Source organism: Musca vetustissima, unplaced genomic scaffold, assembly GCF_032173495.1.
Source record: "Musca vetustissima isolate MV318-11 ecotype Yass unplaced genomic scaffold, APGP_CSIRO_Mvet_v1 utg49154, whole genome shotgun sequence".
NCBI lineage: Eukaryota > Metazoa > Arthropoda > Insecta > Diptera > Muscidae > Musca > Musca vetustissima.
The window spans coordinates 45,333-117,421 of record NW_026873766.1 but is presented as its reverse complement, the minus strand read 5'-3'; the positions used below and the strand labels follow the sequence as shown (position 1 = coordinate 117,421).

At 34.6% G+C, this 72,089-nt stretch overlaps 3 protein-coding genes across 3 annotated transcripts; 1 reads left to right on the top strand and 2 right to left on the bottom strand.

Annotated features, from left to right (window-relative positions):
* The first annotated feature begins 14,956 nt into the window (after positions 1–14,956).
* LOC133327964 (leucine-rich repeat-containing protein 40-like) lies at positions 14,957–33,133 on the top strand. The gene is made up of 10 exons (XM_061536514.1): positions 14,957–15,117; positions 24,395–24,582; positions 26,266–26,469; positions 28,047–28,170; positions 28,240–28,409; positions 29,965–30,371; positions 30,751–30,894; positions 30,969–31,157; positions 32,769–32,960; positions 33,028–33,133. Exons 1-10 carry the CDS (start codon positions 14,961–14,963, stop codon positions 33,131–33,133), a joined length of 1,881 nt encoding a protein of 626 aa, XP_061392498.1. The 5' UTR covers positions 14,957–14,960.
* A 739-nt stretch (positions 33,134–33,872) lies between these two features.
* Positions 33,873–37,625, bottom strand: LOC133327913 (cilia- and flagella-associated protein 36). The gene is made up of 5 exons (XM_061536452.1): positions 37,523–37,625; positions 37,255–37,460; positions 37,024–37,187; positions 34,252–34,408; positions 33,873–34,190 (listed from the first exon to the last, which is right to left on the bottom strand). Exons 1-5 carry the CDS (start codon positions 37,623–37,625, stop codon positions 33,873–33,875), a joined length of 948 nt encoding a protein of 315 aa, XP_061392436.1.
* A 16,355-nt stretch (positions 37,626–53,980) lies between these two features.
* Positions 53,981–62,687, bottom strand: LOC133327902 (serine/threonine-protein phosphatase 4 regulatory subunit 3). Its single transcript, XM_061536441.1, has 9 exons — positions 62,529–62,687; positions 62,258–62,445; positions 59,289–60,227; positions 58,952–59,129; positions 58,624–58,879; positions 58,280–58,546; positions 58,081–58,208; positions 55,882–57,041; positions 53,981–54,136 (listed from the first exon to the last, which is right to left on the bottom strand). The coding sequence occupies exons 1-9, from the start codon at positions 62,638–62,640 to the stop codon at positions 54,041–54,043; spliced, it is 3,324 nt and encodes a 1,107-aa protein (XP_061392425.1). The 5' UTR covers positions 62,641–62,687; the 3' UTR covers positions 53,981–54,040.
* Positions 62,688–72,089: the final 9,402 nt, after the last annotated feature.

The window sequence follows — 72,089 nt, the reverse complement described above, 5'->3', positions numbered from 1 at the left end:
TACATATCCCACCACCTATCGGTTCACTCAAATCCAAATTGTACCAAATTTAGTACCATTTAGTACACGTTAGTACGAGAATTTCGTACACATTTCCATCGCACACCCCAACAAAGACCCTAACTCCAAAATTCAATATGTACCAAATTAAGTACACATTAGCACGAATATTCAAAACTTCCTGCGTATTGCCATTATATACCCTAACAGCGACCCTAACTCCAAATTTTAGGATTACAGCTCTATCGGTTCACCGGAAATTCAAATTGTACCAAATTTATTACCATTTAGTACAAATAAGTACGAATTTCCAAAACTACCTACATACCTTAATTCTACAATGCAATAGTAACGTTATTTCCAAATTTCTGATCTATCGGTTCACCCAAACTCAAATTATTGGCCTGTTCCCGTACTACAAGAATCTACTAATTTTTATTATTTTTTCCGATATCATAATATTGTTATATAGTAAAAACTAGAAGATTCTTGCAGTACGGGAACAGACCATATATTGAATATACATAGTACCATTTAGTACTTTTATTGCAATCTTACAATCCGATGGTAATGTTAATTTCAAATTTCAAGATTCCAAATTGTACCAAATTTAGTACCGTTTTGTACTTTTCGTTAACATTAGTGCACACTTCCAAAACCACCTACTTATATAGACCCTACTTCTCAACCTTGATTCGCATTCCACATTTCAAGATCTATCCGTTCACATGATACGAAATTGTAACGAATTTAGTACATTTTAGTACGTTTCGGATACTTATAGTTCGAATTTCCAAAAAACACTTTAGAACTTCTACCGTACACATTCCAAATTTAAGAGCTTTAGCTCTACCGGTCGATACATTATATTTTCAAAAACGCAGTCTTATTAGACACCTTCGGACTCCCCCAAATTTCAAGATTCAAGCTTTTAAGCTCCCACTTTTTTCCAAGGGTTTTATACTCCGAGAACCCGAAATGTAAAAGTACACCTACATAAGATAGGAAATGTGTATAGAACCTAAAATCGGTTAGAACCGCTATTAGTAATGCATGTGCAAAATGTCTCAGACAAATATTTCGAGATTTTATAAACGGAATGATAAATTTAAAATACATTCCTCCGATACTGCCAAAAGATAAAGAAAATTAAACCTGAAAACCTGTATAACGATGGTAGAGCGAGTTAACGGCATGCTCTAGGTCTTCAAAATTGACAATGCTTGTAAAAAAAATTGGAAATGAAACGCGATGGGACTCTCTTTGAATTTGTTGTTATACACTTCACCACCTTGTGGTACATGATATTATGTCTTTGTGCATATGTTTGTAACAGGCAAAAGGAAACGAGAGAATATACATAGAATCACTTTCTAAGTCGATTTATGCATGTCCGTCCGTCTGTAGATGTTAAATTGTAAAGAATGTACAGGTCGCATTTATGATCCGAAATTTGGCACAATTCACTTATTTGGCCCAAGGACGCACCCTTTTGAAATAGAAGAAAATCGGATCAGATTTAGATATAGCTCTCGTATATAGTTTCGTCCGATTTTATATAAATGGTGCACCAAAGTCCCTATATATCTTTCGATTTGCACGAAATTTTGTATAGTGTACTGATTTGAGTCTGGAATGACGTATGTCAAGCTTCGAGAAAATCGAGTCAGATTTACATTAAAGTCCATATACTATATCTTTTGATTTGGTATAGCACTGAATTAAGTCGAGAATTTTGTGTGCTAAATTTCGTGAAAGACTTATATAGCTCCCATATATATTTCAGTCCGATTTTATGTTAATGGAGCACTAAAGGCCCTATATATCCCGATTTGTACGAATTTCTATATAGCGAACTGAATTAATGATGTTTGCTAAGTTTCGTGAAAATCGGTTCAGATTTACATATAGCTCCCATATATATTTCCGATTTAATATAAATTGTGCACTAAAAACCCAAAGTTTTGCCCACTGGCACACAATTTTGTTCAATGTCCTGAATATACTATAACCTTTGGTGTGTCAATTTTTCTTGAAATCGGTTCAGATTTAGATATAGCTCCTATATGCACTTTCGGTCGATTTTAAGTAAATGGTGCACTAAAGACCCATAGCTAGGTCGATTGACAGAACGTACTGAAGTTTATATAAATTAATCTCTGGCAAGTTTCCTTGAAATCGGTTCAGATTTAGATATAGCATAGCTTCCATATATCATTTCGACCTTCTTCATGTTAATTGTACACCAGATGATCAATGGGTGTCTGATTGAGATTAAATTCTAAACAGTGCAGCATACCGAATAGCATGTGTCCTGTTTGCTTTAAATCTATTTAAGGGGAACCCCCATTCTCGGGGTCATTTTTTTTTATTTAATTCAAATCTACACTAATTCAAGAATGATCCTACAAAATTTCAAGTGAAAATCTCAAGAACTCTTGAAGATATAGCCGATTTATTGTGTCAGCATCAAGTGACGGCTAATGGGCTTCTCTTTTGCGAATGGCGGGCACGATAACTCAAAAACTAATAATCCAATCTGTTCCAAATTTTGACACGTTTTTCTGGGAGTGTATAGCACTCGTATGAACTAGGATAAAGCCAATCGGTGAAGAACTTCCTTATTTTTTAACTTAGTTTGCGGTAAAAAATTGGCGATTTTCCAAAAAAAAATTCAAAGTTCCGCCTTTTTAAAAATTTAGATTAGGTTGCAGAATGGCATGTGTTGGGATTGATGTTATTCGGTTTACTTATACATAAAGATCGCATATTTAAGTTCGTTCAACGTCATGTCAATGTTTCTTAGAAAAGGCGACGTCTGTTAGGATACGTTTGTATAATATACCACAGTGGTGAAGGGTATCATATAGTCGGCACAGTCCGACTTTACTACTTCCCTTACTGGTTTTCATTTGGTGTTTTTTTATTGTTCTTTAAATAAAAAATAATTTTTTTGCTGAAGAAATAGCATACTATTTTTATCAATAAAATCTAATGTGGAAATTTGCAGTACATTTTGTCCTTCTAACTCGAAACCTTATGTGTCCTTTTCTCCTTAATCTAAAATATGTCCTGATTTATATTAGGCGAGTTTACTTGCGGCAATTTTTATCGTTCTCTTTTGAACTTGCTCCATGCGTCTATACAAGACAATTCGGTTTCCAAAATATTTTTTTATTTGTTGTTTTTTTCACATTTAAAATATAGAAAATGTCAACAATTACGAAATACACAAAACAAATTGCCAGAAAATTGTCGGTACGAGCAATTTTTTTCATTTCTATACCCCTTGCCCCTCTCTCCTACAAACAAAGACTTGCCGCAAGTAAACTCGCCTAATCTAAATTTGAACTATCTAAAAATTGTTAGCAATGAGTCTGAAATATGACAGAGGATAAAATATTCCCCTGGGTTATAATTTTCAATATAAATCCATGTTTTGATATAAACTCCATATAAAAGACTTCAATCCATCATCATTTTGGAGACCCCAAAAACGTCAGTATGTCATTTCAATTGAAAATTGGGGTTAAAAATTGGGTAGAACCTTGATAAGGGGGCTATGTCAAAAACATGGAACTATATGAATAATGCACCTCTAAAAACCCTCGCTGTCAAATTAGATCCTTTTGGGTTATATTGTAGCTATACCAAACAACCTGGGAGTAATAGTTAACGACTTCGATTTTTTGTAGTGTATGGAGACGTTCATATATAAAAATCAAAGTTGTCAAATCCCTATTGTAAGTCCTTTTATTAAGTTTGAATTATATCTTAATTACTTGGACACATTAATTCATTACATATAAGTATCTTATGCATGATGATACATCCTAAAAAAATTGTCATTTTTATCCTCTATAAACTAAGTGTTAAACAATTATCCTCAACATGAATGCTAATAATAATTGGCGAAAATGTTTTTGTGTAGTTTTTAAAAATTTGCCCCTAATTGCTACATACACATGTTCGAGATTGCTACACAAAATTAATTACATATTGTAATATCATTAATAATCCTGTCAACTTCTGTCTAATTTCCTTCCATTGTGCCATCATCGTCATTTGACGACAACATTCATTCATCCGTCAATTATTTGTGTGAATATGTGTGTGAGTGTTTTAGTTCATAAAAAACGCATCGCATAAAGACAACAAAATTATAAACTCAAGTACTGACTGTAAATGTATTTAAGGTATGGTTAGTACCTACACAGCAGACCACTCCGAACCCACAACTAAATGTCGTTAGGAACAACAACAGCAACAATAAATACACTGATAGAAAAATAATCGTTTTCTAATATATGTATCTCTTGAAGCGATGGCATTTTATGAACATAATGTCTTCATAGTAAATTATTACTAGGATGCAATAAAGGGTCCCCAAAGGACCCTTATATACTAAATTATTTTTTCGCATCGTCAAAGTTCGGGTTTGAGTATATGTTTATACCCTCAGCCTTATGGCTAATGTGGGCATATACACTTTGATACGGTGAAAGTGTGCCTCATCGAAATATTGGTTTTATACTCCATGTTTCTTTGGACCAGATCCATTTCAGAAAATTTGGAGTCGATTTACACATGTCCGTCCGTCCGTCTGTCCGTTATCCGCACGATAACTCTGGAAGGGTATAATCGATGTCATCCAAACTTTGCACATCTTAATATTCCTACCAAACTTAGTTTAAGCTCGAAGATGGCGAATATTGGTCCACTCCTACTTGTACCTCTACCACAAAATGGACACAATATAATAACATGCAAACGGACTATCCGATTTTATCGAAACTTTGTACAACAACAACAAACTTTCTACAACAAGCCCAGGAAGATGGGACTCATTGATCCACTCCTTCTGTTACCTCTCCCACAGAGAGTCAAAATTTTCAATATTTATAAATCCAATATAAGGCTAATGGAATGCCCGATTCGAACCAAACTTTGCACAACCTATTACCTTTAACAAGCCTGAATCAAGTTTGAAGATGGCACCCATTGGTTTACTCCTTCTGCTACCTCCCATACAAATGGTCTAAATTTATCATAATTTTGAATCCAATATCAGGCGAAAGAAATGTTCGATTTGAACCGAATTAATCAACATTACATCTGAACGAATAATAAAACCTGTGTGTAAATTTGAAGACCTTCTCCGCAAACCATAGGGTGAGAGTATATATCTGTCAGCAACGGTGGCTGACACTTTTTTACTTGTTTCTTGAAACTTTTTGATTCGTTTACGCTTTCGATTTGTTCACAGAAACTTTTCCAGGAATTACATTTAGCGGTTCTTGTCATGTTGTTGTATTCCGTAGAATTAGATAACCCACCTTGAACTCGTTCAGATCGATGGGTTAACTACATCTATCACATCCTCATGGGTCTACTTTTTGATTTCACCGGATCCCTATATATTGCAAATTCTACTTCCTGAAAAACTTCGCAAAAGATTGAGACCTCTTACCAGTTGTTATAAATGTAATAAATATACATCAATAACTAACACAATTTCTTTGAGTGTATCGAGAAATATCCTAATGACCAACAAAATAAATATCCTTAGCCTATTTTTGATTTTTCAATTTGTTGATTAGTTGGTTGAGTACTCGAAATGTTTTTTTTAGTGACCTGGCATATTTGTGGTGTTTACTTTTTTTCTCGGCTACTTTTTATCAAATACTTTTATTTTCGCAAGGCTCCCTCGAACGTATTATAAAGAGGCTCGAAATAATAATAAATGTAATGCCATTGACCACCAAATGTCCCAAATAGAAACAAAAGTTGAATATTGCATGTAGGTTGATGTTTAAGAAATGGCAGGGCTTATACGGAAATAGAGGGTAATAGATTGCGAAGAAAAACAGCAACCGCCACTATTTCCCATCTGGAAATATCTATTCTGGAATATCTATTTCAAGTGATATTTAAAGCGCAACTTGAAATAAGTGTTTAGTCCATACACTTTAAGGGTTTCTTAAAGATTTTTTTGGTTCTGTTGCAAAATTAATAAATTACCTGTAGCTTAAAAAAAATTATAGTGAATTTTTTTAGACATTTTTGGTGATGAATTCTGAGTTATGCTCACTTACACTTACTCTCTCTTAGTTATGCCCACCACTGTACTACAAAGATTTTTCGATAGGGTGAAGGTCTGATGATTGTGCTGGTCATTAATAATCTCTGATTTTTGACTCCGGCAACCAGTCTTTGACGTAGGGTGACGTAAATACCAAGCAGCGGCTGTGGTGGACATTAACATGGCAACGCCCAGGCTTGGTCCCTCTTTCATTTGAACATTGTGAACATTGACCTCCAGCGGTGTCACCTGGCGTAGCGTTGAAAGAGTGAGCTGATATGTGCCGCGAATTCACCGAAAAGAACTATAAAAAATGGGTTGAGGCGTCGGGTTAGGTGCCCACACTCGGAAAACACCACCTACTATGAGAAAGCAACGAAAACGAAAACTAAACTCCTCAAATGTTGGCGATACCTGCAAGCGATACCACGATCTGCGAATTTGCCATGAAACGAGACATGAATTTGGCTGCGGATTTATAGTTACCATCAGCATAAAAGACCTCGTTTCGTGATTCACTCCAGTGGATGAGGGCATTGCTGTAATCCTTATAAAAGAGAAGTTCTTCTTCGTCAGTCTCATTTGTCGGGCCCATCCCCCGACCGAAGACAAAGATAAACAGACCAAAGACATATTTTATATAGCGCCTAGAAACAGCTTGTGACCAATGCCCTGGCCATGACGTTAAAATTCTGCTAGGAGATGTTAATGCAACAAGTAAAAAAGTGTCAGTCGGCGTTGCCATCAGATATAGTATACCCTCACCCCATTGTTTACGGAGTAGGTCTTCGGAGTTACACACGGGTTTTAACTCCAGATGTAATGTTGATCAATTCGGGTTTTCAAATAAAATTTACAAGATTATATAATATTGACCCTTTTTGGAGGAGGTACCAGAGGAGAAGGCAGACAAGTCCCAACTTTGGACTTGATCTAAGCTTCTTAAAGATAATATTTTGTGCAAAGTTTGGTTCAATTCGGACATTCCATTCGCCATTATCTTGGATTTATAAATATTGAAAGTTTTGACCTATTGTGGGGTAGATACCAGAAGGAGTGGACCAATGTGTCCCATCTTCAAACGTAATCTAGGCTTGGTAAAGATAATAGGTTGTGCAAAGTTTGTTCAAATCGGACATTCCATTGTGGGGGAGGTACCATAAGTTGTGAGTCAATGGGTCCCATCTTCGGACTTGCTCCGTTTACATGCCCCCATTCGCATGATATTACAAAACTAATTTTTAGCACAATTTTGACCAATTTGTGGGCTGGGAGGTACCAGAAGTAATAGACCGATATTCCCCATCTTCGAACATGAACTATGTTTCGTAGAAATACTACGATGTGCAAAGTATGGATAAAATCGGATACTCCCTACGAGAGTTATTGTGCCCACCAGCCTGACGGACGGGCAGACATTTGTAAATCGAATCCAAATTGTTTGAAACGGATTTGGTCCAAAGAAACTGGGGTCTAAAATCAATATTTAATAATACAATGTGCAAATTTTGGATCAAATCGGACACACCATTCTATTGATATTGGAATTGCAAACTCTCAAACTGTTGACAGTTTGTGGGAGAGGTACCACAATTTCTGGATGGATTAGACACGGCTTTGGATTTGTTCTAGGATTGCTAAACATATTACGATGTTCTATGTTCGTCACTCCATTATTTTATAATTGGATTTACAAACTTTTAAAATTTGAACCATTTAGTACTGGAAGGATTGACAAATCGACTCGATCTTTGTAAATTCACCATGAATCCGCAATACCAACGTACAAACACTTAGGTATGAAAATGTAACTAAAACAATCAAAATATTGAAAATGTTTTGGCTATGTCAAAACTATATCGAACATTGTTATAGCCTCCACTAAAATTGGAGTGTATATTAAATATAGCATTCTGTTGGCAACACCTCGAAATATTCACCGGAGAAGCCACAAAGTATATATATTCTTAATCAGAATAAAATTCTATGACGATTTACGCCTATCCGTCTCCGTGATTTCGGTATTTTGCGGATTTTTGACACATTTTCGAACAGAATTGGCTGTAATTTGGGTTCTCCGTACCAAAAACTATTAATATTGACCCAAGTTTCAGGGTAGTCCCCATATAACGGTGCTCCCCAATATTCGGTATTTTGAGGATTTTGGAGATGTTTTCCAACCGAATTAGCGGTAATTTGGTTTTTGGGTACCATTTTGAAGTACATGCCCGTACCAAAAATGATTAATATTGACCAAAGTTTCAGAATAGCCTCCATATACGGTACCCCCCAGTATTCGTTATTTTGGGGATTTGGGACACGTTTTCCAACCAACATGGCTGAAATTTGGTATTTTACCGTATTTCAACCAAATTGGCCGTAATTTGGTATTTGTATTTTCATTGACTCAAATCCCACTACCATAACATATTAATATTGATCTTCGTTTTATTATTGTCCCATATAGAGGTAGCCCCACTATTGGATATTTTAAGAATCTCAATCATCTTTTTCTCACGTATTTTTCGATCCTATCATACCATGAGTTTTCTCTAGGAGCTCCCATTTATTTAATAGGCAGGAACAAACATTACATCGTTTTTATTTGTTTTTTTTTTTAATTTTCTTCACCCTCCCAGAATGCCAAATTGCAGTCCCGTCGGTCGAAACAATACGACGAACACCTTAAAAACCCCGATAATGGAGACTTTAATATGGGGTCAATGCAGCTAAATAAATTGAAGATATTCTGCAAAAATGTTTATGGCAAAATGCCACTTATACCGCAAAACGTGGATCTTATTTAAAGATTTTCCATACTCCGAAAACCCGGTATACCAAATAAGAGCACCATCGGTTGGAATATGCAGGCGAATACCTTAAAAATACCAAAACTGTGTCGAGAACTTCACGGTGGCTATTCCGCAACATGCCGCTATATGGGAATGTTATTCGCACTCAATGAATCCAAAAGGAACCCCTCTAGAAATACTGACACCCTAAATACCAAAAACTAGGCGAGGCCTGTTAAATGTTTAATTGTAATCCGAGTTCCTAATGTGGATTTTCTACGGAATTTATTGAAACACAAATTTTAATTAATGTCAAATATGGATATCGACAATTCTTGTCTTGTAGTAATTATTGTACGATTCAAGAAAATATGGACACAAGAAAGTGAGCCCTTCGAAAAAAAAAAACACTCAAAACCTTAAATTATAGATGTGCTACTTTTACAGCAAAAACTTGACTTACGATGAGTTTCCGCTTATTTTAATTAAAATGTTCAGCCCCAGACCATGAGCTCCATTTTGCTGCATAGCTGCTACGTCTCTTGTTGAAATATCCACTACATCACAATTATGGTCCCTAAGGACCATTCTCGAAAAATTTCTGAAACTCACTTTTTAGTATAGTTCAAAGTTCCTACTTCGACTTTTTCTTTTATCTCCTCAGCCATACCAAAATGCTTTTCTTCCATCGGAGTCTTCAGTTTTGGGAAAAAAGTCAACAGGGGCCATGTCCTGTGAATAACGTGTTTGAGGAATGATATCGATGTGGATTTTCGCCCCCAAACTCATGCACAAACATCGATATGTAAGCTGTTGCGTTTTCATGCCACAAAATTCATAATTGGAATTTGCAGTATTTTCTCTTCTGGACGTTTCCAATGGGATGATTGGGTTTAAGTTTCAATGCAACAGTCATTAACATTTTCACAATAACAGAACTTCATAGATGATTGTTCTTAAATATTTTATGAAATGACTTCCAGCCGAACAAAATAAAAATGTAAAGAAGACTTCAAAATCAACAAAAATCATATAAGAATGTTATAAACCTTAAATAAGCCATAGTTTTTTGAAAACAATTTTTTTCTATATTTTTCAAAATATTTTTCTCAATGTAATATTAAAACACAAAACGTGTACCTCCTTTAGCAACCTCCCAGTTGAGCGATATCTCTCCATTAGTGTGCCGACAATGCCCTTTTTGATATTTGAAATTCCAACTGCTTCTAAGCAAACAAAAATGCACGTGACATTTGTGGTTATCAAAACCACAGCAAGACTGTCACTTTCAATTCGCTTTTTTGTGGATTTCAAACGATGATTCCGTATTAGGCGGTTTAAACCATAGATCATTTAAATGAATTCAAACTGATTAATATCAATCAAAATGCTGATATTGTGGTGCTTGGGGGTTCTATCACGCACTTTTGTATATTTTCCCTCCAGCTTCTAATTTAGATTTTTTTCTGCGGCCCTTGACCTTAGAACACAATGGTACGCACAATAAGTAAATTAATCAACAATGTTGTATTTGAACACACACTTCCACACTTGTGTTGCCTGCCAACATGTTGTTCCACATCTTCACGTGGATCATCTTCAATTGATCCAAATGCATGGTGGAATTGTTGTTATTTGCAAATTTATTTGTTTTTTCTCATCACTTGTCATCAATTTAAATCTAGGCTAATCGAATATCAATATCTGATGGGGTTTTCAATTGATTTCATGGATCACGTTTTATATGAGGCATTCCTTGAAAAAATCCCTTTTTTGTGCTTGAAAAAATATTCTTTAATAAATCCATGCCTCATTTGGCCCTTGAAAAATATTCTTTAATAAATCCACGCCTCAGTTGGCCCTTGAAAAATATTCTTTAATGAATCCACGCCTCATTTGGCCCTTGAAAAATATTCTTTAATAAATCCACGCCTTGCGGTTGGCCCTTGAAAAAATATTCTTTAATAAATCCTATTTTGGGCCTTGAAAAATGTCTTCTTTAATAAATCCTCGCCTATTTTGGAACTTTAAAAAATATTCTTTAATAAATCCACGCTTATTTTGGAACTTTAAAAAAATATTCTTTAATAAATCCACGCCTCTTTTTGCCCTTGAAAAAATATTCTTTAATAAATCCACGCCGGGTGGCGTAGGCGAAGTCCAGGCTTATCTTAGTCCCTCATTCATCTCAATTGTGGACACTTACCTCCCCGCGGTGCCACCTGGGGAGCTATTTTCATCACCCGATGAAATAGTGAGCTAATATGTGCCGCGAGTTCACCCATAAGAACTATAAAAAATGGGTTGTGGCGTCGGGTTAGTTACCCACTCTCGGAAAACCCAACCTACTATGAAAGAAAAAGAAAACAAACCCCCCTAATGTTGACGACCCCCGCAAACGTATAAAAGACCACGATCTGCACTTGGAATGTGCGCACGTTGTACAGAAACGGCGCAGTGTTCGCTTTGGCGGATGTACTCAAGAAGTACAAAGACGATATTATTGCCTTACAGGAAATACGATGGAAAGGGACAGGCGTAAGTAAATAAGACGATTACGGCCTGTATTATAGCAGCCATGAAATGAGACATGAATTTGGTTGCGGATTTATGGTTAACAGGATAATAAAAGACCTCGTCTCCAGATTCACTCCAGTAGATGAGCGAATTGCTATGATCCGTATGAAAGCGAAGTTCTTCTACATCAGTCTCATTTGCGCCCATATTCCGACCGAAGATAAAGATGAACAGACCAAAGACATATTTTACGAGCGCCTAAAAACAGCGTATGACAGTTGCCCTGGCCATGACATTAAAATTCGGAAGGGTAAAATAGGGGTAAAATTAGGGCAACCCTGCAGACAGTAGTAACGTGATGGAGAATTATCGGGAGAAAAGGAGAGAAGAGAAACGTGTTTTCAGAAAAAAAGAAGAAAGAACAGGAAAAAAGTGAGCGTGAGCAAATCGAGATGTACAGGAGTCAAAATGAAATCCGGAAATTTTACCAACGAGTAAACACCAAACCGAAGGCTTTGGTGTAGTCACATCCTCCTGTAAAGATGAAGAAGGAAGCCTGGTGACAGATACAGACAGTGTGTTGAGGATCTGGAAGGAGCATTTTGAAAAGCCTCTGGTATGAAATAGTGGCGTTGAAGAAGATACCCCAGAACCAATAAGAGATGATGGTATAGAGTGTATACCACATAGCCAAGATGAGGTCATAAAAGCAATTAATCGGCTCAAGAACAATAAAACAGCAGGAGCCGATGGGTTACCAACCGAACTATTCAAGACTGGTGGCCAGATGCTGGTCAGGAGCATGCACCAGCTGATTAGTACAATTTGGCTAGAGGAATGCATGCCCAATGATTGTAACCTCAGCATTATGTGTCCCGTATAGAGGAATATGTCTCCTTCCCATTGCATATAAAGTGCTATCCAGTGTGCTGTGTGAACGATTGAAGCCAATGGTCAATGACATCATTGGACCATACCAATGCGGCTTCAGACCTTGTAAATCCACCATTGACCAGATTTTCACTCTGCGCCAAATCCTGGAAAAGACCCACGAAAAACATATCGACACATACCACCTACTTGTCGACTATAAAGCCGCATTCGACAGCCCTATCCGTTCAGAGGTGTTTAAAGCCATGTCTGCGTTCGGCATTCCTGCAAAATTAATACGGCTATGCAGGATAACTTTAAGTGGCACAAGGTCAGCCGTTAAAGTAGGAAAGGACCTATCGGAGCCTTTCAATACCGAACGAGGATTCAGACAAGGTGACAGCTTGTCGTGTGACCTTTTTGAGATTCTGCTGGAAAAGGTCATACGAGACGCAAAGGTGAACAGAAATGGCACTCTGTACACCAAACAACACATGTTACTCGCCTACGTCGATGACATCGATATAATGGGTCGAACATTGCGAGCGGTAACAGCCACCTTTGAACAAATTGAAAAAAGAGTCTACCAAAGTGGGTCTGGCAGTAAACGACGAGAAGACCAAGCTGACGGTATCAACGTGCAAGACGTCCAGTAGAGTCGGACCAACTGGGGAACATGAGAACTACAGCTTCGAGGTAGTTAAAGATTTTATATACCTTGGTACCGCCATAAATAAAACGAATGACATCAGTTTTGAAATTCGGAGAAGGATTGTGATGGCCAACAGATGCTACTATGGTCTAAGTAAGCAGTTTAGAAACAAGGCCACCTCCCGCCAGACCAAACACACACTTTACATGCGCTGATACTACTCGTGCTATTATATGAATCTGAAGCATGGGTACTTGCACAAGCAGATGAGGCAGCTCTTGGGGTGTTTGAAAGAAAAATTCTCCGAAAGATCTACGGGCCGATCTGCATCGACGGTGAATATCGGCGTCGAATGAACCACGAGCATTACAATTTATACGCGGACATCGACATAGTCAGTCGTATTGTGCTGCAGCGACTAAGATGGCTAGGCCATGTTGTGCGAATAAATGAGAATGCCCAGCTCAAAAGGCATATAAAAGCGAGCCTACTGATGGTTCCCGTAGAAGGGGAAGGCCACAAATCAGATGGAAATACCAAGTAGAAAACAACATCTTGGAATGTGGTCTTCCAAATTGGTGGATTTGCGGACAAGACCGACGCGCTTGGAAATCTTTTTTAAACTCGGCTTATGGAACAACCGTTCTGTAACAAGCCAGATAAGTAAGTAGTATAAATCCACGCCTATTTTGGAACTTGAAAAAATATTCTTTATTAAATCCACGCCTATTTTTGAAATTGAAAAAAAAATATTCTTTAATAAATTCACGTATTTTTTGCCCTTGAAAAAATTATCCTTAGTAAATCCACTTGAAAAAATCTTTAATAAATCCACGCCTATTTTGGTGCTTTGAAAAATATTCTTTGATAAATCCACACCAAGTGATGAGTATTTGCTTTTGTTGTCAATTTAGCAAAATCAAAAACCACAAGTTCCACATGTAGATGGCGCTCAACGTCGTATGTTCTGGCAACCCTCAAATAACGAACGCTTCTCCATAAAATACGAGATAGAGAAACATAAACAGAGAGAAAAATTCATTCATTCACTACTCAATTGCTCCCTTTACGTATAAACTTGGGGTCCGTGTGTATCTACCGAATACAACTGTCAAAAAACCATTGTCATAATCGAGAAAACAACAACGAATTGTAGAATAAGCAAAGAAAATAAAAACCCCTCATTGTAAATTTACGAAAAGTGAGATAACAACAAACTGAAAAAAATAAAAACAACAAAAATTAGTTTACTAGTTTAGTATGTAATTTAAACGAAGCCTTAACGGATCGACGGCGGGTCGCACAAAATTTCAAGTGAAAAAAATCAAAAATTAAACGCAAGTGAGTGTGTGCGGAATTTCGTTTGCTTATTTTTCAATAATATTTTTTATATTAAGGGGGGTGGTGTGATTGTAGGCATTTGGAGTCCCCCAATACGTATTAAGTGGCGAACATCTTCATGGCCCTGCTAGAGGGTGAAGAGGTGTTGCAAAAAAAATAATTTTATGAGGGCACAACAAATTTTATTTTTAGTCTTTAAATAAAAAAGATGTGAAATTTTTCTAAAAAAGTTTTCAAATATCTCTCTGAAGATAAAGACAAAGTGTTTTTTTGATGATATTTTTGTTATTGGTGTTTCCGATTCTTATCATACTTTGAAAATGTTGTGTGTGTATGTTTTGAGTTCAAAATTGTGTTGAAGTGTTTTAATTTGGGATGCATTAATAAAAATTCCGGTTTTTTTGTTTTTATTTTTGCACACTCTGTGGCCATTGGCAACGTGAAATGCCATCGGGGGCAAAGCAGGGCAATCATCCAAGCATGACATCAATAAAAATTACAAATTAATTGCAAAGTATAATTTCAGTTCGTTTGTTTGTGTCGTCTCTACAGAAAAGTGAATTTAAATAATAAAGAAAAATTAAGTAATCAAGGTCAATAAAACAAAACAAAAACAACTGCACATTTGTTTAACTTCCACAAAAACCGAAAAACACCCCGCAAATCCCCTTAGTCATATCCTTGACTCATACAAGTCACCACCACCATGCGTCGCCATTCTCAACGACCCACACTAAGGAATCTTAACCCGGTCTTCCATAAACGTGAAAAATCCGAAGACAACATCGCCGTATCCGATAAACTATTGAAATTGGCATGGAAAACGGGAGCATTGAATCTATCGGGCAGGGGCCTGGTCACCGGTAAGTTGTATTTTTTTATTAATAATTGAAATCAATATTTCTATTGAGTAAGGAAAGGAAATTAAAAATCCATTAGCCGAGCCTTTGTCATGCGCCATGAGGATTTACTAAACAGCGTCATAAATAAATGTGGCCTAAATTGATAGCACGGAGTTCAAAAGGTTATTTTTCTAAATTAAAGGGGCCATTTTCAGGGCCAGAATATCGTGGATTTATTAAAGACGACTTTTTTCAGGGGCCAGAATAGGCGTGGATTTATTAAAGAAGACTTTTTTCAGGGGCCACAATAGGCGTGGATTTATTAAAGAAGACTTTTTTCAGGGACCACAATAGGCGTGGATTTATTAAAGAAGACTTTTTTCAGGGGCCACAATAGGCGTGGATTTATTAAAGAAGACTTTTTTCAGGGGCCAGAATTATCAGCCGATTTATTAAAGAATATTTTTTCAGGGACCAGAATAGGCGTGGATTTATTAAATAATATTTTTTCAGGGCCAACTGAGGCGTGGATTTATTAAAGAATATTTTTCAAGGGCCAACTGAGGCGTGGATTTATTAAATAATATTTTTCAAGGGCCAACGTGGATTTATTAAAGAATATTTTTCAAGCCAACTGAGGCGTTGATTTATTAAAGAATATTTTTCAAGGGCCAACTGAGGCGTGGATTTATTAAAGAATATTTTTCAAGGGCCAACTGAGGCTTGGATTTATTAAAGAATATTTTTCAACCGATTTATTAAAGAAATGGTCCAGAATATCAACCGATTTATTATTTTTGTCGGTTTAAATAATATTTTTCAGGGGCTTTTATCGCTATTTTTTTCTAGGACCAGAATAGGCTTGGATTTATTAAATAATATTTTTTCAGGGCCAGAATAGGCTTGGATTTATTAAATAATATTTTTTCAGGGCCAGAATAGGCGTGCATTTATTATAGAATATTTTTCAGGGGCCAAAATAGGATAGGCGTGGATTTATCTAAGAATATTTTTCAAAGCACCAAAATAGGATAGGAAGACGTGCTGTTGACCTCTAATCGGGAAAGAGGGTGCAACTATCACGAAATATTACCCAGGCTCGGAATAAAAATCCGCAACAAGATAGATTTCTGTGGTAGTTGTGTAGGGTATAGTATGGTCGGCCCCGTCTGACGATACTGCTCCGCTCACTGGTTTAAGAATATTTTTCAACGGCCAAAATAGGACAGGCTCATAGAATCACTTTCTGAGTCGATTTATGCATATACGTCCGTCTGTCTGTATTAAATAATATTTTTCAGGGGCTAGAAAAGGCGTGGATTTATTAAAGAATATTTTTTCTAGGACCAGAATAGGCTTGGATTTATTAAATAATATTTTTTCAGGGCCAGAATAGGCGTGCATTTATTATAGAATATTTTTCAGGGGCCAGAATAGGCGTGCATTTATTATAGAATATTTTTCAGGGGCCAGAATAGGCGTGCATTTATTTAAGAATATTTTTCAACGGCCAAAATAGGATAGGCGTGGATTTATCTAAGAATATTTTTCAAAGCACCAAAATAGGATAGGCGTGGATTTATCTAAGAATATTTTTCAAAGCACCAAAAATAGGATAGGCGTGGATTTATTTAAGAATATTTTTCAAAGGCCAAAATAGGATAGGCGTGGATTTATTTAAGAATATTTTTCAAAGGCCAAAATAGGATAGGCGTGGATTTATTATACCCTACACAACAATTGGTCTGTTCCCGTACTGCAAGAATCTACTACTTTTTACTACGATAACGAATTTTCCTTTATGATATCGAAGAAAATTGTAAAATCGAGTAGAATCTTGCAGTAAGGGAACAGACCATATGTTGTCAGGGTATTATAGCTTTGGGCAGCCCCAAGAGTTTATAACGCCGCGAAGTATTGGTCCTAGACCCACCTTTAAGTAGTCTGATCGTCATATCTCGACTAGCTGAGTCGATCTAGACATGTGTGTCCATTATAATTTGTAAACACGATACAGACCACAGTTATTAACCAATCTTCACGAAATTTTGCACGTAAGAAGCGTTCGGCCCAATGAAGACCCCTATTGTTTTTGGTAAAGATCGGTTAATATTTAAGGGATGAAATGGACCAAATACTTAATTTTTGTCGGTTTTTCTGATCGCTACAAAGGCCGCAATTATGGCCCAAACATCTCGAATTTCTACATGGAGAAGGGTATTGGGCCTAAGAACAAGTATGCCTGCTTTGATAAAGATTGGTCAATATTTAGCGGGTCAAATGGACACTGACTTTTGTGTGAAAAATTACAACATTTATATTCTACAGCCTATATAATCGGGAAAGAGGGTGCAACTATCACGAAATATTACCCAGGCTCGGAATAAAAATACGCAAAAAGATAGAGTTCTGTGGTATGTATACATCGTTTTACATCTGCCAACAAATTTTCAAAATACCTAAAGATGTGAAGGGTATCATACAGTGGGTCCAGTCCGATACTACTACTTTCCTTACTGATTAAAGTATATTTTTTCAAGGGCCAACATAGGCCTGGATTTATTTAAAAAAATTCAAAGGGCCATAAACGTCGTATATTTGTATAAAATATATTTCAACTAATATCATTTTATTATTTCAACTTTAGGAGTAATTCTGACAATAAATTCCAGTTCATTGTACCAAACATTTAACATGACTAGAACCCATGTCCAACATCTGAACTATTTTAGTTTTAATGTGGAAATCATTTAAACAATTTTCAACGGTAATTTTGTGATTATGTTTACTGGCCATAAACGGAAATTACAGACAACTTGTTTTATTTTAGTCACGTTTTGGTTTGTTTTTTAAGCCTCATTTAGATCTCTCATTCGAAATACTTAAATTGTTTGAACCCTGTCCTTCAACACAATTTGAGTCGGTGTGTGAAATGGAAATATGGTTCATTGGGTGGTAATTAATTTTAAACGTACATACATATACATACAGATGTGTGTATGTACATATGTGTATGTAATCTATGAAATATCACAATTAAGTACTAAACCATGTAACTCTAAGTTTAAGATAAGATCTGTTGTATTTGAAAACATCGATATGTTATCAAATTGTGTCAATCAATTGTTATGTTGAAATATTTTAAGAACACAAAAAAAATCGAAACTGAAGACACCGATGAAAAGAAAGCGTCTTTAAGGGTAGTTGTGTAGTTGGTCTTTTATTTAAGGTATGATATGGTCGGCCCCGTCTGACTATAACGCACTCTGAAACCCTCGCTGAGGGTAGCCAATAATGTTTTTTCTTTTGCCAAAGGTTTATTGTCCCTCTATTTTTGTAAAAAAAAATATGTACGAGTATATCTTATTAATAGGAATCTGCAATCGATCAATGTTCAAACCTATTACAAAAAATAAAAAAAAAAAACAAAAATTTAACAGAAGACAGGTTGAAATAAAAACTCCCCATATACGCCAAGCAACTCAACTAATGAAGACAAATAAGCCTTGAGGGCAAAATTCCATTATCTCTGCTTCGAATTGTTTAGCAATGTAGACGATATATAGCAGACCAACGTTTTTCTTTTCAATCAAGTGTTCATAACTTCAATTATATCTGGGCAGATGGTGTTAGATTGACTACACACATAAATACACACATCTATGCTGGTTTGAATGGTTAGATATTGTAATGGGCTAGAGGTTCATTAAGATCGCTTTTCAATTTTTCAAATTACAAAAGTCAGTCTTCAGACCGCCGACAGACAGAAGTTATATTTCTGCCTGCCTGTCTGTCGGACTAACTTTCTGTCTATTTGTAGGCATTGCTGTTGATGTTTACCTCGTTGGCTTTTATTATGGGGGAAACTTATGCGGGACTACAGACTGTTGAAATAAATGAATTATTGTTTGCCAGCTTCATTTGTTTGTATGTATTTATTTATTTATTTACAATTATTATTGAACGATTGATATGAAAGTGAAGTTTGTTATTCTTTTTTTCATTTGTTTGTGTTTCTTTAATAGATAATTTATAGACCAAACAGTGATAATTGAATGAAATATATCAACACCTAAAAAAAGGTCTTAAGTTCGATAGGGCCTTTTTATACCATACACCACGATGTTAAACAGAGTATTAAGTATTTGTGGGTATGTCTGAGTGAATTTTCAAGAACTTCTATTGGCGTGGATTTTTCAAATAATATTTTACAAGGTTTAATATAGGCACGAATTTATTAAAGACTATTTTTTAAGACCTAATATAGGCGTGGAAAATTAAAAACCAAATTAAGAGTGGGCTTTTTTATGTGAGCGGTATACAAATCATGATTAAGTTTTGAATCAAAAGTATCAATTCGATTGAAAAACGTGAATCAAAAGTATCAATTCGATTGAAAACCGTGTCCGACGTCCCCAAAATTCCGAATAATGGGGTTAACGTTCTCTGTCGGCCACCTGGAAAACATGGACCAATATTGATTATTCTTTGTAGGGGTACTTTCTGCTCAATGAGAATGCAAAATATTAAATTGGAGCCACTTCGGTTGAAAATCGTGCTGAATAATGGATGCAACGCACGATAGGGCCTAACTAGAAACATGGACCCCTATTGATCATTTTTGGTGTTGTGATTTATATTGCACTGATAATCCATAACATTAAATTAGAGATAATTTAGTTTTAAAAAATGGTTATTGGGGCTATCCCAAAAAGTGGACTAATATTGATAATTTTTAATAAATAGCAAAATTTGGTTTATAAACGTGTCCAAAAGCTTCAAAATATTGAATATTGAAGGATATATCCCATAAATTTCTTTCTAAAATAATTTTACGCAAATCTGATCAATGGTGGACTTGCCACGTCTGAAGCCGCATTGGTATGGTCCAGTAACGTCGTTGGCCATTGGCTTCAGTCGTTCACACAGCACGCTGGTTAGCACTTTATATGCGATGGGAAGGGGACTTATTCCTCTACTCATTCCACATGTTGTCACCTTTTTTTGTGCACGGGACACAGGATGCTGAGGTTCCTATCACTGGTCTTGAATAGTTCGGCTGGTAATCCATCGTCGCCTGCAGCTTTATTATTCTTCAGCCGATTAATTGCTATTCTGACCTCATCTTGGCTAGGTGGCACACACCGTTGTCTCTTTTTATACCCTACACAACTATGTTGTCAGAGTATGATAACTTTGTGCAGCCCCAAGAGTTTGTAACGCCGCGAAATATTGGTCCTAGACCCACATTTCAGTATACTGATATTCATATCTCGACTAGCTGAGTCGATCTAGACATGTGTGTCCGTCCGTCTGTCCATTATACAGACCTTAGTTATTGGCCAATCTTCACGAAATTTTGCATGTAGGATTGATTCTGGCCAATGAAGATCCCTGTTGTTTTTGGTAAAAATCGGTTAATAGTTAAGGGATGAAATGGACCAAAAACTTTATTTCTGTCTGATTTTCTGGTCGTTCCAGAGACCGCTATTATGACCCAAACATCGCGAATTTTTACATGGAGAAGGGGAACAGGCCAAAGAATAAACATGCCTGTTTTGAATAAGATCGGTAAATATTTAGCGGGTCAAATGGACCCTGACTTTTGTGTGAAAAATTACAAACTTTTTATTCTGTAGTGTATATATTTACCCCTGAAGGACGTAGACCCGAGATACCACTTATATATTTTCGTATGTACTCTGATGTGGGAGTTACACTTAAATATTTACAGTTATTATTTTGTAACCCATTACCACACTAGAGGGCGGAAATATAGCGCTGATCGCTTTTAAATTTTCCATGAGGTTCCAGTTATGGTCAAGGACAACGCCTATAATTTTAGGTGATGATCAGATAATAATTTTGGGATGAAGTGGACATAAAATTTATTTATTTATTTTTTTTTTTTTTTTTTTTTTGTCGAGTCGATCCATAGGCCACAATTATAAGCCGAACATCACAACACAACCCACGGAAAAGGGAATCTGGACTGTACTGAATATTAGTAATATTCGGAAAATATGTCAGTGTAAGGAAGAGGTACTGCTGACCTCTAATCGGGCAAGAGGGTGCAACTATCACGAAATATCGTCGAGGCTCGAAATAAAAATCCGCAGAAAGTTAGAGTTCCGTGGTAGTTGTGTAGGGTATCGTATGGTAGGCCCCGTCCGACTATACTGCTCCGCTCACTGGTTGGTTCTAGGGTATATTCTTCGCCGTCACTATTTGATAGCAGAAGCTTTGCAAAATGCTCCTTCCATATCCTCAAGACACTATATGTATCTGTCACCAGGTTTTCCATCTTCATCTCTACAGGAGGATGTGCCTGCACCAAAGCCTTCGGTTTGGTGTTTTACCCGTTAGTAAAATTATTTGTTCTGACTCCTGTACATCTCTTCCTTCTTTTTTCTGAAAACATGGTTCTAGTCTCTCCTTTTCTCCCGATAATTTTCCACCGTATTAGGTGTTCTTACTGTCTGCGTTTTTCGCCTCGGTAGCATTACGACACTCCTGATCGCTCCACGGGATTCTTTATTGGGGGATTCAGTACCCAAGTGTTGCTTTTGCTGCAGTTTCGAGGGAGTGGGTAATTCTTTGCCATGCGCTTCTATATTATTATCGAGACAATAAATGATTTCGTCAAGCAAGTGGTTAAGTTGAGTGGAATAGGCTTCTGCTATCTCTTGCGTTTGCTGATTTTCGATTACGAGTTTCCGTGTTGTGTTAGATCGCACTTTTGTCGCTTCATTAAGACAGTTGCAAACTTTGGCTGCCACAAGGTAATGTTCTGAATCGATATTCGCTCCTCGGATCGATCGAACGTCTAAAACACTGGATGAATGCTTTCCGTCTATAACAACATGCTCGATTTGATTTATCGTTGCTTGATCAGGAGAAATCCAGGTGACCTTGTGTATATAGAGATGCTTGAATCTGTCTAACTATATACCATGTTTTGTTTTTCTGCCGCGAAGTCAATCAACCTCATGCCGTTGTAGGATGTTTCTTCATGGATGCTGAATTTTCTGACGGTGAGACCAAAAATATTTTCCCCTCCGATTTTTCTATTAAAATCTCCTAGTAAAATTTTAATGTCATGGTCAGGTCAGCGGTCATATGCTGTTTCTAGGCGCTCGTAAAATATGTCTTTAATCTGTTCATCTTTTTCTTCCGTCGGAGCATGGGCGCAAATAAGACTGCTGTAGAAGAACTTCGCTTTTATACAGATTATAGCAATTCGGTCATCTACTGGAGTGAATCTGGAGACGAGGTCTTTAATTATCCTATTAACCATAAATCCGAAGCCAAATTCACGTCTCGTTTCATGACAGCTACAATACAGGGCGTAATCATCTGATTTACTTTCGCCAGTCCCTTTCCATCGAATTTCCTGTAAGGCAATAACATCGGCTTTGTAGTTTTTGAGTACATCCGCCAAAGCGAAAACTGAGCCTGTTCTGTACAACGTGGGCACATTCCAAGTGCAGATTCACAGATCGTGAGGGTCGTCAATATTTTATGGGAGAACTCGCAGCACATATCAGGTAAGTATTTCAAATGGTGATGAAAGTAGCTACCAGGTGACACCGCAGGGAGTTAGTGTCCACATTTGAGATAAAAGAGGGACCAAGATAAGCCAACTAATTTTTTCAATGGCCAAAATAGGCTGGGATTTATTAAAGAATATTTGAAGCCCTAAAATTAGCGTGGATTTTTTAAAATAATATTTTTCTCAATGACCAATGATTTATTAAAAATATTTTTTCAGGGTCTAATATAGACACGGATTTTATAAAAGAAAAATTTGTACGGCTTAATAAAGAAACATTTTTACGTCCTAATATAGGAAAAATTGTACGGCCAAATATAGGCTTGGATTTTTAAAACGAAAATTTGTCTCGGCCTATGAGCATTTATAAGGGGGGAATTATTAAATAATTTATATTTGGCGCGGATTTTTTTTAAGAATATATATCCAAAAGCTTATATAAACATGGATTTTTAAATGGGCAAAGTCATATCCCCGTATGCTGGTCCTGTACAATTTAGGGTACCCCAGTCTCAAAGTTCCCAGATTAATTTTAAACTGAGATCGCTTATGAAGATTAGTACGGAATGCAAATTATTTTGTCAGTCCCTGCAACTGAACATTCCAACAATTTAATTACAATCCCTTTAGATCACTTTGCTTATCAGCTACCTACAAATCATATAGTATAGTCTTCTGCATTTAATTAAAATTCTATCTGAATTGAATACAAAAATTTCCCCCATTGGAAGCCATAGTTTTTTAAAATAGATTTCCTTAAAAGCCGTCGAGAGAGATGTTAAACAAAACGTTTTGCGGTTAATTATTGACATCAATGCGATTGTGATGCCATTCGATAGCCGAGAATTGGCGGTGATGTGGAAATTGTTCATTGCACTGCCAGCATAAGTGAAACTGGTGGAGGAAGTGGGAAATGTAAGCACCTTCAAACAATAACAACAACAATAGCAACAGCAACAGTTTTTCACGAACAATAAAATATGGGCTTGTGAATCAACTTGACAGTGAACCTCGAAGCAGGCAGATAGTCATTTGACACCACAACAACATTTTTTACAGCTACATACATACATAACTAGCCAAGCTGAGCACCGACCAACCAGCCAGCTAGTCGAACAATAAGTCAAGTCAGTCAAGCTGTTAACTAGCTAAAGACCCACAAAAACAAAACGCGAAAAACATAATGACCGACAAATGCAATGTCGGCAATAATACCATAAACGGGTGAAATAAATTTCATGCCTGGTTAAATGTCTTTTTAACACAATAGCAAAAACAACAACAAAAACAATAAACAAACAAAATATGCCATCATATACAAAATATGATACATTTACAACAAATGTTTACAGTAATGTAAGAACTTTCCAAGTGAAAAGTGGCGAAAATAGAACACCAAGCGCTTCTACATAACCTTAATTTTTGTTTTTGGAATATCCCCCAAAAAAACTTTCAAAATAGCTACAACAAGGAAAAAACCCAAGGAGTTGACATCCTTTTGCATGTGTCGTCGTCCATATCCTCGGCGACGTTATTATCACATACGTCCATTGCATTTACTGGGTCCCAATTCGACCAGTGAAATGGAAAGCGAGGATACGGATAGTAATGATGAACTGGAGCTGCCATCGTTGACAACAATTGCTGATGATTGTAGTGTCCTATTTCTTCTTCTTATTTTTATTTTTTTTTTCAATATTTTATTCAGTTATTCTTTTTCTTATTTGTGTTTTTTCTTTTTTTCAGTACCTGACAAAGTCTATGACATCAATGCTGGTGACAAGGATGCTGAGGTCACATTGGAATCTCTGGTGGCCAAAGAAGAGGATGCCTGGTGGAATCAATTACCTTTGAATAATCTAGATTTAAGTTCAAATCAACTGATACAGCTATCACCAAAAATCGAGAATCTTTGTTCGTTAACAACATTGACGGTAAGTGAATGAAGCAAAAATATATTAAAAACAGTGAGCGGAGCAGTATAGTCGGACGGGGCCGACCATACGATACCCTACACAATTAACACGGAATTCTAACTTTCTGTGGATTTTTATTCCGAGCCTTGGTAATATTTCGTGATAGTTGCACCCTCTTGCCCGATTAGAGGTCAACAACACTTCTTCCTTACACTGACATATTTTCCGAATATTACTAATATTCTGTACAGTCCTTCTAATTCCTTATCCATACTCCCTTCACCGAGGGGTGGGTCGTGATGTTCGACTTATAATTGTGGCCTATAGATCGACTTGAAAAAACATCTAATATTAAGTTTTCGCTCCACTTCATCCCAAAATTATAATTTAATAATCGCCGAAAATTATAACCGTTGTCCTTGACCATAACTGGAACCTGATGGAAAATTTCAAAACGATCCGCGCTATATTACCGCCCTCTAGTGTGGTATTGGGTTACTAAATAATATTTGAGTACGTAAGCTCCTATAAATATTTAAGTGTAACTCCCACACCTGAGTACATACGACAATATAATTTATATCAATTTAAAGGCCAACCACTCCTCTTGGATATACTATCAACTTCTCGGGTCTATGTCCTTCAGGAATAAATCTGTACGCCATAGAATACAATTTTTGACATTTTTCACCCAAAAGTCAGGGTCCATTTGACCCGCTAAATATTGGCCAATCTTTATCAAAATGCTTATTCTTTGGCCCGATCCCCTTCTCCATGTAAAATTTCGCGATGTTCGGACCATAATTGCGACCTCTGGAGCGACCAGAAAAACCGACAAAAATTAAGTACTTGGTCCATTACATCCTCTAAATATTAACCGAGTTTTAGCAAAAACAATATGGGTATTCATTGGCCAGAACCCATCCTAGATGTAAAATTTCGTGAAAATTGGTCCATAACTGTGGCCTGTATCGTGTTTATAATATAATGGACGGACGGCCACACATGTCTAGATCGACACAGCTAGTCGAGATATGGCGATCGGTATACTTAAAGGAGGGTCTAGGACCAATATTTCGCGGTGTTACCAACTCTTGGGGCTGACATCATCGTTGTGTAGGGTATAATGATCAAAAATAGATCAAAATAATAAAGAATAGAAATGGGCTCTATTCAGGGCAATCTTCAAACCCAACCGCTAATATTGGAACGTATACGTGTTGTCATAAAGTATACGCCACATATTCAGCATTTATGTGTGCTAAATAGAAGATAGAGAGAATGTTTATAGACTGGAGATCTGGAAGGAGTTTTAAATGTGCCCTGAAGAGAGTCTTGGTCGATCTGAGGTTCGAAGACGTAAATTACCATCCCTGAACATTATGGTAGGGTTCGCCATAGCTCATTAAGGAACGCTCTTGGGGCTGCACAAAGCTATAATACCCTGACAACATAGTTGTGTAGGGTATAATGATCAAAAATAGATCAAAATAATAAAGAATATAAATAGGTAAATATCTATAATTTTAGGTACATTCATGTTACCATGAATAAATAAATATTAGTAAAAGGTATTAGGTAGTTAAGTCCAGATATCGAATTTAAAAATATACTTTTATATTATCGTAATTTTATTAACATCTTATTATATATGGACTCATGTGTATTTGGATAATGATTTAAATTTCATTTATTTTTTAGCTCCATGACAATGCCTTAACCTCAATACCCAAAGAAATTGGTAAACTGGAAAAGCTAATACGCATCAATTTGAGTCGTAATCGGCTGAAGGAACTACCGCGTGAATTTTTCACCCTACCTGATTTACGTTACCTGAATTTGTCACATAATCAGTTCGAAGAACTTAATCCCGATATAAGTGATCTGCATATGTTGGAGTTTTTGGTAAGAAATCGATGGATAGATATAAAATAAAAATAATATTCAATATTTAATCAATTTCATTGGCGCTTTAAAATATATAAATATTAAAATTCTAATGATTTTTTTTAAAATTAATATTCTACATCAAATTAAAATTATAAAAACCTTAACTAATACCTAAATCAACATACCGAATATACAAATTTTTAATACGATAACAATATTTCCTATGATATCAGGTAAAATAGCAAAAAGTGATAGATTCTTGCAGTTCTGGAAAAAACGAATTTTTGAAGGTTTATGTTTAAATATTTCACAGAGAAGGGCTACCTTAAAAATTACAACGATACTAATGACAATTTCATAAGGATTTTTTGATAGGAAAATATGTATCCTCAGTATAGATGAGGATATTTTCCCCATTGAAAAAAATCAACCAGGGCATAGCTGAAGCTATTTTCATATAGAAAAATACGTAACTTCGGTGTAACTGAGTTTAAAATTTTCATCAAGAGTCTCCTACCAAAATTTACCTATGGTCTGATTCAAACATGGGGCAATAGTTTGACTTGAGGGATTATGAATATATTGAAACCATTTTTTCTACAAATATGTTTAGAAAAGTTTGACACAGTCGAACATAACGGGATTTCACATTGTTCGGATATTCAGGAGTAACTCGGAACGTATTCGTGTTGTCATAAAGTATACGCCACATATTTGACATGTATGCATGTTGGGTACGAAATAGATGAAGTCTTCATATGCGAGCTGGAGGGAGTCTTTGTAGACGAACAGCAGGAAAATTTTAAATGTTAATTTGCAGGTCTACAAAAAATTTTCTTCATCTTAACTTAATTACAGGAATAGTGATACAGTATATTGGTATATTCTAAGGGGTCAAACTCTTTTAATGAACCCCAGGAAACTTAAAGAAGAGTGCAGCTTCATTATTTATATTTATGAAGTTACTGTGATTAACTGCTCCTTAGTAGTTCGTAATACAAATTAGTCCCTCGATGACTAATATGCGGGGATTTATTGTCAAACAAAAAGGATAATGAGTTGCATAACATTGGAACGTATACTTGATGTCATAAAGTATACGCCACTTATTTAAAGTTTTTGTATGCTGAGTACGAAAAGAGACTGGTGATAGACGACCAGAGGGGGGAATTTTTATATGCGAGCTGCGCTAAGTCTTTATAGGTGAACAGGAACTATAGGAGATCTATGAAGTAATTTTCTTCATATTTCAGTGATTATAGGCAGATTGAGAGAGTTTATTCTAAATATTCCTAGTTGTAAATTTCATTTATTCATTTAAATTTCATTTATGTTTGTGTAGTAAATTTTATAGTATTTATGTATTGAGAAACTGTCTCTGAAGATCATTATCAACATCTGTCTCTGAAGGACGTCATAACATTTTCTGATCCTCAAATAACAAACTCTTCCTTGTTTACTATTCTCATCTATAGTTAAAAGACTCCAACCCCCTATGTATACATAAACCTGACTATTATTTATTAATTACCTAATATCTTAACCTAAAAAAATTAACACCCCTGTTTCTCCTACCAACAACAAAAAACTAGGATGTATCAAATAATGAACTTAACTCTTTACCTGGTGGTATTGGTTTTTTGGTGCGTCTAACTACGCTTCTACTAGCCTATAATCATATTAAAGAATTACCACCCGATTTGGTCAATATGCGGTGTAAGTAAAACTTGTTCCTATCTAACTAAAATTTCTAAAGAACTAATTCCTAATTTTCCCTCTTCACAGCTCTGCAAAAATTGGATTTAATGCATAACGATTTGATTGCCCTGCCCGAAGATATGGGTAGCTTACGAAAGCTGCAATGTTTATATGCCCAGCACAATGATATCAAAGAGTTGCCCGATTTCGATGGCTGTGATCTGCAGGAGCTGCATGTATCCAATAATTTTATAGAGGTAAGTTGAGAGGATTTTCTTTTTTGAGTTGTTTCATAGAAGGTGGGATATCTGAAATAATTTCAAGTCGAGGGATAGACATATAAAGTTTAGGAAAATGTTGAGTCAAACCTTAAAAATATATTCTTATATCCACACCTGTTGCACTAACATTGGACCGTATACGTGTCGTCATAAAGTATACACCACACATTCAGAATTTATGCATACTCAGTGGAAAGAGATAGCGAGTATTTATGGACAGAAGATGTGGAAGAAGGTTGTCTATGTCGATTTGTGGTCCAAAGACGTAAATCAACATCCTTTCCTAGACAGTGTTTAATTAACTCTTCGTTATATTTAAGACCGATGCGTCATTATAATTGGGGTCGAATTAGGAAGCTCTATTCAGATCAGCATCCAATTCTCGCCACCATCAAACCTAGGGAATTTATAAAATAAAAAGTGGACCTTAAAATATATTTTTCAATGCAGTCTTAATCGGCGGAGAATGCGAGTGTATTGAATGGTAATCGATGTCATTGGAATGTATATGTGTTGTCATAAAGTATACGCCACACATTCAACATTTCTGTACGCTCAGTATGAAATAGTATTTATTGTCTGAAGGTCGGGAAGGAGTTCTAAATATTCGCTGAAGGGAGTCGCTAATATTGGTGCGTATACGTGCTGTCATAAAGTATACGCCACACGTACAATATTTCTGTATGCTTAGTAGGAAATAGTGTTTATTGACTGAAGATCTGGGAGGAGTTTTAAATATGCATTGAAGGAAGTCTACCCCGATCTTTGATCCGAAGATGTAAATGAACACCCTTTAGCCTTTTAGATGTCGTGTTTAATTAACTTGTTGTTACAATTAGGTCTACTGCTGAGTTATGATGGCGTTCGCCATAGCTCACGAAGGAGCGATATTCAGGTCAGCTTCCCTTATCATCATCATAAATTGGCAAGGGTTGGAAGTGAATATTAAAAACCTATTGTTAGATTCACGGCTATTACACTAACATTGGGCCGTATACGTGTTGTCATAAAGTATACGCCACACATTCAGGATTTCTGTATATTCAGTAGAAAGGTAGAGAGTGTGTTTATGGACTGGAGATGTGGAAAGAGTTTTAAATATGCACTGAAGGGTTTCTATGTCGATTTGTAGTCCCTTAACAATTTCCTAGACTTTTATTATCCGTTGGTAAGCTTTTAACCCTTGCCATAATCAAACCTATGGGATGAACACATAATAATGAAAGTGGATCGTGCTGGGACCCAGCTAGTAGATCAAGATACGATATGATAATCTCAGGGTTCGCCATATTTTATATTGTAGTCTAATACGAGAAAAGATTGGAATCGCGCCTTAATACCTTCATTAGGATTAACACCTACAGAATCCCTACTGCTCCCGGTATTCTAAACAGATATACTTCTTACTGAACACCCTGATCACTAAATACATGGAACTCCCTCATTTGCGAATTCCTTTGTATTCCTACCTTTCCACAAATAAACTACTTGTTTATTAATTATTTCCTATTTGCTTTTTATGTCCTTTCAGAAAATACCAAAGAGGCTCTGCTCCCATTTGCCACATTTGAAAATTGTCGATTTGAGAGATAATAAAATCACCGAAATACCCAATGAAATTGGATTGCTACAAAATCTGACACGCTTCGATATATCGAATAATTCCATAACAAATTTACCCTATTCTCTGGCGTCGCTGGCCCATTTGGTTAGTCTACAGGTCGAGGGTAATCCAATCAAATCGATACGACGTGATATTTTGCAGTGCGGGACGGTGCGTATTTTGAAAACATTGCGTGAACGTCAGGAGGGTCTTGAGGCAGCAGCAAAAACCTCAAATTCATCATCATCGCTAACGGGCAGTATGGGTGCCGATGGCCTAAATAGTCCACGAAGGGGTCTAAGTTTTGAGGAGGAAAATTCCATATTTCCAGATAGGTAAGAAAATTTTCGTTGGAAAACCTGAGAAGGAGTATTATTTCTTTTGACTGCGGATGTACGAGTATAGTTCAAAAAATGAATATGCTCCTGAAGACTCCTCTCCAGAAATGAGATATTTTCCCTTGAGACAATCTCAAAAATAAGTTATAAAATCTTGAATTTTGAGTCAGAGCTTAGAATGCAAGAGCCGAAAATTGTTTATACTTTAATTGGCTCAGGGGTTAAATATCTCAGGGGTTAATTATTACTGCAATTTGGAGATGCAATTTCGACATAAACTTTAGTTAAAAAATTCGACTTTAAACCCACAGGCTTAAGAATTGTTATTAATATTAAATTTCTCTCATTCCCTACCTCTCTCTACATCTTTTTCCAGATACAAACTCCATAAGACTCGTTGTCTAACCGTTACCATGCAACAGCTGACAGAAGTGCCCCGCGAAGTTTTCGAAACCGCCAGCAATGAACAAGTGAATATTGTTGATTTATCCAAAAATCGTTTTACCACCCTGCCGGAGGGGTAAGTTCATATATAATTAGAACTTTTGAAAAACTTTTTTAAAAATTATACTTTATCTTCTCCACCCTATTTAGCTTATTGGAAATGAAAAATTGCTGTACCGAATTGGTATTTGCCAATAACCAGATCACCAGTGTGCCTTCATTTATATCACAATTTACCCGTCTGTCATTGGTTAATTTATCCTGCAATAGTCTACAAAATTTACCTGAAGAATTTGGTGTTTTGGTGACGCTGCGGGAGTTGAATATCTCGAATAATAGGTAAGACATAAAGATTCATTTATTTTTCATAGGGTTGTTCCTTCTTGTAGATTCTGACATCATCTTGTGTGTCGGTCGACGAGTATGATCTTTGTCACCCTGAAAATACTACACTTCGTATACTTAAATCAACATCCGCTCTAACTAATTAGGAGCGATATTCAGGGCACCTTCTCTCCCTTTCCACCATTAGCCTACTGATAGCTCAGTCGGTAGAGCATGAGACTGTATTAAATAATAATAGCTAATATTCGATCGTATACGTGTTGTCATAAAGTATTAGTAGGAAGAGCGAGAGTGTGTCTTTATGGACTGTAGAGCTGGAAGGAGTTTTAAATATACACTGAAGGGAATCTAGGACAATATGGGGTCCGAAGACGTATTTTCATTGGGCCTGTTTAATTAACCATTTGTTACATTTAAGCCTAATGCGTCGTTATGATAGGATTCGAAATATGTCATTAATGTAAGCTACTCGGATCAGATTCTAACATTTGCAAACATAGTCATAATTTACTTTTCCGGTAAAAATTCCGGTAATTGACCATTACCGCCGCCTCTACTGGGAAATTTCTTATTCGGCTATTCCAGTCCTCCCACCAACCAGCGGATCGGATTTCATGGTAAACTCTTTGTGGAGATGATTGGAAAAATCTCAAAAACCCTTTCCATATATGATTCAGGATAGTACAACGGTAAGACGTTATAAAGTTGTTGTTGTATTAGCTCTACAGTTCTCACACAATAGGCTGATGAGAAACTCAGACGGATCTGATGATTTGGTAGTCTGATCTGGTACTGTTATGGTGATGACGAGAAAATTCAAAAATTCCATCGCATTTTACCACATCTAAATTTTATAGAACCTAGCCTTTAGCTCGTCTATATGGATTGCATGGGGTTCGGCTTTAAATCGACTTCCTGCCCTTCAGCTGTTCTATATTGTCTTTTTGTACATCAGCTGGTCTATACTAGACTATATTCGTAGTCTTACTGGTCTACAACTTGACTACCTGGACCGCCTGACCTTCAGCTCCCCCCCCCCCCCTTCATCTCGCCTTTATAAAGACTGTCTGGCCTGTTCATCGTCTATATATACTCCCTGGCCTTTATCTCGTATATATAGACTCACTGGTATTCCTCTCTCACTGACCTTCATCTTGTCTAAATTTAACAGCTGGACTTCAGCTCGTCTATATACACTCACAGTATTTCGGCTCGTTTTTATGGACTCCCTGGACGTGTGGTCTGTAATTCGTCTATATATACAAATATTGGTCGCCTGGACTTCACCGTCAGCTCGTCTTACAGTCTATACTGCCTTCAGTATGTCCACATGGACTCTTTGGACTTCAGCTCTGTTCATCGTCTATATATACTCCCTGGCCTTTATCTCGTATATACACTTCTATATACACTCACAGTCTTTTAGCTCGTTTATATGGACTCCCTGGACTTGTGTATATATGGACCGTCTGCACTTCTTATATATAGACTTCATATTATCTATACGGATTCCCTGGACTTCAGCACTTCTTTTTAAATTTCTGGCCTTCAGTACATTATTTCCTCCCAGAATTTTATTTCTTTATTCCAATATTTTATTTTCAGATTCGAAGTCCTTCCAAAATGTGTTTACGAATTGAAAGGTTTGGAAATACTATTGGCTCGCGATAATCGTATCAAATCCATTGATGCCACCAGTGAAGGCTTGGGAGCCCTCAAACGTTTAACCATATTAGATTTGCGTAACAATGACATAGATCATGTGCCACCGATTTTGGGAAATTTAAAGAATATAACGTAAGTTTTTTTCCACTCAATATTTGTTGAATCAAGTCTAATCTCTTTTCTCCAAATTTGTTTGCAGAACCCTGGAAATTATCGGAAATCCATTTAAATTGCCACGCCATCAGACACTGGAACGGGGTACCGAGGCCATAATGTCCTATTTAAGTGATCGTATACCAGTTTAAAAACGTTCCAAAGACCAATACAATAACACACACCACATGAAGCGCAACAAAAACAAAACTAGCCACACACATAAAAAATAATCTGGCAGCACTATATGGCAAAGAGAGAGAAGGGGAAACAGAGCAGCTTATCATAGAATTTATTTATGTTTAAAAAATTTTAAAATAATGGATTATTTTTAAAAATACATATATATTTTTTGTTATAAACAAAGAAAGAAGTAAAAAAACAAAATCGATATGCCAAAAAAACTAGTCATTATCACCAATAAATCTGTGTGTTTAAAAAGTGAGGTTATGGCGAACAAATAAAAAGGTATTTTGATTTTATGGGGAATATGGTATGTGGATAATATTACCAATTACTTATAGACCAAAACATTAGGATAATGTTGCCCTACATATGCTAATAATATTATCATCGAGAAAAAATATCAGGATAATGCAGATCCCGACTTATTTAATATATTCCGCATATATTTTTTTTTTTTCTTATGGAAAATTGATTGCAATTGATTTCCTCTTAAATAAAACAAAATGCTGTATTTTGCACACATCAATAAATTTGAAAAAGGTGTATATATTTTGTATTTTAGGCTACACAATATATTTGTTGTTATAGTATTTTTTTGCTAGGATCAAGTGGTGTTCATAAGGATTTTTTTTTCATTTAATGAAAATATATATTTAATTTGTATACTTCTTTGTGATCTAATATAAGATTCAATTTAGGGGTTTTTTAATTCTGTTCCACAACTTCAGCCTTCAAACGTTTTGCCAACGTTTTTCTCAAAAGCAATGCCGAATCGGTTTCCACTTCTTCAGGTTTTTCCAAAACCGAATTTGGTTTGGAAACATTTTCCAAAAGCTTCTGGGCCACCTGAGCCGATGATGGCCGGGTACTCTTAGCTGCAGACGTTCCAGGAACTGATGTATTCAATGATTTTGCAACCGTTTCTTGTAGCTGCTTGGCCCGAGTTTTCTTCTTCAATTCGATAATTTTATCACGTTGCTCACGCAAGTACTCTTGACGTGTTATCATTTCATCGGGATTTACCTAGGCGGGGGAGAAGGAGACCATTATTTATTTTTTTAATTGTTATGAGTTTCTACATTACCTGCTGATTTTTCTCAAAGAATAAATTTAACCGCTCAAATTTCTCATTAACATCTTGTTCGGTGGCATCTGGCTCGGGTGTCACCGATGCTTCGGGGGTTTGCATTTCTTTGCCCACCGATTTGGCAATGAAATTTTCAACATCGTTGAATTTTTCACTGAAAATAAAAAGAGGAATAATAGTTATTAAACACGGATATGGATATAAAAATATTCGGATAATGAATTCAATTCTATGGACATATCCGTATACAATTTTCTATATGAAAACTTTATCCGGATAAAGTTTCCTATATAAAAACCTTATCCGGACAACGTTTTCTAGATGAAAATCCCACCCGGATAAAGTGTTCTATATGAAAATATTATTCTGATAAAGTTTTCTATATGAAACCCTCATCCGAATAAAGTTTTCTATATGAAAACGTTATCCGGATAACATTTTCTATAAGAAAAACCTTATTCGGATAAAGTTTTCTACAGGAAAACCTTATCCGGATAAAGTTTTATATATAAAAACCTTATCCAGATAAAGTTTCCTATATGAAAACCTTATCCGCATAAAGATCTCTGTATGAAAACCTTATCCGGATAAAGTTTTTTATATGAAAACCTTATCCGGATAAATTTTTTATATGGAAACCTTATCCGGATAAAGTTTTCTATATGAAAACCTTATCCGGATAACATTTTCTATACGAAAACCTTATCCGGATAACATTTTCTATACGAAAACCTTATCCGGATAACATTTTCTATACGAAAACCTTATCCGGATAACATTTTCTATACGAAAACCTTATCCGGATAACATTTTCTATACAAAAACCTTATCTGGATAACATTTACTATACGAAAACATTATCCGGATAACATTTTCTATACGAAAACATTATCCGGATAACATTTTCTATACGAAAACCTTATCCGGATAACATTTTCTATACGAAAACCTTATCCGGATAACATTTTCTATACGAAAACCTTATCCGGATAACATTTTCTATACGAAAACCTTATCCGGATAATATTTTCTATACGAAAACCTTATCCGGATAACATTTTTTATACGAAAACCTTATCTGGATAACATTTTCTATACGAAAACCTTATCCGTATAACATTTTCTACACGAAAACTTTATCCGGATAACATTTTCTATACGAAAACCTTATCCGGATAACATTTTCTATACAAAAACCTTATCCGGATAACATTTTTTATACGAAAACCTTATCCGGATAACATTTTCTATACGAAAACCTTATCCGGATAACATTTTCTATACGAAAACCTTATCCGGATAACATTTTCTATACGAAAACCTTATCCGGATAACATTTTCTATACGAAAACCTTATCCGGATAACATTTTCTATACGAAAACCTTATCCGGATAACATTTTCTATACGAAAACCTTATCCGGATAACATTTTCTATACGAAAACCTTATCCGGATAACATTTTCTATACGAAAACCTTATCCGGATAACATTTTCTATACGAAAACCTTATCCGGATAACATTTTCTATACGAAAACCTTATCCGGATAACATTTTCTATACGAAAACCTTATCCGGATAACATTTTCTATACGAAAACCTTATCCGGATAACATTTTCTATACGAAAACCTTATCCGGATAACATTTTCTATACGAAAACCTTATCCGGATAACATTTTCTATACGAAAACCTTATCCGGATAACATTTTCTATACGAAAACCTTATCCGGATAACATTTTCTATACGAAAACCTTATCCGGATAACATTTTCTATACGAAAACCTTATCCGGATAACATTTTCTATACGAAAACCTTATCCGGATAACATTTTCTATACGAAAACCTTATCCGGATAAAATTTTCTATACGAAAACCTTATCCGTATAACATTTTCTATACGAAAACCTTATCCGGATAACATTTTCTATATGAAAACCTTATCCGGATAACATTTTCTATATGAAAACCTTATCCGGATAACATTTTCTATATGAAAACCTTATCCGGATAACATTTTCTATACGAAAACCTTATCCGGATAACATTTTCTATATGAAAACCTTATCCGGATAACATTTTCTATACGAAAACCTTATCCGGATAACATTTTCTATATGAAAACCTTATCCGGATAACATTTTCTTTACGAAAACCTTATCCGGATAACATTTTCTATACGAAAACCTTATCCGGATAACATTTTCTATACGAAAACCTTATCCGGATAACATTTTCTATACGAAAACCTTATCCGGATAACATTTTCTATACGAAAACCTTATCCGGATAACATTTTCTATACGAAAACCTTATCCGGATAACATTTTCTATACGAAAACCTTATCCGGATAACATTTTCTATACGAAAACCTTATCCGGATAACATTTTCTATACGAAAACCTTATCCGGATAACATTTTCTATACGAAAACCTTATCCGGATAACATTTTCTATACGAAAACCTTATCCGGATAACATTTTCTATCCTTATCCGGATAACATTTTCTATACGAAAACCTTATCCGGATAACATTTTCTATACGAAAACCTTATCCGGATAACATTTTCTATACGAAAACCTTATCCGGATTACATTTTCTATACGAAAATCTTATCCGGATAACATTTTCTATAAACACCTTTCTATATGAACACCTTTCTTTTTATATGAAAACTTTATCCGGATAACGTTTTCGTACAGGTTTTTTAATTTAAGAACATTCACATTAGGGTTTCTATAGAAAAATTTTATCTCAATCTTACTTCTGTGACTGACGACCACTCTCGCTAGGACTATCGAAACTTTCACCCTGCTGAAACAAGGCCAATTGATTTTTCTCTATCAAATCCAATGCCTGCAGCTGTAATTCGACATTACGCTGAGTCATCATGCGTATGAAAATCTTTATGTCATTGGCAGCCCATATCTGAAAAATGCAAATGACAAATTGAAAATCGATTCTTCTTCCCATCAATTATATCCGCTCCACCCACCTGCTGAAATAAACCCTGATGAAATTGAAATGGATTATCCTTATGCTGTTGTCTACCCTCCAGACAGGCCATTTCAAATTGTTCTGGTGTTATTTGCATTTCTTCCATAAAACTGCCCAACATATAGTCGACCAGGTTTTTATAATCCTCATGGATACGCTTGACCTCGGGATTCTCTTCGTCCGGTTGTAAATTGGGATCGAAAACTGGCAAAAAGGAAAATTTTTTCTTACATGCAATTGAAATGGTTTATCTGGCAGGAACTTACTCAGCGATTTCTCTTCAATAAATGTCTGCAGCGGGGCATTCCAAACGGGTCCATGCAGAAAACACACCAACGAATCAAAAACCCAGGAATCATCACCAGCCATTGTGGATATTATTAATTTTTTCTTCTCTTCCTTTTTGTGATTCACTTGCTTCACTTTTGATTTAATGCGTAGTTCTCTTCTTATGGCTGTTGGACGTCTGACAATAGAATACCCCAACTGAAGTGGTTAGTCAGTCAGTCCTTTTTTGGTTCGGTTGCCATGGTTTCATGTGACAGGGTAATTTAAGTTGCCACTGCAAGTTGGTTCAGTGGTGGCACGCTAATTTGCCTCGTATATTCATTTAATAACAGAAATCCCTTTTCAGGGGTATGGGAATTCTGTCGAATTGCTTTAAATTCTAATTAAAAACTGGAAAGTAGTCTAATTTTTTCCTGGATGAAAAGTGGACGAGCTGACTCAGGGAGTCTTTGTATATGATCGGTAAAGAGAGAGAATACATAATTTCACCTCCATATCATACATATATATGAACAGACTGGGTATCTACATATATACAAGCTGAAGGTAAGGGAGTCTATTTAAATGAGCTGAAGGCCAGAAAGTCTGCATAGACGAGGTAAAGACCAGGGAATTTCCATAGAAGGGCTGAATAGCAGGGAATCTATATAGACAACCTCAAGGTCAGGGAGTCTCCATAGACGAGTTGGAAACCAGGGTCTATACAGACGAGCTGAATACCAATGAATCTATATAGATTAGCCAGGAAGAACACGAGGGGTTTACAGACGGGCTGTTAGCCAGGAAGTCTATATATACACATTTAAGGAGAGAGAGAGAGCTGAAGACCAATGTGCCTATACAGACGAGCTGAGGACTAAATTGTCTATATAGATGGGCTGAAGGCCAGTAAATCTATGTAGACGTATTGAAAACCAGGGAGTCTATATAGAAGGCCAGGGTGTATATATAGAAGAGAGAGCCAGAGATTCTATATAGACGTCCTGAAGACCAGGTAGTAAATATAGACGAGACAAGTATATTCTAGACTGGATGAAGGGCAGGGAGAATATTCTATACGAGCTGAAGACCAGGGAGTCTTTAAAACGAGCTAAGGGTCATTATTAATTATTAGGAAAATGAGATACGATTATTCTTTCAGAAACTAAATTGGACACCTGCAAGATCTCCTCAATTTCTTCATTATCTCCCAAAAATAACTTGAAAAAATACTATCGCGGTGCTTCTAAAGCTGTCTTAAGCATCATCTTGAACCAGGGCCTTTTTGGGCGGTCAAAACGTACAGTTCTTGGCACCCATGACTTCTTGTTATTTCTGCACATCTAGAAAATATGTTTTTGGGGGAAAAGTGAAGTGGAAAAGTGCCTTGACAATTGCTTTGCACGCATGCTCACGAAAGCTATTTTTGAGATCTTGATTCGTTCACAAATCGTAGCACCAGGTGTGATAAATAACGTAACCTGATTTGGTTCAGACCACCTCCTGTTTTCGTTAATAGAAACCGGAACCATTGAAAATCTGATTTCAGAGAATTATTCATACACTCAGTTCCTCGGTGAGCTAAGAGGAATTTCCCGAAAATCGACACTACAATTGTCGATCTTCGAATATAGCTGCTGGAGAGTGAGTGAGTGCCGAGGAGGTACCACCACTATTTACAAAGTTATATGTTGCAGATCTTATCAAAAATGGTAAATCCTTCTAAAGGGTTGGACCTGGAATAACCATTACTGTGGTCGATGCAGTGTATGCGAAAATACTCCTGTCATATCCTTATGGACATGCTTCCCCACGTTGGCACGTCAGGAGAGATCCAAAGTACAAACGTGAACCTCTAGATTAACAGGCCTATCAGCTACGTCGGAGCTTTTAATTCAGATGCAGTCGCTCAGGTAGTAGAACCATAGACTAAAAATGCCATAATCGAAGACCATCCTTTAGAAGATGGTCCTTATCGGTCTAATCCTTTCAATTTTGATTTTTTTTATATAAAGAGAACAGAACAGAATGCTTGTTCCATAAGTCGAGCTTAAAAATATTTTCAGGCGTGTCGGTCTTGTGCGCAGTTCTTCCAATTTGAAAGACCACGTTCCGAAATGTTGTCTTCCACTTGTTCTTTCCAGTTGAGGTACCTCATCCATTCTCACAACATCACGTAGCCAGCTTAGTCGCTGCAGCTCAATACGTCTGACTTTGTCGATGTCCGAGACAAAGTCAGAGTGTTTTCAAACACTCAAAGAGTGTTTTCAAACACTCAAAGAGCTGTCTCATCTGCTAGCGCAAATACACATGCTTCGTTTACCACCTCGAAGTTCCACAGTTGGTCCGAGTCTACTGGACTTGGTCTTCTCGCCATTTACTACCAGTCCCACTTTGGCAGACTCCTTCTCAATTTGTTCGCTCGCAATGTTCGACCGATTATGTCGATGTCGTCGGCGTAGGCGAGTAACATATGATGTTTAGTGTACAGAGTGCTATTTCTGTTCACATTTCCATCACGTATGACCTTTTCCAGTCTAATTCCTAGTTCGGTATTCGGGCTCCGAGAGGTCCTTTCGACTTTAACTGCTGACCTTGTGCCACTTAAAGTTATCCTGCATAGCCGTATTGATTTTGCAGGAACGCCGAACGCAGACATGGCTTTAAACACCTCAGAACGAATAGAACTATTGTCTGTCTGGCCAGCTGGGAAGGGAGTAACCGTTTATTTTGTAGTTGTTTTTTTGTAACTTTTTTTGTAAGACAAATCCTTCCACTGGAATGTCCTAATCCAAAAATTCCAACGGCATTCAAAAGAGTATATGTATATATGTGTCCAAACCAATTTAGAAAATAAGCTAGATCTTGACCGATTGCATCCAAGCTCATACGATAGCTATTCATGTACAGAATTACGTGTGAAAATTTGGAAGTTAACGTTTGAGAAGCACTGTCACTTGATGCTAAAAGAATAAATAGGCAATATCTTCAAGATTTGTTGAAATTTTAAAGGTACATTCTGAAATTTGTGTATTTTCGAATTAAATAAAAAAAAATCATTGCAACTCCGATCATGTAGCTCATCTCGAAAGAGAAATTAATAAAAAAAACATTTACATGAATGATCCTTCGCCTAAAAAGGCATAAAAACAAAACTCAAAAATTCAGCTTGAGCCCGGCTGGGATTTGAACCCTGGTTCCCATGGCATCTGTTGATGTCCGGCGCCTTAGCGTTCAAAGCCACCTCCTTATCTTCCTAAGGTTGCACAATATGCAGTTGCATACCATTGAAGAAAAATATTGTAGTCTGTATGGAAAAAAAGTCCGTCACTACAAGAAAAATCTGCTCTGAAAAGGAATGTTCTGGTGTGATGCCAAATGTCCGAACCTTGACAAGGTTGAATTTAATTCGTAGATGCAATTTCACAACAATAGTCGACATAAATACAACATATCAAGTAAAGACATTTGTAAGCCACATTGCCCAATATGCCTGATGAGCCGCCTAATCAACGGCGAAACGCGTCGCATAGTGGTGGGAATGTAGTATCTCTCTGGCTTTCCTTTTCATTGCAACTCCGATCATGTAGCTCATCTCGAAAGAGAAATTAAAAAAAAAAAAACATTTCATTTTTTTGAAATCGAGATTGGGTAGTCCCCTTAAGTAAATCTATATATCCATACTTAACTCTCTCATCTACTTAAGAAATCCACCTTCCGATTTGTATGCTGTAATTTGCCATTTCATGTTATGGATGAATTGAAAACCTGAACAACTTAATATTCTAGTAAAAATATACACATGTAAACCTATTTTTTATTTATATTTTATTTAATACTTTTTTATCTCTTTTTATTTATTTCTCTTTAATTCTGTTTTTTTATTTGTTTTGTTTATTATATCAAATCGTACATATTTATATGTATAAGAAGTGCTTACATACAAAAATTAAAGTATTTTATTAAAACAAAAAATATTCTACCGTTTCCTTTTATATATAGAATAGTCATAAGAGAGAATTAAATAAAGAAACCATTTTTTGCAAAAAAAAAAAATATATATATATATATTATAGAGTGCACAAAGTCAAGGCAAGCATCGGGCATTTTACTTTGCATTAAATCACTAACATATCCTAATCAATTTGAAATTCTTACCACTGGCCACTGTTCAACAACTCAAATCTCGATATGCAGAAGGCCACCTGGCTTTCTCCCGATCCAACAACGAGAAATCAAATTGATCATGTTGTGATAGACGGAAGGCATACATACTGTGTTTTTAGCACGAGCAAATCGATATGTACAGGATTCAGAATAAAGTCCGGACATTTTAGCAACGAGCAAAACCCTAAACTGAAGGCTATGATAGGATGTGCCTGCACCATAGCCTTCAGTTTAGGGCTGGTTGATCTGCAGGTTCACGTTTGTCCTGACTTGCCAAAGTGGGGAAGCATGTCCATAAGGATATGACAGGAGTATTTTCGCATACACTGCATCGACAACAGTAATGGTTATTCCAGGTCCATGGTATAATAATAGAAGGTAACAGCAAGTGTTGTTGTACAAAAAACGATACAACAACCACATGAAAATTTGTTGTTGTAAGTTCTACTAGTGTCAACTCATTTGACAGAAAAATGTAAACAAACAAACAAATTACCATCAAATTATTTTTATTTTGAAAATGAAATATTTTCGAATCCTCAAAATAAAAATTGAAAAACATGAATGAAAATGTATCAAATTTATATTTCTATCGCTTCCACATCTTTCCTATAATTGAGCCATTGCCATATATATGTGTAACACATATGAAAATGCTGGGAATAGCGAGTTATTCCTTGAAGAAAGATTTGCTTCCTCAAACTTTCCCAGCAGGCAGATTGAGTAAATTGAATACAAGAGCACATTTAATAAAGAACAATTTCAAATTGTATGCGATCCCAATTTTCCTGTTGGGTGATTTTTAAAACATAAATAATTTGTCAAATTCATATTGACACTAGAATTACGTTGGAATCAAATCAGCTGGGATTTGCTGTTACCTTTTATAATTGTACCCTGTTCCAGGTCCAACCCTTTAGAAGGATTTACCATTTTTGATAAGATCTGCAACATATAACTTTGTAAATAGTGGTAGTACCTCCTCGGCACTCACTCACTCTCCAGCAGCTATATTTGAAGATCGACAATTGTATTGTCGATTTTCGGGAAATTCCTCTTAGCTAACCGAGGAACTGAGTGTATGCAAAATTCTCTGAAATCAGATTTTTAATGGTTCCGGTTTCTATTAACGAAAACAGGAGGTGGTCTGTACCAAACCAGGTTACGTTATTTATCACACCTGGTGCTACGATTTGTGAACGAATCAAGATCTCAAAAATAGCATTCGTGAGCATGCGTGCAAAGCAATTGTCAAAGCACTTTTCCACTTCACTTTTCCCCCAAAAACATATTTTCTAGATGTGCAGAAATAACGAGAAGTCATGGGTACCAAGCACTCTACGTTTTGACCGTCCAAAAAGGCCGTGGTTCAAGATGATGCTTAAGACAGCTTTAGAAGCACCGCGATAGTATTTTTGCAAGTTATTGTTGGCAGATAATGAAGAAATTGAGGAGATCTTGCAGTCCTCAGCTCGTCTGTATAGGCACATTGGTCTTCAGCTCTCTCTCTCTCTCTCTCTCCTTAAATGTGTATATATAGACTTCCTGGCTACCAGCCCGTCTATAAACCCCTCGTGTTCTTCCTGGCTCGTCTATATAGATTCATTGGTATTCAGCTCGTCTGTATAGACCCTGGTTTCCAACTCGTCTATGGAGATTCCCTGACCTTGAGGTTGTCTATGTAGATTCCCTGCTATTCCGTCTATGGAAATTCCCCTGAAATTCGTCGTTATAGTAACTTTAACTGGCACAAGGTCACCATTTAAAGTCGGAAAGGGAATCTCGGATCCCGTCAATGCCGGACGAGGTCTCAGACAAGGTGACGACAGTTTGTCGTGTGACCTTTTCAACATCCTGCTAGAAAAGGTCATACGAGAGGCAAAGGTGAATAGAAATGACACTCTGTACACCAAATAACACATGTTACTCGCCTACGCCGATGATATCAACATAATGGGTCGGACATTGCGAACAGTAACAGCTACCTTTGAGCAAATTGAGGAGTCTGCTCAAACGGGTCTGGCAGTAAATGGCGAGAACACCAAACTGATTTTATCCAGTAGACTCGGACAAACTGTGGAACTTGAGAACTACAGCTTCGATGTAGTCAAATATTTTATATACCTTGGTACCGCCACAAATAAAACTAATGAAATCACTTTTTTATATTCGGAGAAGGATAGTGTTTGCCAACCGATTATACTATGATCTAAAACGGCATATACATTAGAACTTTTTACCGGGTTAACCTACTTTATGAGGATTTATTTGACATATATGCAAAGGGATTGACAATTGAAACCCACTGGGTTAACGAAATCCGATTAAATGTAAACGTACTATAAGTAAGCAAGGCCACTTCCCGCCCGACCAAACTCACACTCTAAAAGACGCTGATACTAACCGTGCTGGAGTAAGGCTCAGAAGCATGGGTACTTGCGCTAAAGGATGAGTCAGCTGCGTCGACGGTGAGTGAACCACGAGCTATACACGGACATCGAAATAGTCAGACGCATCGAGCAGCAGCTACTACGGTGGATGCGAATGGATGAGGATGGCCCAGGTCAAAAGGCATATAAAGCGAGCCTACTGACGATCCACGCAAATGGGAAACAAACTCGATGGAAACATCAAATGCAGGATGACTTATCAAATCATGGTCTTTCAAATTGGAAAGAAATCGCGCCTGGAAATGTTTTTTAAGTTCGCTTATGGGACAAATATTCTGTCTTGAGCCAGCTAAGTAAGTAAGGCAGGGAGGACTTATATAGCCGATAGTTGAATTTAATCCAGACCAAATATAGACCCCAAAGGATTCACCATTCGCTATATAAGATGTTCTAAACATTTGCAAAATGTATTTGCCCTCATTATCGGGAAACTCGAAATGGATCACACAATCTTTCAAGTAATTTTCAACGATATGTCAATGATCGAATGCTCAAGCAATCTATAACGCCTCTATAAATATTCATTCATCAACAGTCCGCGCCCGTCCGTTATTTCGTCGTTATAGTCTATAAAAAAATATTTATAAATAATATTTAATAAATAGCCATTTCTTTAAAAAACTTTTGTATTAATTTAAAAACTTAATTCCACATATTTAATAATATTAATTTTTTTATTTCTTAACATAAAATAATTGTAATGTTTTGTCTTATTTCAAAATTTGTTTAATTTAACTTTACGAAAACCTATGATTTATTTTGTTTTTAACATTATTTTGTATTGTTGTTTTTGGTTTTTCTTATGTAACTTGACAGAGATGATATTGTTTTTTTATTTATTTTTTTTCGGTTTATAAATATATTTTTTTCATCGCTTTAAAGTATAAAACTGTAGTTGCGTTTTGAGTTTTTCTTTTTTGTTATTTTTTTTTTTGTTATTTTATTTTAAGTTTGTTTATATAATACAACAATTACATTACTAGTTTTATTTTTTTATTTTAAAATTATTTTCATAATTAATGTGAAGTGACGTAAAAAATAGAGCATATTTTATTAAAAAATATATTAATGTTAATAATATTGAAAACTAATAAAGTTGAGACCAATTCTTCTTAAATTTCAATAAGCAGATATTCATTTTTTATTTAATCTGATATAAAACCAGTAAGGAAAGTAGTAAAGTCGGACGGGGCCGACTATATGATACCCTTCACCACTTTGGGTATATTCAACAGATGTATCCTAACAGAAGTCACATTTTAAATGCACCAGTAAAATGAAATTGGATCCATAAACATGTCATTCTGCAACCTATACTAAATAGAAGCAATATCTAAATCTGAACCGATTTCAACGATTTCACGAAACATATACCACCTAATTCATAACACTGTGTCAAATTTCGTACAAACCGAAAGATATATAGGGACTTTAGTGGACCATTTACATAAAATCGGACGAAACTATATATAGAGCTATATTTAAATCTTAACAGATTTACTCTAAACTTAACACACGTCATTGAAGACTCAAATCACTACACTATGCAAAATCTCGTGTAAATCAAAAGATATATAGAGACTTCGGTGCACCATTTACATAAAATCGGACGAAACTATATATAAGAGCTATATCTTAATCTGAAAGGATTTTCACGAAACATAGCACACATCATTCCAGGCCTAATTCAATACACTGTGCGAAATTTCGTGCAAATAGAAATATATTTTAGGACTTTGGTGTATCATTTACCTTAAATCGGACAAAAATATATACGGGAGCTATATCTAAATATAAACAGATTTTCACGAAACTTAACACACATCATTCTAGGCTTAATTCAATACACTGTGCGAAATTTCGTGCAAATAGAAAGATATTTAGGGACTTTGGTGCACCATTTACCTTAAATCGGACGAAAATATATATTGGAGCTATATCTAAATCTAAACCGATTTTCACGAAATTTAGCACACATCATTCTAGGCTTTACTCAGTACGCTGTGCCAAATTTCGTGCAAATCGAAAGATATTTAGGGACTTTGGTGCACCATTTACCTTAAATCGGACGAAACTATATATGGGAGCTATATCTAAATCAGGACCGATTTTCACGAAACTTGGCAGACATCATTCTAGGCTCAATTCAGTACGTTATGCCAAATTTCGTGCAAATCGAAAGATATTTAGGGACTTTGGAGCACCATTTACCTTAAATCGGACGAAACTATATATGTGAGCTATATCTAAATCAGGACCGATTTTCACGAAACTTGGCAGACATCATTCTAGGCTCAATTCAGTACGTTATGCCAAATTTCGTGCAAATCGGAAGATATATAGGGACTTTGGTGCACCATTTACATGAAATCGGACGAAACTATATATGGGAGCTATATCTAAATCTGGACCGATTTTCACGAAACTTGTCAGACATCATTCTAGACCTAAATGATTAGGCTGTACCAATTTTCGTGCAAATCGAAAGATATATAGGGACCGTTTACATTAAATCGGTTAAATATATATATGGGAGCTATATCTAAATCTGAACCGATTTTTCTCAATTTCAATAGGGTTCGTCCTTGGGCCAAATAAGTGACCTATGCCAAATTTCATCCAATTCGGATAATAAATGCGATCTGTACTTTGTTTACAATTTAACATGGACAGACGGACGGACGGACAGACGGACATGCGTAAATCGACTCAGAAAGTGATTCTATGCATATTCTCAAAAGGAACCATGGGTCTATCTCGATTATTTTTGCCTGTTACAAACATATGCCCAAAGACATAATACCCTGTACCACAGTGTGGTGAAGGGTATAAATATTAAGAGGTTATAGCCATTTTTTAACTTTCCCTCAAAAATAATTAAAACGATCAGCATAACTTAATGGGAGGGTCAGGCCAATGAGGAGGAAAGGCCAACTTATAGCCCATACGGTTGAAAAAATGCTGCTAAAACCCTTAAACTACTGAACATTGGACTTAAATGACGCCTATGCCAAAACATGGATCAATAAAATAACCGGTTTTTTACAAAATGTGAATTTCTTCTTCCTGTGGAAGAGGTATGTCAAATTACAGCCCTTTCGGTTGGAAAATGCGGCTTAAAAAACGAAACTTGTTCGAGACTTTATATGGGGGCTATACCTATTCTATGCATAATAACACGATATGCCAAGTCACAGTCCTTTCGGTTAGAAAATGCGTCTAAAACCTTCAAAACACCGAAAACTGGGCAGGATTTTTATATGGGAGCTATGTCAAAACATGGACCGATATAACACATAATTTCAAAGCTCTCTCTTAAATATTGCTATCTTCATAGTTATTTCAACAGACTCTCATGGCTAAATCGACATAAACAGTTATTCTGATTAAAAATATCATCTAAATCATATGTGATCAAATCATCCGTTTTTAATCTACTCGACATATTCCATTCTAGCTGTAAGTACAGGTTCAAAGTACAAGGTACAATTCATTGCGTTGTATATGAAAATACTCACCTTAATAGGGTTAGTTGAACGTCCGTAATTTCCAAATACGCAAGGGGCTTAGTTACATATATGTTAAGGCAATATCGTCATGTGACTTACCGTGAGATAGAGGCATCACCACCATACATTCGATAAAAATTCTTCTCTTTGGATGCCGCACAATTTGACAATCCGTAAAAAAGTAAAATTGTTGTAAAGAAATAAAAAATACAATACCTGTGTCGAACGTCCTCCAGGCGCAAGAGGCATCGTTCCATAAGTGGTTGAATGTATGATATATATGGCTGAAAGTTTTTTACCCTCCATGAACCCGGAATGCAAAATTACAGACGCTTAGTTGCGAAAATGTGGCTAATGTGGAAATGTGACCAAATTTCCATATATGTGTTTGAATACTTGAACGGAGATCTTGACCGATTACATTTATCATAGGTCATATGATAGCTATATATCTATACTAATTAAAGAGTAAAGTGATTGACTGACTGACTGATTTAACGATTCATCAACGCCCAGACGAAACGGCTGAAGCTAGAATCTTGACATTTTGGGTGAGGGTCACCCTTGGTCCAAAGGTGACAGATAAGGCCGGGTTTTTGGAAATTCGTACTAGAACGGTACGAAAAGTACTAAAAAGTACTAAATGTCATACCATTCGTATTTGGCGAACCGATGGAGCAAGAATAGTACGAAAATGTACTAAATTTGGTACAATTCTGTAGCATGTGAACGGATAGCCTTAAAAACTTTGAATTTGGAGTGTTAATTAAGGTTGAGATGTAGGGTCCATTTACGAAAAGTACTATATGGTGATTGACTGACAGACTGATTTAACGATTCATCAACGCCAAGACGAAACGGCTGAAGCTAGAATCTTGAAATTTTGGGTGAGTGTCACTCTTGGTCCAAAGGTGACAGATAAGGCTGGGTTTTTGCAAATTCGTACTAGAACCGTACGAAAAGTACTAAGAAGTACTAAATATGGTATCATTTGTATTTGGCGAACCAGTAGAGCTAGAAATCTGAAATTTGGATTGAGGGTCACTGATGGAGTGTAGAATAGATGTAGCAAAGGAAATGCGAACTGAAATGTACTAAATTTTGTACAATTTCGTAGCAAGTGAATGGATTGAGCTAAAAACTTGAAATATGGAATGCAAATTAAGGTTGAGAATTAGGGTCGATATGAGGAGAGTTTGGAAAACGTGTACTCATGTGCACGAAAAGTACTATATTTGGTACAAATTTGATTTGGAGGTACAAATCTAGCTGGAATCCTGGAATTTGAAATTAAAATTACCGTCGGAGTGTAGGATTGGGATATGAACGTAGTTTTGGAAATTTGTTACTTATGTGTATGAAAAGTACTAAATCGTACTATAATCGGTACAGTTTGGATTTGGGTGATCCTATAGAGCGGGAACAATGAAATTTGGAGTCAGAATCACTGTAGGGGTGTGTGATTGGGGTCAGGATTCAGTTTACGAAAATAATACTTATGAGTACTAAATGGTACTAAATTTGGTACAATTTGAATTTTAGGTGAACCAATAGAGCTAGAATCATGAAATTTGGAGCGAGGATCACTGTTGAGGTGTAGGATGGAGATATGTAGGAAGTTTTAGAAATTTCTACTAATGTGTACTAAATTTGGTACAATTTGATTTTTTGGTTGAACCGAAAGAGTTGGAATCTTGAACTTTTGATTTATGAACACTGCGGAGGTGTAAGATTGTGTAAGGAAGTTTTAGAAATTTGTACTAATGTGTACTAAATTTAGTACAATTTGAATTGTGGGTGAACCGAGAGTTGGAATCCTAAAACTTGAATTTAGTATCATTGTGGGGGTGTAGGATTGGGGTATGTGGGAAGTTTTGGAAATTGGTACTACTGTGTACTAAATTTGGTACAATTTGAATTGTGGGTAAACCGATAGAGTTGGAATCCTCAAATTTTGATTTAGGATCGCTGTGGAGGTGTAGAATTGGGGTATGTAGGAAGTTTTGGAAATTCATGCTACTGTGTACTAAATTTGGTACAATTTAAATTGTGGATGAACCGATGGAGTTGGAATCATGAAACTTGGAATTAGGATCAGTGTGGGATTGGGGTATGTAGAATGTTTTGGAAATTTGTACTACTGTGTACTAAATTTGGTACAATTTGAATTGTGAATGAACTGATAGAGTTTGAATCCTGAAAAATGGATTTAGGATCACTGTGGGGGTGTTGGTTTGGATTAAGTTGGATGTTTTTGAAATTCGTAGGGGAGAGGGGGGCACCTTTGAATGTGGGGCACCTTTGAACAGCGCTCATAAAATCTTGGTTTAAAATTTTTCCGACCCGCAACTACATTTTTGTATATGGCAATCTTGTTCTCTATCTGCGTAAACCACTTTGGCTATCTTTTTGAGTTGTCGACAAAATGTACATGGGTGACCATGTTTTCGCAGTGTCATTGTAAACATTTATTCATTTAGTTGTAAGGGCGCAGGAATAATTCTGTGATAGTTTCCTTTCGTCAAACAAATTTTTTGCATTCCAACAATCATTTCAAACATAACTAATGTAATTTCTTTCATATATATTTATTACAAAAAAGTTATTATAAATTTCCGTAAAATGCCATGGGTGGGGCACCTTTGAACATGCCCATTAAACTCGAGTAAAAAACGGAGTTTTTAAATTTTGGCTTCGATTTCTCAAAATTTCAAATGGACTAATAAGATTACGAAATTAACTGTATTTTTCACCATATTAATTTTTGTTTTTAAGTAATTTTATGTTTTAATAAATTTTGATCTATTTTTTTTAAATTTTGAAAATTTTTTATACATTTTTTAATGAATAAATGCATTTCTGATATGTATGAATAAAATACATACATATTCAAACATAAACACTGTAAAAAACCATGTCGTTCAAAAATGACAACCCTTGTTCAAAGCTGCCCCCCCGGGGGGCAATTTTTGAACACTTTGACTTCGTCCATTAAAACAGTAATAAAATATATTTATCAAGCTTATAGTATGTCATATGTATGTTCATTTTAAAGGTTACATATGTACCTATTACTTAAAATTTATACGAAACCAAAAATTATATAATAAAAAAATTTATAAGGCTTGAAAGCAAAAAGTGTTCAAAGGTGCCCCCCTCTCCCCTACTACTACAAACCCCAGTCATTTCATTTCCTGTATGATTCTTCGAACAAAAAATTCGGACAGAAACGACAGCCTAGAACAACAAACTAATTCACTCCTCAGATTATTTGGATAATTCTCCTTTGACGGATGAGAAAAATGCTATGGACCCCACGGTAATCAATTTGACAACCTCTAGTCAAAACAAACGGTCTCATATAGAAACTATATATTGACAATGTCTCTATAAAGTCTCAAATGCAAAAGAAAAAGACTGGGCTTCAAATAGAATTTTTCGGCAACCATTTTTTTCTGGTTGCTGTTTAGTGATGTTTAGCAATAAAAACTGAATTTTTTAGGCTTCCCATAATGGTTAAAATTACTACTAAACTTTTAAACTAAAGTAGCCATTCCTATTTAAATATAAATCGTGAACATCTTTTTTTGGGCTCATGATCAGCCTTATTCTGGATATTCGCTGGGAGATATATCTCGCATGTAAAAAAATTTCGCTTTCACATTCTCGCCGTATTCTGAATGAATAGGGAGACACAAAAAATGCGAGATGCGGCTTAAAATTCAGATCAAAATTTATTAAAACATAAAATGACAAAAAAAAACAAAAATTAATATGGTGAAAAATACAGTTAATTTCGTAGTCTTATTATCCCATTTGAAATTTTGAGAAATCGTAGCCAAAAGTTAAAATCTCCGCTTTTTACTCGAATTTAATGGGCATGTTCAAAGGTGCCCCATCCGTGGCACTTTACAGAAATGTCGAAGGGTCGGAAAAAATTTAAACCAAGATTTTATAAGCCCTGTTCAAAGGTGCCCCCGTTCAAAATGTGTCCCCCTCTCCACTATAGAAAACTGTTTTAAAATTTGGAACGGATTAGATTATTAGTTTTCAATTTTTGGGCCAGCCTTCAAATCCCAGTTAGGATTCTTCGAACAAGAAAATTCGGGCAGAAACAAAAGCCTAGAAAAACAAACTAATTCACTCCTCAGATTATTTGGATAACTCTCCTTTGATGGATGAGAAAAATGTTGTGGACCCCACCGTAATTAATTTGACACCCTCTAGTCAATACAAACGGTCATATATAGAAACCATATATAGACAGAGTCTCTATAAAGTCTGAAATGCAAACGCTGGTTCTATACGTAATACCAAGTAGTGTAGAAAGTTAAATCACATTGCAACGGTTAAAAAATTCAAATAACTAAAAAATTAAAAAAGAACAAGAATAAAAATAAATACAAAAACACATTAAATCATTAATTATTAATTAATAAATGACAACATATTTATTTTCGTTTTTTAAAGTAATTTTATATATAGGAAGAAATGTTGGTTTTGTGAAGAAAATTAAAATAGAAAATGGAAAATATTTTAACACAAAAAGTAAAAAAAGAAATAAATACAAATTAAAAAATGTATGTTTCATTTATTTTAATTACCGGCTATCATCTATGTATAGTTTTTGTTTTGTTCTCTAAACATGAAATGTTTTTGTTGTTGTAGACAAATATAAATATGTATACAATTTACTTTAGGACGTAGAAGTAACAAGAGACGGTCCGTCGTCGTGTCCAAATTGTCAGTCGATTTTTTGTCATTTTTTTTAATTTTGTTATAATGTTGATATTGAATCGCATGTAATTCCGTTATGATAAGTCATAAAACGAGGGCATGTATTTTTGATTTTCAAATTTAAACAACATATTTTTGTTATTAATTTGTAACAAGAATTAATTAAATTATATCACACACATGTTACTCCACCAAAGAGCGAATTTGTTTTATTGAATTTTGATTAATTAAAATTGAATTTATTTTCAATAGCAAGTATGAATGCGCCCTCATTTTGTGATTTTTAAATTACATCAATTCAATATGCATTACATTTGTGGCTGGTCTGTCTGTCTAATTTTTGGAAACTAAAAAAAGATTTTGTAATTTGCTATCCCTTATTTTGAAATAATTTATGAAATGTTTATATAAATATAAACAGTCGTTTATATATAAACCTTTCATAAAGGAAAATAAAGGCTTCCTTTGTTTGTCGTCTATTTGAAATTGTTTGTCTGTCCGTTTTTCCCCTAATTTTGTTGTAGTGGATCGTCGTCATCATTAAAAATTAGAAGGATTTCAATTTTTGTTGTTTTGTTTTTTAATTATTTTTTTTTTATTTTGTTTTTTTCTTTTTTTCTGGTTTGTTATACTGAAATTTTACATTACTATAATTGTTGTAATTAATGTTTATCATCTCTTTCTTATTTTTAATTTGATGATGATTCTTTTCTTTTTCTTGTTATCATCATTTATGTTTTGTTTTTGTTTTTCGGTTTTCTCTTTTTTGTTATAAATGTAGCCTGTGGCTAAAAAGTGATTCCTTTTTTTGTTTTAACTATAATTAATAATAATGGTAATTATTTTTGTTGTAGTTTTTTTTGTTTTTAATCAATTTATCTTTATATATGTATATATTATTTTATATTTAAAAAGTTTAAAAATGTTGTTGTGTTTGTTGTTGTTTGTTCTTGGGATTAGTAGTAATAATAGTTGTGGTTGCAGTATTATTATTTTTGTTGTTGTTATTATTATTATTGTAAATGGATGAAGGCGCCGTCAATGCGACAGACGACGATGTGGCCGAATAGCCGGATGACGGTGAAGATAACACTGATGGTGACGACGTCATAGAGGCCGTAACAACAAGTGGTGACGAAGACATGGTTGCAAATGTTTTTATAATTGTTTCAGCAGCAGCGGCTGCAGCAGCTGCCACAGCAGCAGCACTTGTTGCAGCCGTAACCGTGTGCTGTTGTTGTTGATGATGATGATTCTGTTGGTGGTTGGGGTTGTGTTGCTGTTGTTGGTGATGATGATGGTGGTGATTATGGAGATGGTGGGGATGATGATGTTGGTGGTGTTGTTGTTGTGAGAGAACATAATTGGATTGGCCATGGGAATGCGTTGCCAAAAGCTGTTGTTGTTGCAACAAATCTTGATTTATTGTAGTTGTTGTTATAGCAGAAGAAGTATTATGGGAGTGATTCTGGTGTTGATTCACAACAGAATGTTGTTGTATTTGTGGATATTGTTGTTGTTGCTGCTGGGATGGAAAAATTGTATTTTGATTTGGGGATTGTTGTTGCTGTAACTGTATCTGCATCTGTTTCTGCTGCTGCTGTTTTTGTACAGCATGTTGCTGCTGTTGCTGATGGTGCTTCTGGTAAAGTTGCTATGCCAAACGTGGTTTCTTTTGATGTGGTGTATCTTCTTCTTCGTCCTCTTCTGCTTCATATTCATCACCCGAATCACTACCATAATCAACAAGCTGCAAAGAGAGAGAGAGAGTAAAAAGGACAAATTATTACAATGAATTTTTACAGTTTAAAAATCGATTAAAAAAATATTTTTTTAGGTGGTAAAATTGGTGAAAATTTTTTAAAAGAATATTTTTTTTCAAGGGTTAATTTTGGCGTGGATATATTAAAACAAATATTTTCAGGAGCCAAAATAGGCGTGGATTTATTAAAGAATATTTTTTCAAGATCCAAAAAAGATGTGGATTTATTAAAGAATATTTTTTCAAGATCCAAAAAATATGTGGATTTATTAAAGAATATTTTTTTAATGCATTTTTTAAAGAAATTTTTTTTTTTTCGAGGGTAAGGAAAGTTGTGAATTTTTTCAAAATATTTTTCCAGGGCTTAGAAAAACGGGGATTTTTTAAGAATATTTTTTCAAAGTCCTTAATAGGTGTGGCTTTTTTAAAGAATATATTGTCAAGGACCAAAATAGGCGTGGATTTTTTAAAGAAGATTTTGTCAAGGACCTAAATAAGCGTGGATTTTTTAAAGAATATTTTTTCAAGAGCACAAAAAAAGGCGTGGATTTTTTAAACAAAATTTTGTCAACGACCAAATAGGCGTGTAATTTTAAAAGAAGATTTTGTCAAGGACCAAATAGGCGTCTAATTTTTAAAGAAGATTTTGTCAAGGACCAAATAGGCGTGTAATTTTTAAAGAAGATTTTGTCAAAGAGCAAAATAGGTGTCGATTTTTTAGAGAAGATTTTGTCAAGGACCAAAATAGGTGCGGATTTTTTAAAGAATATTTGTTCAATGACCTATATAGGCGTGGATTTTTCAAAGAATATTTTTCCAAGGATTTAGAAAGGCGTGGATTTCATAGGAATATTTTTCCAAGGATTTAGAAAGGCGTGTATTTCTTAGGGATATTTTTCCAAGGATTTAGAAAGGCGTGTATTTCTTAGGAATATTTTTCCAAGGATTTAGAAAGGCGTGTATTTCTTAGGAATATTTTTCCAATGGCGAAAATAGGCGTGGATTTTTTAAGAATATTTTTCCAAGAATTTATATATGTAGTTGACCTCTTAAAGGCCTGTAAAATTCTTGAAGAAGGAATAATATGTGACAAAGAAGCCTTCTGCATATAGTCGATCTCCAGAAGAGATATCACTTGAGGATGATATATCAATAGAAGACAAGTTCAATTCTATCTCTTCTATCTTGAAGGTATTTTACCTGCAGAAAATCTATTGAAGGCCTTTTATCTGTAGAAGTCCTCAAGAAGGTATTATATTTGTATGACTTCTTAAAGTACAAATATCTGCAAAAATCCTCTTGAATATCTTCCATCTTATGAAATATCTTCAGAAAGGTAAAGGTGGTCTTCTACAAATAGAAAATCTCTTGAAGAAAATCTCTTCATTTTTTTCAAGGTCTATTATAGGTCTAAGAATATTTCCAAGGTATAATATTTTTTCATGGGCTTGGACTTTTTAATGCATATTTTTATGCTTTTCAAAGCTGAGATATTTTTTAAGAATGTTTTTCATCATCTATACAAGGTGCTGGCTTTTTAAAGAATATTTTTTTTAGAGCCAAAGAATATTTTTTAAAGAGCCAAAGAATATTTTTTTAATATCTAAGAATATTTTTTCAAGGGCTTGGACTATTTAAAAATATTTGTGTAAGGTCTACGAATATTTTTTCGAGGGCCTGGACTTAAAAAAAAGTCTTTTTCAAGTTTCTTTAAATGTTATCTTCCTCCTTACCTTCTTTAGAATATTTTCGCCTGGTAATGTTGTTGTGGTTGTGTTTCCTCCTGCTGGTGTTGCAGTTGACGATGATGACGATGATGTCGGCACTGCCTCCTTATTATTATCCGTTGTTGTTGCTGCTGCTGCTTGTGTGTTTGCTGCTGCATTATTACAACTATTAAGTTTATTCGCTTCAACACTGGCCGCTACAGCAGCTACTGCGGCTGCTGCAACCGCTGCCACAGCTTCATTTGAGGCCATTGTCGATAGCAATTGTGTTGCGGCCGCAGCTGCAGCTTCTGTCAGAGCACTTGTTGATGGACCAGCCGTCGATGATGATGATGAAGTCGGTGATGTTGATGATGATGCTGACGATGGTGATAACGTTGCATTTGCTGCACCGGCAGTCGGTGAATTTGCCGTTGCTCTATCATCGCTACCAATTGCCGTTGCACTGCCACTGCCACCACCACCTAACGCCGCCAATTCCTGTTGCTGTTCAACTGCTGCCAATTGTTGTTGTAATTCCACAATATCACTTTGTTGTTGCGTCTGTTGCGCTTCCAAATGCGCTGCAGCCGCTGCCGCCGCCGCTGCTGCTGCTGCCGTTGATGTACTAGCCGCTGCTGATACACCAGCCACAGCAGCTGCGGCCGCTGCCGCAACTAAAGTGCTATTCAGATTCAATTGTTGTTGCTGCTGCTGTTGCTGTTGATAGCTATGCAGTGAGTGAGACGACTGTTGTTGCTGCTGTTGTTGTTGATGTTGTAAAGATAAATTTGCTGCTGCTGTCGCTGAGGCAGCACCCAAATGAGCGGCGGACGTTTGCTGTTCACTACTATTGCAATTACTACTACTAGTACTGCTGCTGTTGTTGGAGCTGGGGGCATTATTATTGCTGCTTGTGGAGGGTGTTGTCTGTAGGCCTGCATTATTGTCACCAAGTGCTGAATTACTGCAGCCAACGCCACCACCACCACTACTACCGGTTGATGTATGATTTGATGACGTCGTCGCGGTTGCTGTACTGTTCAAACTATTGGTAGATTGACTACCACTCAACATACTGTTACTGGTGTTATGCTGTTGCTGCTGCAGTTGTTGTGCATTTTGCGGCGGTGATTTTTGTTGTATTTGCTGCTGAGATGTGGGTGAACCATTTTTATCTGTAACAGCTGTGAAGGAAAAAGATGAGGGAGCGTTATTATTAAAATGTTCAAAAAGTTTTTTTTTTATAGGAGATCTCATTAAGTTAGTCTATCTGTTAAACAACTCTTGAGTTTTTGGAGTAGTAGATGTATAGTGGCTTTTGGAACCGATCATGGTCTTGTGGCTAGTTTCCCATTTATAATAAAAATAAATAAAAAAATTGAATAATGTAGGCCTCTTATATATTCAGAAGACATCTTAAATGTCGGTAAAAGTCACCAAGAATTTCTGTAAAGATTCTGAGGAAGGTCTTCTGAATTTACTCTACTTATTCAAGTCTACTTGGAAGCCTTCTATATCTATAGAGATTCTCTTGAAAGCCTTTTATCTATTGAATATATTGAGCCAACCCTAAAATTTGAAATTTTGCAGTATAAGGTTTCTTTTAATAAATTCAGATTTAATAAAGCTATTATTATTATGAAATTTAGAACTATAGTTTTGTTATAAACTAGTTTTGTTTTATCTGTAGAAGTTCTCAAGAAGGTACTATATTTGTATAAGACTTCCTAAAGTACTTATATCTGCAAAAGTCCTCTTGAATATCTTCTGTAGAAGACCTCTTGAAGATATTCTACCTTAGGAAAGTCTACAAATATCTTCAGGAAGATAAAGGTGGTATTCTACAAATAAAAAACCTCTTGAAGAAATTCTATCATTGAAGTCCTTATGTAGAAGACTTCGGAAATTTTATATCAATATATAGAGAGTATTCTAGTTTTAGAGACTTTTTATGTCCAAAAGACTTCTAGAACCTATTCTACTTCTAGAAGAGGTATTCCCCATCTGTAGAAGACTTCGATAAGGTCTTATATGAATAGAAGAACATGAGAAGATTTTCTAAATTTAGAATATCTAGTATCAACAGAAGACCTCTCAAAGGTTTCCTAACTTTCAAATACCTCTTGAAGGTTGTCTAACTAATCCCTAACTCCTGACGATCTTCGTGTATATATTAATGACCTATATATTCTGAACAACAAAAATTTCAATTCAATTACTCACACTTCATGACGGAATTATATGTTTCCAATTCTTCCAGATCTTCTTCTTCATTAAACCACATTTCTTCCTCCTCCTCCATTTGCCTTTGATCACGACGAAAACGACCGCCACGAATAATTGGAATGCCACTACAAATTTTAAAAAAAAAAAGTATTTTCGTTAATAAAAATTGATTCAAAAATTAAATGCTGGCACTTACGTATCTAAACCCATCTTATCGCGATCTTTTATTCGCTCCTGATACTGATCGTAACGATTCTTAAGATATTTAAATGTCTGAACATATTCGATTTCATCAAATATTTTGCTAAATGTTTCAACAAAATACACACACAATGTCTTGATGTCTTCCAATTTGACAAATTCGAATAGTTCCAAAATAGCAGATTCGAGGAGATTATAACGACCATTGTTGCGTATAAAAGCATCGACAACGGGTGCAAATAGATTACCCTTGACAATGTGCCTGCAAAAAACAAGAAATAACAATTAATTTTGATATTCATATACCTTGTGTTTTAAGAAAGCAGTGTTTCTCCTTACCGATTATAAAACTCATCCTTTAATGCTACAATTTTTCTTAATAGCCTTAGAGCGCCTAAAACAAGGAACGTATGAGAACTCTTCATCAATACCAGAATTCTCTTGAGGAGATCTTTTTGGATGATAAAATTCTTGATGTGATAGGTATGATGTTCGACACAAAATGATAAAATATCTAAAACTATTCCCAATAATTGTGCTGTTTGATAATCCTCGTTTTGCGGACGATCATCGATTGTGTTGAGCAACAAAGGTGCTGTAAAGAAAAAAACCAAAAAACATTAAAATAGCCATACAAAAAATATCGAATTCTGTTTGCAAAACTTACCTATCAAAGTTTGTATACTGTGTTTATAGAAGAAATTCAAAAAATCACCCTTTTCAGTTAACATATTTTCCGGTTCCAATAGAATTTTTATGATGCCCATTAATTGCACAGCAACACCCAATTCTGGTTCGGAATCATTCAACATTTGTTCAATGGCAATGTTTAATAACATACGGTCCTATAATTGGCGGAAATAGAAAAAAATATTTCAAATTAGTAAATTGAATTCATGTGGAGAGGAAATGATTTTGTTTTTTTCTGTTGAGGGGGAAAGTAGGGAGCTGAGGAGGGGGAAATAATGTATACGCACACCACTACCGTCGCTCATCAAACTTACCCCTTCAGTACGACTCACTTGTTGCAGCGTATAATTACGCACTACCAACGGTGAAAACTCCACAATCGCCGTCAATATATCGATTGATGCCGCCTTTGTCTTCTGATCGTTCATCACCAGCGTAATTTCCAATGCCTGCAGTATACCCAGACATGTCAGGGTCTTGTAAAACGAATCTTTACCCTGTGGCTGTAGATTTTGGGCATAATTACAGAACTCCTTCAGAAACAGGACTATGTCACGACGCTTTGCGTCACTGGTATTTGGATCGGTCAACATGGTAAACATATCGACCAGAAAACGTTCATCCTCTTGTATCAGTGTGACAATTTCGACTTTGTTAAAAAATATAAAACTAGATAAAGTATTTAACATATTATCCTCGACGAATACCGATGGCGTGGGCAATATAATATCCTGTATATACTGCACACGAAATGTCTGATGGATTTTCGCCAATAGGTCTTGATTCTTAATGGGTACGGCTTCACGGAATTTAGCCCATTGCTTTAAATACTGACGATGTTTTTTCGGTTGTGTGGCACTCGGATCATATTCGAGACAGCCGACCACATCGAAAATGGTATCCTCGGCGAACATAATTTCGAATAGGGCATTTTTATTAAGCAGAAAAATATTCTTAAATATTTCGAATAGATGATGCAGACCCTCGGTATTGTCCAAATCTTCGCATACATGAAATATGTTTAGCAATTTTTTTATGTAGTTTTCCGATTCCAAGGCCATGGAAAGTTTTTCTTTACGCAATGGTGTGGTCAGACAATTCTGGATAACTTCAGAGATATCTTCGAGGCGGGCCAATTCACAGGGTGGCAATTCAATAGGCGGTGCTGTATCGGACATATCTTCGAAACGTTCATCTTCGGATTCTTCAACGATGTCTTGGGTAATTTCCACGGAAGGATCTTTGCCTTGGACCTGGTAGTGTTGTGTGAAAAGAGAGAGAGAGAGGAGAATAATTATTATTTGTTATATATAAAAATTAAATAGTTTTTTGAATAGATTTGAAAACACACAAATATGACATAGAGAGATTGATTTGCCAAAGAGGATCAAAAGGTATTCCTAGAAGAGGTATAAATAAATTATAATAGGAGTCTAAAATTATACTGCTATAAGGCTAAAGGAATGCCAAAGGGGTCTTTTATAAAAGAAGACCTAAAAGTATTCCGAAAAGTGGACCTGAAGGGATTTTTAAAGAGGACCGAAAATTATTGATAAAAAAGTCTGTCAGTTTGTATCCCTAATGAAGGCATATATGCTTTAACGTAGAGGACCTATATTTTAGAAGAATGTCAAAGGGGCCTTTTAAAAGAAGACCGAAAACTATTCTGAAAAGAGGACCTGAAGGGTTTCTTAAAGATACCGAATGGTATTGATAAAAAAAAATCTGTCACTTTGTATCCTTAATGAAGGCCTATATTCTTTAACATAGGGGACCTATATTTTAGAAGGTCTAATAGCATTCTTGAAGAGGACAAAAAAATCTTCATAAAGGATATCAAATCCATCTACTTAAGGAAATATATTGTAATAAAAATCAGAATATCTTTTTTAAGAAAAACACTAGACCATTTCAAAAGAAAGCTTACGACCTTTAAAGGATATATTCTCAAAGAGGAATAAAAGATATTCACAATGAAGAACAAAAGGTAAAGGAACGAAGGGTATTTTTAAATGTCATAAGGTCATTTAAAAGTTGCCTTCTTAAAGAGAAAGAAAAGAAGAAGGAAGAAGAAGACAAAAACTAATTCTTGAAAGTGAGTAGAAGATCATCATAAAGGACAACAAAGGGTCTGCTAAGTATTCTTAAAGAGCAACAAAAGGTCAACCAAAATGTATTCTTAGAGGATACCAAAAATGCATATTAAAGGAGACCATGGGTTCTTCTTAGAGGATACCAAAAAGGCTTCTTAAAGGAGACCAAAAGTTCTTCGTAAAGAAGGCTATAAGTTGATTAATAAGTATGTCTTCTTAAATGAAGTCGGTCGATACCTTCTTAAAGTGGACCAAAGAACCTTCTATAAGAAAGCTAAAAAGTTCCTCCCAAAGGTGTTCGAAAATACTTTAAAGAAAAGAGCAAAATAGAGGTTCAAAAGATATTTAAAAATCCTTCCAAATAAAGGCTAAAAGGTCTTCTTGAAGGAAGCCAAAATACCTTCTTAAAGTCGACCAAAGGACCTTCTATGAGAAAGCTAAAAAGGTCCTCCCATTATTCGATTATCTTTTAGAAGGGAAGCATAAAAAGTATTTTAAACATATCTTCATAATGTAGACTATAGATATTCTTAACGAGGACCATCAGCAGGTCTTCTTAAAGAGGACTTATTAGCCTTCATAAGGAAAACAAAGGAAAATGTATCTTCATAAAGTGAACTAAAATGTCTTCTTAAAGAGAACAAAAAAGTATTTTTAAATAGAACCAAATGTCTCAAAAAATGTTCCATTCATATAGTAGAGGAACGTGTTTTCATGTAAACCACCAATATGTCTTAAAGTTCTACTTATAGAAGAACAACAAGGATGATCAAAAGGTCTTCATATTATAGAAGGTCAGAAGGCCTTCTTATAGGAAAAGACGAAGAAGAGTTTATTATGTTTTGGATCCAAAAGATCAAAAAGTCTTCCAATAGAAAAAAATGTCTTCTTATTCAAGATTGAAGTGAAGTCTTTCCAATTGGGTGACCAAATGTCTTCTTTAAAAAAAAAACACAAAAATGTATTCTTGTCGAAAAACAAAAGTTCACATTCTAGATAACCTGAAGGTCTTCTTTTAAAAAACCAAATGACTTTTTCTCGAAAACAAAAAATTCATCTTTTGGATATCTAAAAGGCCTTTAGGTCTTCTTATAGGGATAATTTTATATAATTTTGGATATCTAAAAGGCCTTTAGGTCTTCTTATAGGGATCATTTTTTTATAATCAATTTCTTATTATAACAACTCACCTGACATATTTTCTCCCATATTTCATCGCAGCCGGCCTTCTCTTGGAAACTTAAGGCTAAATCAAAATTATCACCTTCAGACCAAACAATTAATGTGTCCTGTTGCTTTTGATAAGCGGTGTCGGGTTGGATTTTACTTTCCAAAAGTAAACTACCATCGGATTCAGCGCGTACCAGCAACGAGATACCTTCAATGGGAGGATCAATACGAAAAGAAATAAAAAATAATTAAAATGAAAATTAAATAGCTAATAAAAATAGTGTAACTAACCTTTCAGTCTGTCGACATAATTTGATGAAACATGACCAGTGCCACGATCATCCCATTGACGTTCTGCATTTAGAGCATATAATTTGACACGTCGGCGGGTATCGGTAGTCATTTTGATATATATTTTTGTTTGTGTTTGTTATTTTATATAATTTTTTATAGTTTATACAATATTTTATTTTGTATACAATTACAATATTGATGATAATGAAATTGATGATGGGTTGTTGTTGTTGATTCGATAATAAACTAATTTAATTTAAAAAGAAATTAAACCGTCCGTCCTCTTCCAGCTTTTCTTATTCTTATTATTGTTGTTTTTGAGAGGGTTCTGTGCCTGCAGCTTGTTATAGATTATATGTATACGGCAACTATTTTGGTTTTTTGTGCTATCTCCTTAGCTATTGGAACCGAAAAGTCATGAGTGGATGGATGGGGGGTTTGTTTCTTTAGTTTTTAGTGTTTGTCCTAGCGTTCCAACAGGTGGCACACGTGTCAAGTTATTTTTGATTGGGGTATTAATCTCCGTAGTAGTAGTGGTAGTAGTTGGCCAAACACCAACTCTTAACTCTCGCCTTGAGAGCTTGGTGTTTGTTTTACTTTGGAATCCAATGGATTTAAGAACTTTGTTCCTTTTTCTTATAATATTTCTAAGAAGAATGTAGCTTGGTTTACTTTACTTTTGGATAGTAGTGTTATCGTATAGAAATATGTGTTTAATAAAATGTGAACTTAATGACCATTGTATTGTATTGAATTCAAAATTCAATGAGATTGAGATTTACTCATTTAAATAGATTAAATTAAACATTTTCTCTTGTTTATAAAATTCAATGTGGCAGAAAGTTTCCTTAATTTGTTTTCCCATTAAGCTATGAATTGTGTGGACCACATTTAGATGGGTGGCGGGTTTTTTTTTTAGAATCTGCAAAGAGAAGAAAGTAAAAAAAAATTACATTAATAATTTAATAAAAAGTTTCAAACTGTAAATATATTGGAAATTAAAAAAATTATTTTAATTAAAAGAGATTTGCCATAAGAAATTAATCGACTTCCTTGAAGAGGTAACAAAATTAAATATTCCAGATTTTTTAAAGATAAAACCAAATTAGACCAAGAAGCGAAATTGGTCCAAGGACAAATTCATGGAAATTCTTGCAATTTTTCTCTGACCGGTTCTTCCAATGGTTGCTTCCTCTTCTCATTTAAACAATAGCAGCAAATTACATTCCATTGCTGCGATGTTTCAATATATAGTTTTTACACAACTTTGTGAAATATATTTCAAGTGCCGGCTAATTCTAATAATATTAATATGACAGCAGCACATTTATTGACCCTTTACTTTTAAATTATACAAGAAAAATGAAAAGAATTTTACAAAATGTCAATTGTAAGCGAGTAACCACGGCAACAATCGTAATGACAATTACTAATCAACGTAACGCGCCGCTGTGACGTATACATAACAAATGAGTTATGAGCACCACCACAATAAAAACGTCTTACGTTTTGCGTCACATAGACTACTTGTGAGAGTATTCATTTTGTTATAGAATATTTCTTCTCAAGAGGAAACAAGGTATATTTAATAAGGTTTTATATTTGCCGCATCGGGATCGGTGTTGAGAGTATCTCTCTCTCAGTGGTAAATTGTGAATTGTGTTGAAAACATTACCACAGGTAGGAACAAAAAATTAAAAAACAAAATTACTTCAAATGATAATAAATCATAATTATCGAGAAATATTGGCCAATATTTATACCAGTTATTTGCATAAATAATATATGTTATAATTTAAAAAATGTATTCACGAATAATAAAAAATCTAATTTTTGTTTTGGTACGTTTATGTCAATTTGACCTTTTGTGAACAAAAAGTACGCTTGTTACAAAATTAATAATAGCGCAACTCTAATTATCTCTCTCAAGAGAGAGAACTCTAAATGTCATTGTTATAAAACCACGCTAAGGAAATAAAAACATTTGAAATAACATCGCTCGCTCTCTCTCTTTCGTCTCCCAAAGTAAGACAATTCTGGGCCAATAAAAACATGTTTAATTTTTGCATAGTTGTAAGAAAACATTATTACAAGAGTGAAAACATTTAAAATAATAACGTCGCTCGCTCTCTCTCTCTCTCTCTTCACCCAAAGTAAGACGATTCTGGGCAAATATAAACATGCAAACATTATTACAAAAGATAAGAGAGGGGATAAAAAAATAAAAGAAATGTGAAAACAACAATAAATACCACAAAAAATATCTGAACATACACACAAATATTGGTACAATACAAAAAAATACAACACACATCCAACCATCAAAAACAAAAACACCATCATACCATACTCTCCTCTATGAATGAAATTTGTGAAAGCTTAGCGTAATAACGCCAATGAAAGAAAAGAAAACAAAAAATAACAAAACGCAACAATCGCAAAAAATACAAATACACACATATATATATACAAACATACTGCTCGTAACGTAAATTTTGCAACGATGGGTATCGGTGTTGTATATTGGCGTTCGTCCGTTTGTTTGCTTGCTTGTGGCTTAGGCAATAAAATATGAAAAGCCGCCAAACTAACAGATAAAAAAATAAATAAAAAATGCCGACAACACACATATACATACATTCGTGCACACTGAAATGTCAACAGAATCGCAAAAAACAGACAGATTTGTGAGTATTAATTTATCGTCATAGAAAAAAAACAACAATAAATCGAAATAATAATAATGACGTATGGAAGGGGTGTATCAAGGTATATTTACCAGGTAACCGTATCGAGCCAGGTGATGGTAACATTATATGTCACAACAATTTTTGATGTTTGAATTCGCCGTAAAAAAAACTATTTCAGAGAACATTTCTTTTAAATAAATACAAATAATAAAGTCTTCGATATGAAGACGTGTTGCCTTCTAGAATGGAAGTCCTGCTGTATTTAATATGGTACAGAACCACGATTATGTTGTGTAGTAAAGAGGAATTGTTGGTCCCAAAGACAAAATTGTGAATAACTTTCGGTACTACATAAAAAGAATTTGTGGTCTTTTATTGAACTATTAGCGTTTTGATTTGAGATATGTTTGTCTTCTAGAGATATTTTGGTTTATTATAATTATACATTATAATCTTTTATACAAAGGCATTTTGGTACATTTCAAATATAATTATATCCTTCATGGTCAGGTAGTTCTATATTGAACCTAGAGATTAATTCGTTTATTTGGCGGTGAGGGTATGTTCCGATCCGAAACGATAGCTTCCACACATTCTTTTGATAAAGATGTTACAACCATATAAACAATGAAACCAAAATCACTTTTTGAAAATCTATTATTGAACATCAATCAGGCAGAATTCAATAATATTTCTTGATTTTGGACTTTGGTATTTAAAAAAATCTGTCAGTTGCTCCAGCTTCCATGTAGTAATACGCTCGATTTCGGTTGTAATTTCACAATTTTGAATATAATGCAATATTTTGTTAAGTCTTGACCACTCAGATGCATTAAAAAACTTCCGAAACTATGTTGTTTGTCGGTCTAGTTCTTTGCATACCAAAAAATTATCCATTGCAAGCCATTTTTAAATATTTTTTAAAAGATTTTATCCCTTGCGTCATTTTTAATTCATAGGTACTTTATTTGAGAAAAATTATGGAATTTTAAAAATATAAACAAATATTTTTAATACTTCAAAAATTCTGTGTTCTGATTGGTGGAAATAATTCGCTTCAAATGTTATATGTCACTGTGAATTAATGTACATTCGCTTTGTTTACAAATTTTGACATATCATGTTACCAATTCGCCGATGCGGCTACCTTATATATCTACCTTGGGGTGTATGAATACAAAAGAAAAAAAAGCACTGTGTTGTGAATAACAAATTTAAAAAAATATGTTTGGTCATTTGGGTATTAACTGTTTTATGAAAAGAAGTGCGTAAAAAAGTACTTTTCCACTGACACCAATTAGTATAAAGTAAGGTAATATTTGAATCAAAACGTGTTTTAATAAAACTATCCGTCATTTTCTTTGCAAATGTGAGAAGTAAATTGCATATTTTATAAAGAAAAAAAAAAGATTTGATCTAGACATAACCTCAAAAATAGCCCATTTTTTAAAGGATTCGAAAAAAATAGCAAAATAACTTTGAAAAACACCAACTAACATGGATGGTTGGACTTCGGGCCGCCAAGTGCGACAGGATGAATGTGATGCCATTTAAAAGTATGTTTTTTTTTAGAGAGGAAGACCAAAGGGTGTTCTTGAAGATAGTCAAACGATCTTCATAAAGTGGACCAAAGGGCCTTCTAATAGAAACCTAAAAGAAAATCCCAAATATGTCAAAAAAGGCTTAAAAGAAACAAAGCGAGAAACGAGAGGTCCAAGATTTATTCGCAAAACAGAACATGATTTCTTAATGAAGGATAAAATGTCTGACTAATTTGACACTAGTTGTTTGCTCTCTCTCTCTCTCTCTCTCTTTTCTTAATTATAATTATTTTTTAACTTAATTTTTATTAAGCAGCTGTGATTTAAAAATACCAATATTTGTTTCATTATTTTTTTTATTTTAAGAAACTCTTAAATTTCTCTAGAAAATATCAGATACCTTAAAAAAATTCCAGGGACCAAAATAACAAAAAACTCTTCATGTTAGGGACATGGGACACCTATAGTGTAATATACCTATAGATTCGTATTGACGAGCCCATTAAAGATATTGGGTGATGTCAATTCCCATGTGGAGAATTATTTTTCAACGGAAAAAATAAACGTTGATTTTTAACAGTTAAAAATGATTGTTATTTTTTCCGTTAAAAAAATCTCTTTTGGGATTTTTATTTTTTCCGTCAGAAATAAAACTCTTTTTGGGAGTTTTATTTTTTCCGTCAAAAATAAATCTCCCAAAAAGAGTTTTTTTTTCGTTAAAAAAAAATAATTAAAGTGGATTTTTTATATATAGGCCACAAAATAAGTTATTTTATGACTGATTTGATATTACTTATAACCGTTACGGTCCCTGAAAAATTCTACTCAATTCACAAATACTCCTTTAAAGTGACTGAGAGAAAGCACGCAACGCATATGGCAGAGGCGGCAGTGTTCATAGTTTTTTCATTAGTTATTTCATTATTCACGTGCCAAATTTAACTATAATCATCACAATATTAAATAATATGTATCATTCCATTTATAGTATAAATATACTACAATTTCTTTAAAAATTCCAAAAAAAAATATTTACAAAATAACTATTGATGGTTATGCCGCCCTGTGTTTACATTCTCTGCATAACAGATAGTGTATCATATTGTTGCCAAGAGAGACGTCACAAACCGTTGTATTTGAGAGGCTTGTTTGTTTGTTTGTGTATGAGAGAATCACACAGACAGGCAACAAATGTGGGGGAAATGAGGTGGAGAAAAACAAAGTACGTTGTGCCAAAAACTTCAAGTGTTTACAAACAAAAAACGGATAATAATAAAGAAAAGGCGAATAAAATAACAATAAGAAGGAAATAAAGTAAACAAATTGAAATAAAAGAGAAGTAGTTATTTGAATGGTGTTATAAGACGACGACTACGCGACTCATTGTCAACTATGAGTCAAAGTCATTGGAAAGTTGAGACCCCATTTGTTGTACATATTCTTTGGTTGTAAATCAGAGGCGGGAGTTTATTTTTATTGCAAACAAGGCAAAGACAGAGTTGTTGCGATTTTGTAAAACAAATATTTGTTGAAGTTCAATTTCATCAAATTTATAATATTTTGTGAAATCTATTAAGAAAAATGTTATATATAATAATTAATAAATCTACTCAAACGTCAGGTTTAGCTTAATTGGCTAAAATTTTGATTCTTTGATTACGAATAAATCTGATATGCAAAGTCCATTGCGATTAATTTTTTTTTCTTATTTCAAAATTCATACACTTCAGATTCGGCCCAAGCAGCGTGAAATTCGTTTCGGATTTATCGACCAAGGCTTTTAGTCCAAAGATTACTTGGTAATTTTAGAAATTTAGATGTTCAGTCAATTCTAATGGAATATAATTAAAGGTAAATCTTTGATAATTGGAAATCATTCAGATATTTTTTAATTTTTTTTTTATAATTTGCAAAAATTATTCAATAATTATTTATTATAATTATTCCCCATCTTTAAATAGGTGGTATTATCTTATTTCGTCACATTGTTACTGTTGTTGATATTTACGTCATAATTTCAATTATTTTCATATTCTCCTCTTTTCTGTTTAGCAACATGCAAATAATCGCAATAAAATTTAATATAGGTATTTATAAAATTTCAGTTGATTATTCATTTAAAAAAAGTGTGTTCTTATCTATGGCACACTCTTCATTCCTGCTCCTCTCTCCCTCTCAAGCGCCTCGTGCTAGTGATTAGCTTCCCCCACATACAAAAAAAAACCTATGAAAATATTGTATTGATAACGGAAGGTTTTTTTTTGCAAAGCTAACAATTGATTAGATTTTTATTGGAAATGCAGCACATGTACTCAGTAATAATAATAAAAGCTAAACATGTGGTGTTTCATTTTAGAAGAGAAGCAATTATTTGCATTTAGTCTAAAATAATCACGTGAAAAATAGATGCGAATTAAAAATTTAATGTGTGGCCAGTTACCTTTACAAAAAAAAAAAAAGAAAAAAAAATGATGGCAGTAAATATCCAATGTGTTTTTTGCGCCCTCCCTTCATTTGCAAATCAAAAGCTAATTAGTAAACAAGTAACGTATGACCAGTGCTGCCAGTAAAATTTCATGAAAAATCGTCAATTTTTCAGAAAAAAATCGGCATAATCGGCATTTGTATTTTTAAAAATCGGCAAAAAATCGGCAGCATATAATTTATAAATAAATTCATATTTTTTGGTTTATAACAAATCAATATTGTTTATTACATTAAAAAAATTCAATTCTGTATAAAAAAATAACATAAAAGATTCATTTTTCGACAAAAAATTTAGATTTTTTTTAATATAGTAATTATTATGTACACTAGTGAGATCTTTCTTTCGTGTGCGCACTTTTTATTCGTTTATTTTTAATTTTGCCTTATTCGATGTAAAATGTAAACTAGACAGCCCGTCTGTCCATTATAAGTTGACAATGCTGACAAAAAATGCAGATATCTAAGCCATTGAAAACGGCTGCGGCGAGTCGCCGATATTTGTAATGATTTAAAGCTGCCAATTTTATATGTTTGTATGGTAACGCCGTATTAAATTAAAAAGTTAGACAATTTTTGTCGATTGTTGAAATATCGGCAATTCTGAGGCAAAAATCGGAAAATCGGCATTTTCCATTTTTAGAGTGAAAAATTACAAAATTTATTTCCGATAAATCGGCAAGGATATTTGAGAGGAGTGGTATGACAGATACCAATATTGTTGATGTATATTCCTGATCACAAACAATTGTTACACAAATACCAAACCTTCTCTCTTAAGTAAATCAGATAACGGAATTGAGTGTGATAAGAAGTCATATTGGTGAGGATATACACAATTAGTACATATTCCTTTTTGATTAACAAAAATTTTATTATATAAAAACAATTTTTTGCTATTTTTTAACTTTTCGCCATTTAAAAAATGCTTTAAAAATATTAATTTTAATATATAATATCAGAGAATAATTAACGTTTTTATTTGTCCCTTTTGGGCATTTTTTAGGTGCAATATTGAAATTTTTCAAACGGCAACACTGGATAAGAGAGCCATCACATTATCTATTACAACAACAAATAAATTTGCACAAAAAAGAAACACAAACCAGTTTAACCGGCAATGAATTTTAATTTACAAATTCATTTAACAAACTAAAACAACAACAACAAAATATTGTGAAGTTTGCGAAAAAAATAATAAATGAATGTGTGTGTGTATGTGGAAAATAAAAACAAACACACAATAGATTAGCAAATCGAGGAAACAAAAACAAAGCAAAAATAATAATATACAAAAACAAACAAACGAACGAAGGAACTAAACATGCGAAAAAATATAATCAAAATAAATCGACAAAAATAAACTTGAAAATAAAATGTGTGTGGTGAACAGCAGCAGCAAATTGTGGTGTGGCGGCGGCGAGAGCTTTACCTTAACCCCCACACATATACACGCACACGCACGTACATATCAACCACCCACCCACACTCTTATGGTGTTGTGTTATACAAAGAGTTTGCAAAACGTACTGAGTGTTGTGCTACGTGAATACACGTTGGTGTGTAGTAGCAAAATCAATCGTGCGACATCAAAAACAAAATGTTTGTTGACTTTTGCCAAAAGAGAAGGCATGTAAACAATAAAACACTTGGAACAAAAAGGAAAAAAGAAAAACATATATTTTTGATTGCAAATATCTACGTTGTTTGGCGTCATCATAAAGCAAAGAAAAAAGAAAATCATTTTGTTTTAATGTATGTGTATGAATTTTTAAATAATAACTAAATTTCTAACAAATAATTCACAGCTTTATGCAAAAAATTTTTTATTTACTTTATTTTTTTTAGCTTAAAAAAACAATCAACAATAAATATATTTTGAGAATTATACATGGGGCATCGTAATAAAGGTATGCACAGTGGTATTTTGATGCAGATAAAACTAATTTATAGGTTATGTATTATTAAATAAAAGCAAAAACAAAAATTATTAATTACATTCGTATAATTTTCAGATTTTTTTTTTAATGGAGCGTTATAAATGAAGATTGGAAAAAAATAATAGAGGGAATTTCAAATTTTTGTAATTGAAAGAAAGTATTAGAATGAAATACGACGACAGCTTAATAAATAAGTCCAGTAAAATCTGGGTAATTCGGACAATTGATTGCAGACCCCAATCAGGATTACCAATATTTTCGGATTTTTATATATTTCATAGATTTTAAGTTATTTACCTAAATAAATTATTATTAATGGCCTTTTCAATCAGTGTCGCATTGAAAAATATACACAAATATATTTTTTAATTTTGTATATATTTTTAATTTTTTAATTATTATATATTATTTTTATTTTTTTATGAATTATTTTTTAATTATTTATAAATTATTTTTAATTTTTTTATAAATTATTTTTAATTTTCTTATAAATTATTTTTAATTTTTTAAATATATTTTAAATTTTTATATACTATTTTAATTTTTTATATATTATTTTTTAAGTTTTTATATATTATTTTTTAATTTTTATTTTTGATTTTTTATATTATTATTATTTTTGTTGTTTTTATTTTATAAATTTCCTTATTTTTCACACACTGTGCTACTTTGCCGGCCTGCCAGCTGTTGAAACATCAAACATGTGTTTGTGCCAACGAAAGCATCGATCTGGCACTCATTGTAGAAAATGACGTAAAAAATATTTGCAAAAAATATTTGTTTTTTATTCCTTTGTTTAAATTCGCGTAAAGTTGTCTATTGGCAAGATTTTCGAGGCAAATTAATTTTCCTCAGCATAAGGAAATTACTAATAAACCTATTAAAATTTTTTATTTAACAATA

What these genes read in the sequence shown, in the direction of transcription:
- LOC133327964 (XM_061536514.1), top strand. Translation starts at nt 14,961, where the DNA reads ATGCGTCGCCATTCTCAACGACCCACACTAAGGAATCTTAACCCGGTC. An exon ending in GTTCGTTAACAACATTGACG is followed by an intron (nt 24,583 to 26,265) that starts GTAAGTGAATGA and finishes TTTATTTTTTAG; the next exon opens with CTCCATGACAATGCCTTAAC. An exon ending in TTTACCACCCTGCCGGAGGG is followed by an intron (nt 30,895 to 30,968) that starts GTAAGTTCATAT and finishes CACCCTATTTAG; the next exon opens with CTTATTGGAAATGAAAAATT.
- LOC133327913 (XM_061536452.1), bottom strand. Translation starts at nt 37,625, where the DNA reads ATGGCTGGTGATGATTCCTGGGTTTTTGATTCGTTGGTGTGTTTTCTG. An exon ending in TATTGAAGAGAAATCGCTGA is followed by an intron (nt 37,461 to 37,522) that starts GTAAGTTCCTGC and finishes CCTTTTTGCCAG; the next exon opens with TTTTCGATCCCAATTTACAA. An exon ending in TCTTTGAGAAAAATCAGCAG is followed by an intron (nt 34,191 to 34,251) that starts GTAATGTAGAAA and finishes TCCCCCGCCTAG; the next exon opens with GTAAATCCCGATGAAATGAT.
- LOC133327902 (XM_061536441.1), bottom strand. Translation starts at nt 62,640, where the DNA reads ATGACTACCGATACCCGCCGACGTGTCAAATTATATGCTCTAAATGCA. An exon ending in AAGGATGAGTTTTATAATCG is followed by an intron (nt 58,547 to 58,623) that starts GTAAGGAGAAAC and finishes TGTTTTTTGCAG; the next exon opens with GCACATTGTCAAGGGTAATC. An exon ending in GCGAAAATATTCTAAAGAAG is followed by an intron (nt 54,137 to 55,881) that starts GTAAGGAGGAAG and finishes CTCTCTTTGCAG; the next exon opens with CTTGTTGATTATGGTAGTGA.